The 72,089-nt window shown below is 47.1% G+C and overlaps 1 protein-coding gene across 1 annotated transcript; it reads left to right on the plus strand.

Moving 5' to 3' along the window:
- The first annotated feature begins 1,115 nt into the window (after nucleotides 1-1,115).
- On the plus strand, nucleotides 1,116-50,325 carry LOC144770961 (uncharacterized). The gene is made up of 2 exons (XM_078655817.1): nucleotides 1,116-1,253; nucleotides 46,147-50,325. The coding sequence occupies exon 2, from the start codon at nucleotides 46,649-46,651 to the stop codon at nucleotides 47,966-47,968; it is 1,320 nt and encodes a 439-aa protein (XP_078511943.1). The 5' UTR covers nucleotides 1,116-1,253; nucleotides 46,147-46,648; the 3' UTR covers nucleotides 47,969-50,325.
- Nucleotides 50,326-72,089: the final 21,764 nt, after the last annotated feature.

Here is a 72,089-nt window from a genome sequence, read left to right on the forward strand (position 1 = left end):
TCTCACTGGCGGTCCCGCTGATCTCCCAACCTTGACGTACTCATCCCATCCTGCTTCGTCCTCTCTCCACCCCTCCCGTCACCCTGCCCACTCGCTCGCCACCCATCTCCTGAAGCCTCTCCGCGCTCCCCTCTCACAGATGCTCCTCCCGCGCCCCCCTCTCCGCGCCCCCCCTCTCCGCGCTCCCCTCTCACAGATGCTCCTCCGGCGCCCCCCTCTCCGCGCCCCCCCTCTCCGCGCTCCCCTCTCACAGATGCTCCTCCCGCGCCCCCCTCTCCGCGCCTCCCCTCTCCGCGCTCCCCCTCTCCGCGCTCCCCTCTCACAGATGCTCCTCCGGCGCCCCCCTCTCCGCGCCCCCCCTCTCCGCGCTCCCCTCTCACAGATGCTCCTCCCGCGCCCCCCCTCTCCGCGCTCCCCTCTCACAGATGCTCCTCCCGCGCCCCCCTCTCCGCGCTCTGTTCATGACCTGCTCTCGGCCCCCCCCTTTGAGCCTTCACACTTTCTTAACAACGAGGCGCGCATCCTTTCCCCGTTTCTCGTCCCCCCCACTCCTCTCTTCCTGTGACATCATTCACCCCCATACACCCAGGGGTTAGCTACTACTGGTGCAGTGGCACCGGGGGCCCACTGAAACGTGGTTATTGCTGTATGTTTTTTTAAGCTTTCGTGACGTCACTTCCAGTCGTGACGTCACTTTCTGTCCCTCGTCCTAGGAGAACTTCCGGTACTCAAGGGGAAGGACTCCGTACCGGTGAACACCGGCCCATTTGAAGCCCTGCTCGTCTGATCATTGAATGTCGCTCTGAGGCCCCGGACACGTCGCCCCTGGGCTCCCTGAGAGGCGCCAGGGACTGCGGCGGGGGCAGGGGGCCACACCCGGGCAGACCCGAGGAGCCGTCTGCGCATGTCAGACGGTGAATGTCTCGGCGGGTGCGCATGCGCAGCACGTGGCCTACGACGGCACAAGTACTGTCTGCGCATGTGCCATAGTGCCGTGTCGCAGACCTTGTAGGTGCGCATGCGTGGGTCAGACAGAAAAGGCTGGATGTGCGCATGCGCTGTATGGGGTCTTGGCCACACAACATTACGTGTCACGGGATTGAGCATGCGCAGTCGGGTCACTGAGGCCCGCCCCTCCAGTCCTTGGCCGCTATTTCACTTCTTACGCCCCCCCTTACCCCCTCCCAGCGCCCAGGGGTCTCCAGCTCCCCCCGAGGCCGGCGAGGACCAGGAGCGCCCCCTCTCCCCGCACGGTAGGTGCCCTCGCGCCCTGCTGGGCTCGTCGCCAGATGATGTACAATGAAGGGCTCGCGGGTCTCACCCAGGGACCTCCAAAGGGCAGAGTCATCGGGTTTACATGAGCACCGGTTCCATTTCACAAACACACAATCATTTCTGGGAGGCGCAGGGAGATGACGTGATGTGCCCAGAATCACAGCATGTTGTGCAGACGCAGAGGCTCGGACCTGGCACCCCAGCTCTGAAGTCTGCAGCTCTGGCCCTTACACCACATCTTCTCCTTTGTTGCATGAACTAGTGCAGTCTACCAGGGGGAGGGTGGTCCTAGAGCAGGGGGTGGTGCCCCCCCCCCTATGGAGGTGATCTGGAGCAGTGAGAGGTGCCCCCATGGGAGGAGGTGAGGAGAGGTGCCCCCCCTGTGGGGGTGATCTGGTGCAGTGAGAGGTGCCCCCATCGGTGCGGGAGAGTAGAGCAGTGAGAGGTGCCCCCCCCCCCTCGCAGTGCTTCCCATCCTCCGCCTGATAGCGGCCCACCTCAGGTCGTGTGCCCCCCTCCCCCCCCCCCCACCTGCGGTCCCAGGCAGAAGGAACCATGCTGGGGCAGAGGCCGGTGGTTCCCCGGTTTCACCCCTCCACGGATCACCCTCCCTTTCATGTGCACACTGATTGTGTTCATCTCAATAGAATTGGAAGTTGGATTACCCACAATACAATTGGCAGGTCACATGACCACTTCTTCTAAATGTCACTATTATTTTTGTAACGTAACGTATGCTTTTGTAAGGTTTCTCATTATGTTCCATGTCTGTTCCTTTTGTGAAGCGCTCTGACACCTTCGGGTAAAGTCCGCGCTATATAAAACTGCATAAATAAATAAAAACATCTGGGCATGATGTGTTGCCCAAGACATGAAACTGTGCTGCCCTGCTCCTGGTGCTGTGCTGCCGCGCTCATGGTGCTGTGCTACCCCGCTCATGGTGCTATGCCGCTCCTGGTGATGTGCCCCCCCCCAGTCTTGATGATGTGCCCCCCTGTCTTGGTAATGTGCTGCCCTAGTCTTGGTGATGTGCCCCCCCAGTCTTGGTGATGTGCCATCCCAGTCCTGGTGAAGTGTTGCTCCAGCCGTGTTTATTCTTTGAATTCTAGGACTTGTATTCCGTTTTAAATTTGCTTACGCTGTGCTTGTGAATTCTATTGTATTTAATATATCTTAAATGGAACTTGCATCCCGCCTTCAGTTCTGATTGGTCCGTGTGCTTGCCAGTTTGTTTTCCTCAGTTAGTATTGGTTGTAAGCTGTTCTCTCTTATCAGTTTCCCATGGCTTAACTACTCATCACCATTCGCATGGTGCTTCAAACTACTTTTTTGGGTAAGGCTTCATACTGTTTACTAAGAACAACCAAAAGGGGGTGATGGACGGAGCGTTGACAATACAAACACTCACCCCCAGTCAACTGATATGGGTTTAATCCATCACCGTTTTTTAGCTCACTCCGCCACCCCAGTTCAGACATGGCCATATGCAAACCAGTCTGACCCTGTGCCTCATGGGAACAGTCCTGCCCGAACTGTCAAGCCATGTCTTCCCTGGACCGGAACCAAGCTTCCCAGGACCAGTTTCTGGCATTACAGCCGTCTTCAGCCAGGCTTGCTTGAATCCAGTGGCAAAGTGAGCAAGGGACTCAAGTCTGAGCATACCCTTGCTCACTTTGCCACTGGATTCAAGCAAGCCGGGCTGAAGAAGGCTGAAATGCCAGAAACCAGTCCTCGGTAGCTTGTTTCCGGTCCAGGGAAGGCATGGCTTGGCAGTTGGGGCTGGACTGTTCACATGAGGCACAGGGTCAGACTGATTTGCATATGGCCAAGTCTGAATTGGGGGGGCAGAGTGGCTAAAGAACGGTGATGGATTAAACCCAGATCAGTTGACTGGGGGTGAGTGCTCGTATTGTCGACGCTTTGTCCATCATTTCCTTTGGTTTTTCTTCATACTGTTTACTGTCACAGGCTGCGTTTTGCATCTTGCTTCGTGTACTTTTCTTCAAATATTTCTAATTCCAATGCCTGATTATTTGCTTTTTTATGAAATGCTTCATGTGCTTTTTGGTAAGCCACATTGCTGCCAACACATCCAGAATAATATGTTTTAATGCACTTGCAACGTCACAGGCACTATTGGATATTTGTTTTATCACCACATTATGACAGCGTTTAGCATTATTTGAATGTTCCCTGTCGGCCAGCGGTACATTACCATTATTTGAGAGTATGAACACTGGTACTGTTCTTGTTTCTTCGCATTGCCACACCCGTGATTACTATCAGTAAGCCGTGGATTAACATGCTATTACCGAATGAATACCGTACATTGAGTTGAACCTTGTTTCACACTGAAACCTGCATGTGAAAGAGGATCTCGTTTTCGAACACTCTAGAACTGTGGTGCACTACCCGACAGGTAATGGCATTATGCTTTTCATGTCGACCCGGAGATTCTGAACCATTCATGTAATTGTTTGTTCATTCATCCCCTCATGTGTATAATCCGCTTGTCGCTTTAACATTACAGCACATTTTTTTGTACTCTGTTATGTTTTTTACTTGATCAAAAACAGTCAACTCGTACATTTATTTTCCAGGGTGTGATAATGGTAAAATAACTCTGGTGGTTAAAGTACTTGCTGGAGAGAACTTGGTGCATTCTATTCAGTTTTCACACATCATAGCATAGAGGATTAATGTGACTGCTGGAAATACAATGTGCAAAAGTCAGGTCCCAGATTTTTACTTTATACAGATGGGGTAACTATTTTAGTTGCAGACATCCTGTTTACCTGAATGTCAGAAGCTACACTCTTTGTAATATAGCTCAGCGATTCATGGACTGGCATCAAGCAGCTGCATGCACACTGCAAGAATCATACCATTGTCTCAACCGTTTACTTTTCTAAGGTTGTTACAAGGGGTTCCTTTGTAGTGCCAGATACTTTTTAGTACAGACATCTCCAACCACTGAGTTCTGAATGGCCTACACACGTTTTAAATCCTGACTTTGAGTTCCTTCAGAACAAGCACTCTGCAAATGTAAGACCTAGTTAATCTCGTTGTCTTACATAGCATTTCCAGTATTGACTAATACACTTGTGTGAGTCATTGCAGCTGTGCATTATATGTGGCATGTAGTGGCTCCGACACCGCACACTCGTGTGAGTCAATGCAGCTGTGCATTATATGTGGCATGTAGTGGCTCCGACACCGCACACTTGTGTGAGTCATTGCAGCTGTGTATTATAGGTGGCATGTAGTGGCTCCGACACCGCACACTCGTGTGAGTCATTGCAGCTGTGTATTATAGGTGGCATGTAGTGGCTCCGACACCGCACACTCGTGTGAGTCATTGCAGCTGTGTATTATAGGTGGAATGTAGTGGCTCCGACACCGCACACTCGTGTGAGTCATTGCAGCTGTGTATTATAGGTGGCATGTAGTGGCTCCGACACCGCACACTCGTGTGAGTCATTGCAGCTGTGTATTATATGTGGCATGTAGTGGCTCCGACACCGCACACTCGTGTGAGTCATTGCAGCTGTGTATTACAGGTGGCATGTAGTGGCTCCGACACCGCACACTCGTGTGAGTCAATGCAGCTGTGTATTATAGGTGGCATGTAGTGGCTCCGACACCGCACACTCGTGTGAGTCAATGCAGCTGTGTATTATATGTGGCATGTAGTGGCTCCGACACCGCACACTCGTGTGAGTCAATGCAGCTGTGCATTATATGTGGCATGTAGTGGCTCCGACACCGCACACTCGTGTGAGTCAATGCAGCTGTGTATTATATGTGGCATGTAGTGGCTCCGACACCGCACACTCGTGTGAGTCATTGCAGCTGTGCATTATATGTGGCATGTAATGGCTCCGACACCGCACACTCGTGTGAGTCAATGCAGCTGTGCATTAAATGTGGCATGTAGTGGCCCCGACACCGCACACTCGTGTGAGTCAATGCAGCTGTGCATTATATGTGGCATGTAGTGGCTCCGACACCGCACACTCATGTGAGTCATTGCAGCTGTGTATTATAGGTGGCATGTAGTGGCTCTGACACCGCTCACTCATGTGAGTCATTGCAGCTGTGTATTATATGTGACATGTAGTGGCTCTGACACCGCTCACTCGTGTTAGTCATTGCAGCTGTGTATTATATGTGGCATGTAGTGGCTCTGACACCGCTCACTCGTGTTAGTCATTGCAGCTGTGCATTATAAGTGGCATGTAGTGGCTCCGACACCGCACACTCGTGTTAGTCATTGCAGCTGTGCATTATATGTGGCATGTAGTGGCTCTGACACCGCTCACTCATGTGAGTCATTGCAGCTGTGCATTATATGTGGCATGTAGTGGCTCCGACACCGCACACTCGTGTTAGTCATTGCAGCTGTGCATTATATGTGGCATGTAGTGGCTCTGACACCGCACACTCGTGTGAGTCATTGCAGCTGTGCATTATAGGTGGCATGTAGTGGCTCCGACACCGCACACTCGTGTTAGTCATTGCAGCTGTGCATTATAGGTGGCATGTAGTGGCTCTGACACCGCACACTCGTGTGAGTCATTGCAGCTGTGCATTATATGTGGCATGTAGTGGCTCCGACACCGCACACTCATGTGCGTCATTGCAGCTGTGCATTATATGTGGCATGTAGTGGCCCCGACACCGCTTTTATAATTTCAGTAACTTATATTGCACAACTGTTCATTAAGCTACAACTTACAACAAAAACAGTTTTATTATTAATCCCATAAGCGCAACCGAATGCATTTAACAATGATTGTTTTGAATCCATTCTAAAACACGACTACAAGTCCCAAAATTCAAAGAAAATGGCCGGACTTGATGAGCACATCACAAATGAACCTGGGAAACTTAGCGGCTTTGGAGAGTGTGGCTTTTCCATGTTTCTGATGGGCTTATAAGTGACATGACATGTTTGTACCTTTCATGCATGACACTTTAAGTAACATTTCATGACAAGCTCAGTCTTGACACGCCAATGGGCAGACTCGCCCGCCATGAAGCCCAAATAGACAAACTGTCCCCAGCAGTATCTGAGATCACCACAGCAGTAAAAGAGCCCGACTCTCTGAGTTGTAAAGGAGCGCAATGTGTCCGTTCCTGGCTGCAGGACCTCTCTACCAGGCCTCAGTGTAGCCATTCCTCCCTCCAGGACTTCCAGCACCTGGGACTCCGTGTAGTCATTCCCTTCCCCCAGGGCCTTCAGGCATCTGGGACTCACTACAGACATTCACTCCACCCAGGCCCGGCCACCACCGAAGACTCAGTAAAGTCATTTCCTCCCTCCAGACCCTACCAGCACCTGGGACTCCGTCTATCTGACACTTTTATCCAGAGCATCCTCGCATCAGGCTCTCACAACTGTCTATGCTTCTCGGCCCCTTGAGTGCTTCCTACACCTGGTCCTTGGGACACTCTTTGCAGGTCCGGCCGTCCTCTCTACAGGCTCCAGTAACACCCCCTCCTGTAGCGCGCGCGCCCTCCAAGCCCTCCCCCTCTGTGTTACTGTACCGCTCACTCCATTTTGAAATATGCAACATTACTTGTACTTAAGCGTCATGAGGCGTCACTCTAGGTGTCAGCGGCACCCTTTCCCTTCTCTTTCCTTCTGCACCCCTCCCTTCTCCTTGGATGTCTTCAGCACTCCCTCAATCCAGCCTCCTTAGGGAGCCTCCACTCCCTCTTCATTGAGGCATCACAAACTCCTTCTACCTTCTTTCTCCAGGGCCTGGTTCCTGTGCCAGTGACGTCCTCTCTCAGAGCAGACCTTTGGCATAGCTGCCAACTGGCCAGATGTCATGTGTGACAACTTATGCCGCTCCTGGCTATTAGCCTCCAACACACTGCATTCTGGGACTTGTAATTTAATGTAACCGTTTCACACAGGAATTAATATTACCAAGCGAAGGGCTGTCAAAGACGTAGCTGGGGTGCCTGAAGGAATACACTGGCAACAGCTCTGCTAACACCAATCCTGCGATCACTCATCCACTGCCAGTCCAGTTTTTAGTTTTGCGAAATTTGCTTGTTTCCTTCTTGGGTTGCTCACAGGTTGTGCTGTGGGTGAATACTCAGGTGAAGTCCGCTGGAAACTATCTGTCCAGAACACTTGTTCGTGAGCATTAGGAGCATACTGAGGCAGGCAGCAGGCAGTCTAAGACACCCCTAGCATGACTGGTCCTTGCAAGTCTGAGGAAGGAGAGCCAGGGGTTTACTTATTGGGTCTCCTGTGGTGCCTCGGGTCCCTTTGCACTCCTCTCCAAGAACACTGACTCCCGGGTTCGTTTAACGTTCCACAGAGACCTTAGAAAGAGAACGCACATCTCGCCTGTGTTTCCAGCTGTCACATCTGGTTAGTGGCTAATGTCACAGTATGTTTCTAGGACTTTGGTCAGCAGGTGTTCCTCTGGTCAGTCAGCCAGGGGAGGAGGGAAAAGGGCCTGGATAGGGTTATTCCAAAGCTCCATTACTTGCCCCACCCTAGATCTGAGAGCCCATGCACTGTAGCTGACTCCCAGGTCTTGCAGGTCAGAGACCCCACGCAGCTGCTTGTGAAGCACTCCCTGCGTATCCATAAGGACCGCTCCTCTGATGCGGCAGTGCCTGCTGCAGGGTTGTGGATGAAGGGTCAGTGCCTGTGGAGGGATGCCTGTCTGTGACACAAACCAGCACGGAGGAGTCAGCTCCCAGACTGGATCCTACGCAGACAGACTGTCTCTCCTGCTGTTAGTCTCCTGGAGTAACATTTACAGAGGTTGCCGTCCTGTGTACAAGACGCAGAGCACAACCCCCCCCCCCCATCTCCCCCAACACTGGCAGGATCTGTGTTTACTCTAAATTGATTTTCATTACAGTGTTCATGGTATAGGACCATGTGAGTTTTCAAATCCATAATTGTGATCTTTTCGTCGAAATCTCCTCCGTTGCCGTCAAGGGGCTGCTCCCTGGTGGGGTTGCGGGTGCTCGTGGTTACCATTACCAAGGTTGTCATGCTGCGGTCCTACCCCGTTCCTTTTACGGATCTTTGTTTTGAGATGTTAGTGGGATTGGAAGGAGACCTACAACTCCCATACTTCATGTGTTGCTAGAGGCCTGGGAGAGGAGCAATGATTGCCCTGGTCACGTGGGGCACCTGGAAACCTTGCAACCGCCTAGCCTCAGGGGACTCTTTGCTGGGGCCCCCAGCTGTCGTAGTCCTCTGGCTTTTTCGCTTGATTGTTGTGAAGGGAGAAATTCTGTTACTTTGCACAAAGATGAATGAACGTAATGCACTTTAGAATGTTATTAGTCAAAGGAGAATGTCTGTAGTACTCCGTAATCCATCAGTGACGGAGTAAAACCTGCTCTACTGCAAGATGCTCATGCTGAAGGAGGGACACTGGTCGTCTCGACCAGATGATCCCGTTTCAGTCTGGAGGAGACTGGTGGGGATCGGTGTGCGGCCGCAGGGTGAGACCACTGATGAACGTGTGAACGCAGGGCTCCCCTGCTTGTACTCCTCCATTTGGCCCTCGTATATGGGCAAGGGACCTCTAGAAACATATCAGTGGCTATACAACGCAGGCATGCTGGAATATGAATGAATGGTGACAGTAACGTACAGTAGGAAACGGGGGATCCCTGTCCACCCGAAAGCGAGGGACCTCATTCCGGGGCCAATCTTAAGGCTGAAAATGTTGACCCTCTAGATCAGGGAGTAATTACCATTCTGATGCATTACCTATGGTTTTAATGATCTTCATACCATCCAACATTTAGGGCCTTATTCTGGTGTGGTTAGGAAAGCATTCCCACCTTGGGCCTGTTTCTGATGCGGTTAGGAAGGCCTCCTAATGGCATTTGCTCCTTCCAAATCTGATCAGGAACGTGTCTTCCCGACCCAGGGCCCAATTATGATGCGGGCAGGAACCGATGCTCCCATTGAAGTGATTGGGAGTCCAACCAAATCGTATCTGGAAGCATCCTGATGCATCGTACTCCGTCGGTCGGACTCTCCCGATCCGAGTTTGTCGGAAACCATTTCCAAACCGATTCGGTCAGGAAGCTTTCTAACCCGCATCAGAATCAGGCCCTTAAAGGGTATATCCCGGCGAAGGCCGCTAAAATTTGTGCCTAAAACTGGATTCTCCTAAACACCTTGCAAAGACAGGGCACCACACGCCTTCAGGGAACTCTTTGGGCTTCAAAGCTGACGATTGATGAAGCTCGACACCACGGTGGTGTCTGAGACCATGCCTCACAACATTTTGTAATTCTTTGTTCCTTTTATTAAGACCTAGTTGAACAACAGGGTCCCCAACAGAAGGGTAGTCCCTCCAGGCAGGGACCTCGTCATACCAGTAGTCAATCACATTTGCAAGTGTGTGCTTCAGGGTCAGTTTCAATGGCAACCATAGAGCCCTAATCTCTGCCTGCAGCCGCTCCAAAGTGATTTACAGCAGTTTAGATGTAAAGGGAAACTGCTGGTGGTAGCGCCTACATGCAGATGCCACTCACAGAAGAGTAGAGCGTCAAGGGGCCACGTTTCCTATTTAAACTGAAATACTAAAAAGCTGGCCCCTTAGAAAATCAACAAATAACCTATCTATTTTGTAAAACCTTTTGTAATAATAGTTAATTTATACAGATTTTGTAGGAAATGTCACCTACCTGTCTACCTTGAGTACTTGGAGGATTAGAGTGAAACAATAATTTTTAAATTAGTACAAATAGTAAAGTGCCGTTTTAGTCAAACTCTTTACTGGACCACAACTCTGGGCATCTAAAGCTCCTCCTCTCCATAGGAATGGAGAGGAGTAGTATGGCAAGTCCAGTGCTCCTGGTTTCATGGCGGTGACAGGTTATTGATTGTGAACTTCAAGCCATACATTATTTTCTTCTCTTATGTGTTTTTAAACTGCTCAAGTCCCTTTCTGGAACTGTATTTGAGAACCGCACAGATGATCGGATGACGCATCTGTGCCCAGGCTCATCGCCGAGTATCAGAGGCTTCGATGGGTACATAGCCGCGTATCAGAGGCTTCGATGGGTACATAGCCGCGTATCAGAGGCTTCGATGGGTACATAGCCGAGTATCAGAGGCTTCGATGGGTACATAGCCGAGTATCAGAGGCTTCGATGGGTTCATAGCCGAGTGTCAGAGGCTTCGATGGGTACATAGCCGAGTGTCAGAGGCTTCGATGGGCTCATAGCCGAGTATCAGAGGCTTCGATGGGCTCATTGCCGAGTATCAGAGGCTTCGATGGGCTCATTGCCGAGTATCCGAGGCTTCGATGGGCTCATAGCCGAGTATCAGAGGCTTTGATGGGCTCATAGCCGAGTATCCGAGGCTTCGATGGGCTCATAGCCGAGTATCAGAGGCTTCGATGGGCTCATTGCCGAGTATCAGAGGCTTCGATGGGCTCATAGCCGAGTATCAGAGGCTTCGATGGGCTCATAGCCGAGTATCAGAGGCTTCGATGGGTACATAGCCGAGTATCAGAGGCTTCGATGGGTTCATAGCCGAGTGTCAGAGGCTTCGATGGGTACATAGCCGAGTATCAGAGGCTTCGATGGGTACATAGCTGAGTGTCAGAGGCTTCGATGGGTACATGTCTTCTCTGTGAGCCAGAAGATATGTTTCCAGATGGATCTGAACAGTTTGCTCTGATCCTGGTTGCTGTTTTTGGAGCGGGTGGATTTGGGCTCAGTTTTAAAGTTCCTGTATTTTCTTTTCGTCATTTATGGATTCAGTGTGTTTATTCCATACTTGGTGTGTTTTATGGCCCAGGTTTGTTATTTTTGACTCTGGGTGTTGTGAGGCACTTTATCTATAGTGTCTGTGATAAGTTTTTGTGCCATTAACAAAGAGATGCTCAACAATCCACCAATAAAGCATGCTTTATCTCCCCGCCTGGGTATCTAGTATAGCCAGTGCCCTGGAATTATGTGGCAATTCAGGACCATCTTTTGTAACCGGGATGCTCACATGTAGAAACAAGCATTGAAAATGCAATAGGTCTCGCCTTTGATTAAGTTAAAGCCATTGCTTTGCTAATGCTCTTGTATAGCAAAGCAAATGGCTTTAACCTAATGAAACTCAAGGCCATTGACAAACATTCAATAATGGCACCCGTACGTTGTGTTGCATGCGGGTCGCCCAACTTTTTTTTTTCTACTTTAACAATAAATCATGGCGGCCGCGCGTGTTGTTGCACACGAGCTACGCAACTAGTTTTTAAAAATTCATTAAATATTAGTGGCCGCATTTCTTATTGTGCGCGGGTCGCCACATGAGCTGCAAAGCATCTGTTCGTCTATCAGAGCAGCTGTTTGCCCGGGGCTGGTCATTGGGAAAATGCAGTTGCCATCGAGACAAGTAAGCATTTATTTTGAAAAAGCACGCAAGTAAAATGGGACGGGACATTTGCAAGAATTGAGCCATTGGCATTGTTAAATGACAATGCCTTCTATTTATGTGTTGGCTGGAAAAACCAGTAGGTAAGCGTAACCGTGATGTGCCGCAGGTCTCCCCTTGAAGTGGTCTGGCTACTTTCGCCCTTTTAGCCTTGGAGTACGGGCTGACTGAAGGGCACAGTTGCGTTTTGATGTTGCGAGACTGGATTGGTGGAGAGGAATGAAATGGGGACACCTTCCCCAAGAAGCAGACCAGACTCACCAGAGTGGTGCGAGCCGGCCAAGAAATGAGACAAATACGTTTAGAGAAGGCGCCGTCACGGATGAAGTAAGCCACAGTCCATACATGTCAGAATAACGAGGCCTGGAATGACTGCCTACTAGCGATTAAAAATACAAAGCCAACAGAATAACTGGGTTATAGAAATCCAAAGCTGCAAGACTATAAATAAACCTTGTGTGCTGGGAGGCAGCACGATGAAACCAGATGAGCAGCTTAGGAAAGTCAAAAGCTTGCAGTGATGTATTGAACAAGACGCGAGGCACCTATGCAACTCCAGGAACCAGTGGTGAGTGGCATTAGCACATACTCTACAATGCATTATATTAAAGACTCCAACATGTTCTAGGACAATAGACGGCCTGCAAGATATGGATACAAACGTAATAAACTCAGAGGAGTTGGTACTGTTGGAGCCTTGTCGGTTGGGCACTAGGATTGTGAGACTAAGCAACCTTGAAGTCCAGCAACAGAAACTAACAACAAAAAAAACCCTCTTGGGCGCGCTGTGAGAACACTGGGAGATGTGGTGTAAAAAACATTAGAGGAATTACTAGATCAATTCAGGGGTGGAGGGACGCGCCTTGAACCCACGGAGAGTGTAAAAGCAGCAGAGCACAGGAACACAAACAAGACCCATTCTCAACCTCACAGACATGGACAGAGACCAGATACATCTCTGGTTGAGCAGCGCCCAAACAGATGAACAAGTTCAGCATTTAATTAAGGGGGTCAGTGGGCAAAGACAAACAAAAAATAATCATGCAAGCACTCTTGCCAGTGCAGTAAGAGTACCCTACTGCTCTCTGGACCCGCCTCTCCTATCACTTGTTGACTTTATATTCGCCTTTGCCCCTATACGGCACTCCACTGCTTATTGGCCAGGTGTGCGCTGTACACATGCATACATGTGTGGAACAAGATAAAACCTCCAAAGAGCAATCAAGAACAGCTTTCTATCGGATATTCAGAATTCAAGTGTAGAGTCGGAAGCACTAATTGAGACCGTCACGTTAAGTGACGCTTCAGTGGGGGGGCGTGGCCAACTACCGTGCATGGCGGTCGTCCCTTAGTGGAGCTCCGGACTCGGGCGACAATTATCCTGTTTGTTGGCCGCTATTAGCACCCTTACCTGCCTACCGGGACTGGGAGCCGTGGTATCAGCCTGGTGCTGGGAATCGGAGCCGCGTTTGACCTCCTGTGAGGCCCCTGCCACGGAATGGGGCGACCCTTTGCTGGTGGGCCTGCAGGATGGCGTAGTGCCGAGGTGGGCCGGGCTGGTGTGATTGCGCTGCCCGCTGAATAACATGTGCGATTGTGTGAGGGCGGGCGGAGCCGCTGTTGAGAGCTATCGAAGGAGCTGAGAATACCCGGCGGGGCCGTGCACAGACATCGTTGCGAGGCCTGAGACCAGACTCGCACTGGAGGGTGAGTGCTGACGGATGCGGTGGGTTCAGTGCGGGCCTCAACCAAGCGGGAGCTGGGGACGCAGCGCGGCCTACACAGGCCTACTTCACAAAGCACAGCCAGGCAAAACCATCCATCCGCCTGGTGGATAGAAGTGACGGGCAGATGAGGGGCGCTGCTACGGTCCTGCAGGGGCGAGGGCGCAGAAGTATTCTGTGGGTGGAGTCAAGAGGGAATAGCACAGTAGGGGCTACAGGATTGGTACCTGACCGCCAGGAGGTGGGAGATTGCGGCAGCACTGCAACAGGCAGAGGTGTAAAGACCAGTGCAGAGAGTCTGGCAGTAGTGCATGCTGTGCTGCGGAGATCGTGGTGGCGTAGCACACAGGAGATGGTCCTGGAGAGAGCAAGCAAGCAGAGAGAGGCCTGAAGTGATTCCACCCCCCTGCCTCTGTGGGATGGCCTAGACCTGCATAATTGTACAGCGACACGTGGCTGCAAAAGTGGTAAGCTGTGCACAGTACAGGGCAACGACGACGAGGACAGGGGCTCACATGCCGGGATCCGCAGGCGAGAAGCACTCACTACTTTGGGACGGACGGTGGGCCCGGCTGGGCCGACTCCACAGCGGGGGGCCTGAAAGAGGCGGCTGGTGAGGCGTGTGATTGGTCTAACAGAGGTAGAGTGTGCAACTTTCTTTCTACAGCAGGGGCCAAGGCCCCTGGCACTCCTGCGATGGAGCGATTGAAAGGCAAGCAGCAAGACAGTGATGCTGGCGTTGGCCACGTCCCAGACAAGGCAACATCTATGGAAGCCTCCCAACAGGCCAGCTGTATACCACCTACTAATGCAGTGGAAACAGCGGACAAGCTGGACTTAGTTCTACAGGAAGTGAGGGACCATTGGAAAGCTATAGAAACTCAAATAGGCGCCCTCACAACAGGCCTGTCGCTACTCCGAGCCGACCACGCCAAACTCGCCGATAAGGTGAAGGACCACGCGACAGAGCTGGATGTGCTATCCCCACAGCAGACCCAGAACACCGCCCATATCAAACAATTGCAGACCCAAGTTGCCACCCTGATGGAGAGAGTGGAGGATGCGGAAGGGAGAGCGCGGAGAAGCAATATCCGCGTCATTGGTATGCCGGAGAGTAGCGAAGGGACTGACGCGGTCCGCTACATGGAGAGATGGCTCAAGGAACACATCACTTCTGAGGGTCTTTCAGATCAATACTGCATTGAGCGGGCACACAAGATTCCTATGGGCCGCCCGAAACCGGGGGCCCCGCCGCAACCCCTAATACTTAAACTGCTCAACTATAGAGACCGGGATGTGCTGTTGCAGAAGTCGAGAGAAGTGCCCCAAATCAGATTTGAGCACACTAAGGTCTCGTTATACCCAGTGTTGGAAATGGGATTCCCAGTTGGCTCGGGTTTGCACCAAAGCCAAGCAGGAAATCCCACTCCCAAGGAAAGGGGGGAGGTACTCTCCCAAAATAACCCCTGCTCACCCTTATGGTAACGTAGCACGAGCAGACAGGCTTACTTCAGAGGCCATGTGTAAAGCATTTATGACCACATACAGTAATACTAGAGACCCACCACAGATGGACATTACACAGGTTTTATGTAAAAATATCTGTTTCTCTATATAACTTGATCACAAGACCAATCACGTTAACGAAGATCCACAATATTAATTTAAAAGGGGTTGAGTCATATACAAAAAAATGCTTAGGTTGGTTTAGTTCAGGTCAGGGTAGGGTAAGTCTTTGAGCAGCGCCACTTGTACTCACAGTGTCTTACGAGAAATGTGGAATAACGAAGAACCAGGCCCCTTCAGCTGGGGCGACGTGGGGAAGCAAGGCCCCTTCAACTGGGGCGACGTGGGAAAGCAAGGCCCCTTCAGCTGGGGCGACGTGGAGAAGCAAGGCCCCTTCAACTGGGGCGACATGGGAATGAAAGGCCCCTTCAGCTGGGGCGACGTGGAAAAGCAAGGCCCCTTCAACTGGGGCGACGTGGAGAAGCAAGGGCCCTTCAACTGGGGCGACAGTTCGGGGGTTGAAGATGGGGATGGGGTGATTTCAGGTTGAGTTTGAGTAGCTCGGGCGACTCTGATACTCACAGTCCAAGATTAATGGGTGCGATTCTCCAGGTACGAGCAGCGACAAAGTCAGCAGGGCTCGTGATGGTGAAATGCTTTGCGTACAGGAGGTACGATCCTCAAGGTGCGAGCCACGACGAAGTCAGCAGGGCTCGTGATGGTGAAATGCTTTGCATACAGGCAGTACGATCCTCAAGGTACGAGCCGCGACAAAGTGATGGTGAAATGCTTTGCGTACCGGAGGTACGATCCATGAGCTGCAACGAAGTCAGCAGGGCTCTCCCGTGTCCAAAAACGATCTGCCCTCCCGTTCAAGCTCTGAGACTAGGTAAATACCCAACCTTGGCTGACGAACCCGCTTGGAAACACTACGACACAGTTGTCTGTCGCCTCTGTGGCACCACAAAAGAAGACATAATTCATATCATATGTCATTGCAAGAATCTGAGCCAGGAGCGCACGCTCTTTTTAAAGAACATTTTTCGGGTCAAGAGACTACGCACCTGCAGGACTGCTGTTATTGGTGGTTTGGACAGCTCCTATAATTAACTGCAAACTGATAAAATTCTTGATAGCTTTTGAAAAACGCTTGAAAGCAACTGGTCATGTTTAGATTTAATGAGGCTTCTTATTATTATTAACTTTTTCTCTTTTTAACTGCTAGCTGATAAAGTTTTTGATGGCCTTAGAACAACGCTTGAAAGTAATTGGTCACCTTTAGATTTAATAAGACCATCATTTTATCTCTAACCTCTGTTTTAAACTGTATTTGATTAATTTTACCTTCTCTTTTGATTGAATACTAACTGTAAGGATATTTGTTATGGTTTTAATTAACTAAACAATAAAGTTTACTTACTTGTTACCCTCCCGTTCAAGGGTTCCCTAGTTATATCTCATAAAGGTCTTTGAAGTCTTCCATCAGGTAGGGTGTTCCCTCCACCCTGGTTTCTGTTGTTGTTCGTCGTTTCCAGATGGCACCCCTGTCCTTCGAAGGAGGGAGGCCGGGGTGTCAGACACTCAGCGGGCACTCCTCCGACACCCAGCAGAACTCTTAAGCTTCCTTTTTGAACTTTTCTTCCTACCACGCCTTTGTCCTGCATTTTGTTATAAATGTTTCTTTGTTATAAATGTGTTTTTTTTATGCTGTAAAGCGATACGATACCCTCGGGTCTGGCTAGCGCTATAGAAAACCTCTATATATATATATATATATATAAATAAATAAATAAATAAAATAAGTGGGGCTGGCATTGTTGCAGGCAGGACACTTGCCAGAAAGTACCCCGCCTCTCTTATCTGACGGCAGCCCGCTGCCCCCAGGCTGTGGGAGACCTCCCAGATATTTGACTACACATCTGGGGCACACTAAGAGGTTAGGAATCTAGACATTTTTCTACGAAGGCCATTTCTATGCTCCGGATGTAACCTTCATTCCCGAAAAGAAGGTCTCATATACCCCTGATGTTAGGGACACTAATATGGAGTTTCTACCATTTACCCTGGGTCAGATACATAATAAGAGGTAATAATCAAAAGCTACCCATTCCGGTCTAAGGGAGACAGGTATCCTTACAATAATAAAACAAAGATGGCTGTAATTCATTACTAGGTCATGCCACACAAAGCTTAAAAAAAAATATTACCCGGCGCACACCGAAGCTATTTTCTTCACGAAGACAAACTCCACAAAGAACAAGTGACTTATCTAGCTGCAGATTCCTCACCTTGTGAATCTCCATGAGCACCAGATTCGATCCGGAAATTCAGTGATCGTGTGTGTGAGTAGGTGGCGCTGTGTGGCTCTGCACCGACTCTGTTCTGATCGAAAAGCCATTAACTGAACCACATATAAGCGTCACCCATGCGTGCTGCCATCAGTTCCTTTCTTTCCGTGCCTTCAGTTGAAGATTCAGAACTCTTCTCTTCTTTTCTTCATTACCTTGAAGAGAATTTCCCTAGGAGTACAGTTCTAAATCCTTGCAAGGGCATCCGCAAATGGATGTCTGTGACGTATTGTATTGTATTTATTGTATTTGTATTTATTTATTTATAAAGCGCTAACATTCATCCTAAAAGGACATCACGGCGCTGAAGAAGTTGCAAGTGGTTTGACATCAGTTCTGATTGAGGATTATTGATCTAGCCTGGGAAAAAGGAATGTTTTCAGTTGTTTCTTAAATGAGACAAAGCAGTCATTTGTTCTAATTTTAGGGGGTAGCTCGTTCCACTTTGTTGCCGCAATGTGAGAGAAAGCCCGCTCTCCCATCCTGACAGTACGAACTCGGGTAATAACTGCTCTTCCTAACGTCATAGATCGTAAGTGTCTAGAGGGTTTATGAAATCTGACCCTGTCATGTAGGATGGTAGGGCCTGAGCCGTAGAGTACCTTGTGAGCAATACACAACAGCTTAAAAATGGCTCGTTGCCGCATTGGGAGCCAATGAAGCTCACGCATGCAACTTTTAGCTGAATCATATTTTCTTTTATTGCAGATGGCTTTTGCAGCGGCATTCTGAACCATCTGTAATTTAGAGAAGAGATAATCTGCCATTCCTACAAACAGAGAATTACCATAGTCCAGCCTACTCATCAGTAGTGACTGGACTAAGGTTTTCCTACACTCCGTTGGCACCCAGGGGAAGACACGTCTAAGCATCTTCAAAAGTCCAAAGCTCCTTCCACAAGTTATAGAGACATGGGATTTCATAGATAAATCCTTATCCAGTGTTATTCCTAAGTTTTTTGCTTTAGCAGTGGGATTGGGAGGCAAACCCAAGTCACTTGGCCACCAGCTATTGTCCCAGGCCTGTGTACCTCTGCCGAACAATAGGATTTCGGATTTGTCGGCGTTTAGTCTAAGACAGTGGTCCTGCATCCAGGTTGCCAATTCAGTCAAACAGTTCGTCAATCTGGTTTTAGAGTCATCGTTTCCATCAATGGTGACCATCAGCTGAGTGTCATCAGCATAAGAGCACATTTCGACACCCCACTTTTTGCCAATGGTTGCCAGCGAGGAGACGAATACATTAAACAAAGTTGGGCTCAGTGATGCCCCCTGGGGAACTCCGTATTTTATGAGTCGTGGAGGGGATGTGTAGTCACCCAAGCGTACTGATTGGGTTCGATCCGCTAGGAACGATTGTAGCCATCCTAATGCTTTGCCCAGTATTCCTTTCTCTGCCAGGATGTTCAATAGTTGATTGTGGGGTACGGTATCAAAAGCCGCTGATAGATCAAGGAGTATCAGTGCGACTGTTCTACCCTGATCCACCTTGGCTCTGATACTGTCTGTCACCGCTAAGAGTGTAGTTTCGGTACTGTTGTTTGTCCGAAACCCTGTCTGTGAATCATCCAGCAGACCATTTGCTTCCAAGAATGTGGAAAGACTTCTGTTGACTAACTTCTCCAGAACCTTTGATAAATAAGGTAGCTGGGAAATTGGTCTGTAATTGGCCGGATTGTTTACGTCCGCTCCAGCTTTCTTTACTAAAGGGGTGACTAGGGCCTGTTTCCATGATTTTGGGAATTCAGCAGAACTAAGGGAGAGATTGAGTACTCTAGTAACCACTGGACATATTACAGGGGTTAACTGGGAGAAAATATGATGTGGACAAGGGTCAAGTGGGGAACCCGACTTGACCTCAAGCATGACCTTTTCTACCTCCTCTTCTGAAAAAGGGCCGAAACCGTGGCAGCTGGTATGTGCGATGGTTGGTACATATTGTTCATTGATTTCGGTCAGGTGATTTGGAAAGGAGGCATAGATGGTATCAATTTTTTCACAGAAAAAGTCATTGAGCTTGTTACAGTTTTCCTGTGAGGGGGTAAGATGTAGGGAGAGATTGGTTGGGTTGCATAATTCTTTGACGATTTTAAAAAGTTCTTTTGAGGAATTTTTATTCTCAGATACTCTACGTGTGAAGTATTCCTTTTTCGCCTTTCTAATTGCCCTGTGATAGAGTGTTTGAGCTTTCCTGAAGTTATCTTTGGTCTCATCTGTTTTGGATATTCTCCATTTATGCTCAAAAGAAGTGCAATTTCTTTTTAGAAGTTTAAGCTCAGGTCCATACCATCTCTCTGATTTTTTGTTGCCTGGTGTGTGACGAGATTGGGTGGTCGAACAATGTTCAAGAGCATTTTTAATATTTTTGTGAAGGAGATCTGTCTCCTCATGAATATTGGTACTTGTGCAAGAGGGGTGTGAGAAATGATTTCTAAATTTATCAATTGTAAAGGATTTCCAATTTCTCGTGCTTACTGTAAATACACTGTGTTTTTTGGTCTGGGGTATGGGAAGATTGATACGAAAGGAAATCAAGTAATGATCAGTCCATAACAGTGGTATTAGAGGGTCGATATCTATAGATTCAATATTAGAGAATATCAAATCTAATGTGTGTCCTGCAATATGAGTTGGTTGATGGACTCTCTGAGATAATTGCAGGATAGCCATGTCTTCCACTAGTAGATTCGTCAAGGAGCTACTACTGTTGTCCAAATGTATATTAAAATCTCCAAGAAGGAGAATATTCTTATTCTTCAAACAAGCAGGCATGATTTGTGTGAGTAGTTGTGTACTAAAATTTAATGTACAACCTGGGGGATTATAGATTAAAAAGCCTCCGAATAGTACATTGGTGTTCATGGACACAGTAAATGCCAAGACTTCATATTTTTCAGCCGGAACGATATTCTCTTGCCTGCATGAAAGGTGGTCTCTGAACAATAGAGCTACACCGCCACCCTTTTTATCGACTCTATTAACATTCAGTATCTTATAGTCTGGGGGAAGGGCTGTGACTATATCAGGGATATTGTGGTCATCTAGCCAAGTTTCCGATAAACACAATAGATCAGGTTGATGTTCATTAAGAAGATCCCAAATATAGGTGGAGTGTTTGGGTAATGATCTAGCGTTAGTGTAGATGCATTTAAGGGGAACTGCAGGTAAATTTAGTTTCGCGGGATTCAGCGTGGGGATGCTTTCCCATCTACAATTGTAACAGCTAAATGGGCCGTAAGTGTCCATCGGACCCATGTGGGCGCAGTCGGATGTATATATGGCCGTCGTACTAACCAGATCCAACAATTCGCGGCGTGTATAGGTAAAGTTCCCGCTCGAGTCTGGCATCTTACTAATAATTTGGGCAGGGGTCGTAGCCCCTGTCCCCGGACGGCCGCGGACGGGCGCAGACGGGCTTGGCTTAGGCGCGGCTTCGGCGTGCATCCGGCGCGCCCGCTGCGCCAGCCCGCTGCGCCGTCTGGCCACCTGACACATAATATAGAGGGAAGGGAGAGAAGAGGGCGGGAGGACGGCGCGACTAGAGCGCTGTCCCCGCCTCACTCAATATGGCGCCCACCGCCGCCGAGTATCGGCTGAGAAGCGGCTGGGCAAGTGATAGGTAGTTGGTTAGGGTGTCAGAGTGCCTGTAGTTTAAATTCCCCTTGTTCTAAAAGCCCCCCAGGATAAAATGATACAATTTTAAAATTGTTTAAAAACGCTCCAAATGCTCCGCGTTCAGATCGCAAATAACAACACAGATCACAGTAATACACGTGCAGCTCGCAGCCCCAGTTCCCTCAACTAGGGAGAGCTTCTAGAGGCCCGTATCCCCACTAGGAGTTCCTCTGGTGCTTAGGTTAAGCAGAAGACGCCAAGGCCTGCAATGCCTGCCCTCAGATTAACCCAAAAGCATTTGATGGCCGTGAAGCCTCAAGGTTGTTCCCACCGCAGATCTTCTTTACAGACAGTCTTCGGGTAAGTCCAAAAATAAATCCATGGATAATCTCCAAGAAACAATAGATGAGATGTGCATGAGAGGACATTAAGTGAACTTAAGAGCTGACAAAGCAAACAAACATTTGCAATGCAATAGGTCTCGCTTTTACGCAAGTTTGAGCTATTGACGTAAATGACAATGCCTTTTATTTTCATTTTTAAAACATGAATAAAATGCATTGTTATTTACAATGCCAATGGGTTAAACTCACGTAAATGAGAGGCCTATTGCATTCCAAATGTTTGTTCCTTTTGTTTTCAGGGGTATCATTAATCCTGAGCTCTAAACACATAAACGATTTCCTTCAATTGCCCGTGATTCTGTTCTCACATCAAATGTAAAGAAATTCACACAAAAGCACCAGCAAAAGTTATACATACCTTGGTTTCTGGGGTAGGTTTTAATGACAGAAGGATAATACCCTTTGCCGCTTGGAGTGTTCCGTAGGTCACTGAGCAAGCTGTTGCTTCCTGGGTTGGAAATAGGCTGCGTCAGCCCTGCCACTATCATCTTTCTGAAGGTGAGTAAAAAAACTACTGTTGCCTTGTGGCAACTGTTAATTTTTAGAGGTGCGAAGCCATGTTTTTTTCTTCTGAGGTCGATAAAATAAATGGTCTGCATGCTATTTTAAAACGGAAAATATCCTTTTGGTGTCACTAAAATATATATTGCGACACCTGTTCTTATCAAGGGTACGAAGCTATGTTTCATCCTTCTGATGTCGATGGAATGAGTACCAGTCAGGACACCTGTAATTTACAGTGCAAACTCGACGAATCATCAAGCCGATAATCTTATTTTCTTGTTGACAAACTAAAAGACGTAAACTGTGCTCGTGGAGGGTTCTCGATACGCCTGGTTTACGACATGCATATTCGTCACATGCTGGAAACCACAGCTAATGATTTAATTCCCCTTTATAGCACTATTTTCGAAACGCTGGGTATAAGTTCAACAGCAAGGGAACACAGCAGACTATGAGCTGTTTGTTTTGGGTTCAATGGCATCTCATTTACTCGTGTTAATTGCAGCTAATTGGCACTAATTAGATGAACAGGAAACCCTCTGGGAGCACTCATACCTTTTAATTTGTAGAGTCTTGTTTGAGCAAAATCAATACATCGGACATGAAACTGACAGGAGACTTTAATCTACATCTACTTGGTTCATCAAAAGGAGAGGAAGTCTCTTTACGTAACCAGTTATGGGACATACCGCATCAGGGAAGTAATTCAGCAGCAGCTCCCTCTAAAATTGGTCAGCTTCTTATAGAGGATCTTGAACATCTTATGCTGCGAGCAACAAATGGAAGAATCACATGCGATACACCACCTGCATTTACTCATCATTCCTTAACAAAACATTCAACGCTGAATTACACCTTTGCGTCCCTCACTCTCTTTAAAGACATCACAAAACTTGTTGAATTGCGTCAACAGAAAGCATGCTTAAAGCGAGCTATCTGGGAAGCCGAGCACAACAACGAGGATACCCTATGGGCAAAATTGCATGCGGACACCAAACTAAAAAACAGCGCGAGATTTTGGGAAACTATAAAAAGATTTACTCACCCAACGCACGAGGGCCTATCTTCAAATATATCTGAAGAGGACTGGGCCATTTTCCTTGGAAATCACTTTAAGCAAGGAGGGCTTGCTTCGCACGCTGAAACCAGCATAGACTCTACAAAGCGGTATAGGACCTCAAAGCATCAAGTCAATGAGGGAAATACAATTTCTGAGGAACTGCTTGAAGGAGAATCATCGGGACTTATTCCTTTAAGTGATTATACAAAATCAATTAATAAGTACATCAAGAAGGGAAAGCAAGCAGGGGCTCCGGGGCCTAACGGAATCCCACCCGTGCTCTATAAACAAAATATAGAATACTGGGCAAAGGCTCTTAGCCCCTTGTTCTGGGAAATAAGAACAACAGGCCGACTTCCTCCATCTTGGAGGACCTTGATAATTTCACCAATCTATAAATCAGGTGACCAGTCCCTCCCCAAAAGTTATCGGTTAGTCGCCCTCTTGGACAATGATGCAAAATACTTTGCTGGGACACTGCTGGATGAGCTGCAACTTTGGGCGGAAGATAACTCAATCATTCCCCTAAATCAAACAGGTTTCTCTAAATCCGTGGGGACCTCGACAAACATAACAACAATGGCTTTGTTAATTGATAAGGCTGGGGCCACAAGAACACCTCTACATTTATGTTTTATCGATTTACCGGGCAGCCTTTGACCATGTGAACCGACAGAAACTCTGGTTGAAACTGGCAGGCTGGAGTATTCCCCAGGTTTTATTGAACCTGTTAATCAACTTGCACACTGAAACTTGGGTGCAAGTAAAGCTTGGCAATGGGTCAACGCTATCTAGGAAAATTCCAACAACAAAAGGCCTTAACTGATGACCTAGTATTGATTAGTCAAACGAAGGTGGGTCTGCAGCGTCTTCATTACGTTCCAATACTCTGAGGCTAATGACTTAACCATCAACCTGGAGAAAACCAAAAGCATGACAATCAAAAAGAACCTGAAGAAAATACCTGTCTGGTTTTGGGATAAGATCCAAATAGATTCAGTCTCAGAGTATAAATACCTGGAGGTGACCATTGATAAAGGCGGGCATTTTGTAACCCAAAGAAATGTAATTAAAACTAAAGGCATAGCCTTAGCCGTCTCAATGAGAAACCTAAACTCCGGATTAACTGGCCCCTCACTCGCCCCTTTGGTTGAAGTTATACGAGCACAACTTCTTCCGACAATAACTTACGGGAGCGAGGCACAGAGAGGAAGGGATTCCAAGCTCTTGGACACCGTGGTTGCTAAAGTATGTAGAATGGTCTTAGGTCTCCCTACACGAGTCTCTCCAGCACAAATAAGGCTCGAGTTTGGCGTGCAAAAACAGACTGTTGCAAGGAAAGGTGCAACAGTTATTTTCTGGGACAGAGTAAGGAAATCTAAACCAGGCACCTTAAATTGGCACTTATGGACTGAGTTACAACAGAAACAGTCATCTCCAGCGAAATATTTAGCTTCTAGTGTGTCAACCTTGGGCCTAACCGACCTTTGGGCAACCCCGACAAGTCACTGTCTTTTCAAAAATGCTACAAAGAAAATTGTAAAAATTGAATCTTGGATAGAAGACAAGGCTGCCGTAGCAAAGAGGTTGCATGGCTGGTTGACCCTGGGCACTTACTTTTCTCAGGCTGCACAAAAATACTTAGCTTCCGGCTTCGCCAAACATATAAAAATTAAATTTCTAAAATACATATTAAGCTTGTTGCCTTGCACAAGGCACTTTCCACATTGGCTGAAAAACCAATCTGATTTTAACTGCCGTCTATGTGGGATTGCGGAGGAAGATATGCTGCATCTCATCTGTACGTGCAAAGACCTTACAGAGGAAAGGAGACAGCTTTTAAAAACATTTTTCAATCAGAGAAGCATCCGTACACGGAGACAGGCCGTGTTAGCGTGCTTTTCACCTGGGGACATGCAGCTTAACTGCAGGTTTGTGAAATTTTTAGGAAAAGTGGAGAAGAAAATGTTAAATCAGATCGGCACTGCATCTGACAAGGAAAGAGACTGACGTTGCTAGAATAATCCATTTTTTTTTTTAAACGAACTGCAATATTATAAATGTCTTTTAATCGATCTTAACTTTTGAACTTGCAACAACTTGTTTGTAGCAATGGTTTTAAGTAACTCTGCTAAATAAAAGTAAACGTGAAACTTGTAGTAAATAACATAAAGGCAATTAACATTGATTTAGGGTTGCCAGCTACTTTGAAAGTAAAAATATCCACATTGTATTAAATCCGCTTAAAATATGAAGAATCTTTGAAGGAGGGAAAGAAAAATCTGCTCACATCTATTTGGGGCCCTCTGGCCTTCTTGGCGATCGCCTAATACCGCTGCCAGAGAGCTCAGGCCGAGGTTGAGGCCAGGAAGCTTGCTGCGAGCAACAGAAGACGAGTCCAGTCCAGGTGGGCGGGGTCTAAGGGAGACACGGCGGTCACCAACCCTACTTCTAAAAGCAACCCGACGACAATAGATCTCGGCGAGCGAGCAGCGCATGCGTTGCGATGCTAGGCGAGACCTAAAAAGGAGGGACTGAGGAGACACGCAACAGGAGTCTCATATACACAGCACAATAAAAAAATAACACCAGAACTGAGTGAGACGTATAGATTAGGCAGGGTAGTGTAATCTATGTTTTAGTCACACTGCCTATTACAAGTTGACTGATGGGGAAAGTCTTGCTAAATACGGGGAAAGATCCTGAGTCTACCAACGATCGTTTGCAAATTAAGAGTTGAGCTCACTAGACAATTCCACTATGCTAACCATATTATCCATGTAGGGAAGGGTAGGAAGAGGGTGCAAGAGTTGGAGAATGAAACTACCAAGTAAACACGGGAGGGAGGGTTGGGATTCTGAGGCGGGTTGAAGCAGGAACCAGAGCAGACATGCACAAGGCTCGGTGGGAGTAAGTTATAGTCCTTTTTGTTACTCTGTAAACACCTTCCCCGGGGAGATATCTAAAAAATGGCTGTGTAACTAGCTTATGGGGTGACAAAGGGACACACCGAAAGATTGATATGAATTTGAATTTGAATTTGAATTTAAAATATTTATATAGCGCTACATTCACCATACGGTTTCTTGGCGCTTGTGGAGACTAATTTAGCAGTAGGAACAAGGAAACCAGTGAGGGGAAAAATTAAAATCAGATTACATTAGGAAAAGCCTGGGTGAACAAAAAAGTCTTAAGATCTTTTCGGAAAAGGGAATAATGTCTGGCCAGACGTAGGTGATCGGGGAGGGAGTTCCAGAAGGATGGTTCCAAGAATGAAAAATTGGCTCCGCCCCATTTCTTACGTCTGTAGCGGGGTACATGGAGAAGAGATTGGGTGGATGAACGGAGCTCACGGGCTGGGGTATACTCTTTTAGCAAGGAAGAAATGAAGGCAGGAGCCGTGCCCTGGCGCGCCTGGAAAACCATGCAGCCAGTTTTAAAAAGGGATCGCTCCCTAACAGGTAGCCAATGTAATGCCTTCAGTAAGGGGGTGGAATGATGGGAACGGGAGAGACCATACACCAATCTGGCCGCCTGGTTTTGAACCAGCTGGAGCTTCCGCAAACTATACGCCGGAATGCCGTTGTATAGAGCGTTGGCGTAGTCCAGCCGGGAGATCACCAGAGCGGACATGATTAGTTTAAGTGCAGAAGGAGAAAAGAAACGAGAGATAGAGCGGATAGTTCGAAGAGCAAGAAAACCAGAAGAAACAACAGAGTTAATTTGTGAATGAAGATTAAGTTGGTTATTGATTTTAATGCCCAAGGTTTTAACTGAGGCAGAAGAGGTGGGAGGGGATCCTAGAGAAGAAGGCCAGAATAAAGAGTTCCAGGGACTGGAGGAACCACCCGTAAGGACCAGTTCTGTTTTATCAGGGTTCAACTTCAGATGGTTGTGGTCCATCCAGTCCCTGATGAAAATCATAGTCTGAAAGTTAGAAATAGAGTGGGAAGAAGGGGAAAGAGAAAAGATAAGCTGGAGGTCATCCGCATAATTGTAAACGGTGACCTCCAGTTGTTGAAGTGCAAAGATCAGGGGATAGATATAGAGATTGAACAAAAGAGGGGATAAAGAAGAACCCTGGGGAACACCACATGTGACCTTGAGTTGGGTGGCTGAAAAGTCCCCCAGCCGAACCGCCTAGGTGCGGTCCCTCAGGAAGGATGATAGCCAAACCAGGGCTGAGCCTCCGACCCCCGCCGCTCCGACACGGGAAAGTAAGATGGAATGGTCCACCGTGTCGAAGGCGGCGGAGAGATCGAGTAGTACCAGGGCCTGGTAGTTGTTTTGGTCCATACCCTCCCTGAGGTTGTTCAGGACCGACACCACAACGGACTCGGTGGAGTGCCTAGGTCGAAAGCCTGCCTGGCGAGACGCTAGACCTCCATTGGCTTCTACATGGGCACTGAGGACCGATGTTACATGTCGCTCCAGCACCTTGCCCAAATAGGGCAAAAGGGAGATGGGGCGATAGTTAACTGGCGCAGAAGGATCCGCGCCAGGCTTCTTCAAGATGGGCACTATGGTGGCAGATTTGAGAGCTGGGATTACCACACCCTGAGCCAGCGAGTTATTGAGGAAGGAAATTGGCGGTTTGGGGCAAGTAGAATAAATTTGTTGCAGGATGTGAGCGGGGCAGATGTCTGCCGGGGATCCAGACTTTACTTTTGGAAGTATTGCGAGGAACACTTCTTCGGTAAGCGGGGGAATAGAAGAAAGACAACCGTGAACAACCGGGGGGTGGGGCTCAACAAAAGTAGGGGAAGGAAGTGGGATATTGGCTTTAATGTTACTAATTTTTTCCAGAAAATAGAAATTCAAAGAATCACAGAGGGACTGGGTAGGGGGAGGCTTAAGTGTAGCCCTGTCAGAATAGGCCAAGTCATGAATGATGGAGAAAATCTCCCTAGGTTTGTTTTCCGCCACCAAAATTTTGGCTGAAAAATATGCAGTTTTGGCACCTAATATGGCCCTTTTATAGTCACTCAATAAAGTCATGTAGTGTGTTTTTAATAGAGGGCAGTAATCCTTTCTCCATTGTCTCTCGGCCCGCCTGAGGGTCAGCTTTTTTATCTTTAAGTCATCGCCGAACCACCGATTTGACTCCTTGGATCTTCGGATTGAGATCCGACGTAATGGGGCTACCGTGTCGCAGCCTCCAGCGAGCCAAGTATCGATGGCAGCGGCTTGAGAGACAGAAGGTAAACCCTCTAGGTTAGGCGCAGAGTTCAAAAGGGAAGAAGACAATGCAGGGAGGTCTACCCTGTTCCAGTTCCGCGCCCAGGTGTTTTTGGCAAGCGGAATTTTTGCTGCCGGTTTAAGGCAAAGGGAGAAGGAGATCAAAGCATGATCTGACCAGGGGCATGGGGACACGGACATGGAGGAGACCGAGATATTAAGGGACCAGACCTGGTCTAGTACATGACCGTGAATGTGTGTAGGGATCTGCGAGTGAGGGACAAAGTTCAGGGATGCAAGTGAATCAGAAAATTGCTTAGAAGCAGAACATTCATGAGGGTCTAAGGGCCAATAATTAAAATCCCCTAATACTAGAACTGAGGCATGATTAATCGCTAAAGTGGCCAATAAGTCCTGAAAAGCTGGTAAAAACAAGTGGGATGGCTGGGGAGGGCGATACATTAATAAGCAGGTAAGCGGGGGAGAAAAAGCAAGAGAGCGTGCCACAAGGTGCTCAGTGGGAGTAATGGGAGAGGAGGAAAGGAGTTGAAAATTGTGCTCCGTCCGAGCTATAAAGGCCACACCACCCCCTGCCTTACCCCCTGACCGATCAGCACGGAGGGCCACATAAGATGAGGGAAGAGCGGCCAAAAGGGAAGGCAAGGAATACTCACAGAACCATGTTTCTGTTAAAAGTAACATGTCAGGCTGGTGGGTATCGAGCAGCACAAATAACTCCTGGTGATGCTTTACAGCCGACCTGGTGTTAAGTAAAATAACAGACAGGGCGGGGGGAAGGGATAAGGAACCTGGGTCGAGAGCAGTGGACAATGGAGAAGTTATGTGGGAAGGGATGGTGTGATAAGGGGTAGAATTAAGGCAGAGAGCAGAAATGTGCCGAAAAATAGGCACAGGCAGAGGCCAGTCACCCAGAATAGAGCGTAGTACCTCAGATGAATAAAAAAGGGCATTAGGACGCGCCCCGGGCCCCAGTCGGCCGCGGACGGGCGCAGACGGGCTTGATTTAGGCGCCACTTCGGCGCGCCTTCGTCGTGCCCGCTGCGCTCGTCCGCTGCGCTTCCTCATTGGGTACGTTTAAGTAGGGGCGGAGCTCGGTGGGTGTGGCGCCGAGCTGGTTCGCCTGACGAGCCCAAAGGAAGATGGCGCCCACACTCCACCGAGCCCTGACAAGGTAAAGTTAAAAGTTGCACTCCTGTTGACTGGGAGATATTTTAAAAACAATGATGCAGTCCAGCGCCACAGCTCTCGTTCAGCAGGGCGTAGCGATCAAATTCCACCAACACAGTCTCGTTCCTGACTGCAGGCGCGAACCCTCTGCCACCGGGGTCGCCTGCTTCCAAAGATATGCTTGGAACAAGTGGCGAAACTACTCATATGGATTGTGAGTCGTTTGAGTACCAACCCCAAAGGGTTCATTCATGTTTACATCAGAGGATAGGGAGAGCCATGCTCCGGAAAACTACTTATAAATTGCTTATTACTCCAGAGAAGTACTGGTATGGGCTGCCGCAGGCGTCCTATTCTGGCACAGGATACTTTTGCTGACCTAGAAGGAAGATCTATTCTAGTTCTGGGTATATTAGATGTCAATGAAACTTGCCTGTACAATGGCGTTGTACCAAAAGTGGATGGCCAAATGTTTTATAAGGACATACTGTGTGTGGACTCCTTATTTGGAACCTAGATTCATCGGGGCTGGTAATCTAAATCGTGTTAAAATGATAGAATTGTGTTTATCAGATACCCACCAATAATTAGCGCAAAACAAGGTATGCAAAAAGCATTGACAGAAATCGGGCAAGATGCTGAACTAGTAGACACAAAGAAGTCCACCACACATTTAGAAGAACAGAGCACTTATCAGGGAAGTGGGAGGGTCTGGGAGGTTTGGAAACAAAATCTTCTCTCTGGCCTCTCACAGCTGCAATTAACTCAAATGCAGATCTGCCCCTGAACACGAATACCAGCTTGGCGCCTGAAAACGGAAGCTCATGTGTTTGTAATGCACCTATGGGAATGTATACATCAATTCTTCAACTCAACGAGGGCTCAAAAGAGAGCAGGGCACTAGAGTGAGAGTGGGAGTCTTTTAAGGGTCCTCTTACAGTGGACTGCACTTTTCAAGTTTCCAGAGTAAAAGCCTCAACTGGGGCCCACACTCAGTTAGAAAGACATAGAAAGAGTAGACAAGGGAAAAGATGGTACTAGCCCCAGAGAAACTGAAACAAATAGTTGATGTAAAAAAGCAGATAAAAGACACATGGGTAAGAATAAATTTGGGTAAGATAAATCCTTCTCAATTTGAGGCTGAAACAGTCAAAACAAATTATGATCAAAGAATCATGGAAGATAGCCCTCATTTACAGCCCCCCCGGATCCAAGGCTAACTTCTCTGAGAAATTAGTGGAAGCGATAGCGCCTTACGCCCTAGCCACGGATAATTTCCTTCTCTTAGGAGATGTTAATTACCACCTCGAACTAACCTCTGACCCTCACACTATAGACCTAATTACCAGCCTGGAGGCCTTACAACTATGTTTACTCCCAACAGGTCCAACCCACGTAGCCGGACATACTCTTGACCTTGTATGCACCAACTCCCCTAAGGTAACGATTACACAGATCAACCCAGTCTTCTGGACTGATCATTTTATTATAAAATTCGCTATAAATAGTTCTCAGACCCCGGCTACTCGCTCGGCCAAGCTGAAAAAAAGCAGACCATGGAACAAAATCACCGTGTCTGCTTTTGCCGCAAAGTTTTCCACTCCCGACATTTCCCAATGCACCAACCCTAGCCTAGCTGCCACGAACCTTGAATCGGCTATCACCCTTGCATTAGATGACATAGCACCCATGCGTGACTCCAAACCTCCGAAGAATAATTCACCCTGGTTCACGCCAGAGCTGAAGCAAACAAAATACTCTACTAGGATGGCAGAACGGAAATGGCGACTTACAAAGTGTCCAAGACAGGGAACTATATAAAACTGCACACCGGCAGTATATGAAGGACATTGCCGAGGCAAAAAAAGTCTATCTAGGAAACAGGATCACTCTAGCAACCAATTCACAAAGAGAACTCTTTAACATTGTGAAGGAGTTCACCAGTCCTCCAGGAATGCATCAGGCGCCCCCCGATACCAAGGACTGGGTGGAATCTGTAGCCTCCCACTTTCATGAGAAAGTCAATGAAATTCATAAACGGTTCCCCCAGCCAACGTCAAATGATGAAATCACCATCCCCTACGTCAATAGGCATAACATCCCCAATAGCCACTCTTCCACGCTAAAACAGTTTTTACTCTTGTCAGAAAAAGAGGTGAACCAAACTCTGTCAAAGATGAAATCTGGAGCACCGGGGGATCCCGCATCTCCGCAAGTTATATCTAAAATCTCCCCAGTCCTGATCCCCATCTTAACTAACGTTTTCAATCAATCATTACAACACTGTGTTGTTCCCGATCACTGGAAGGAAGCAGTGATCAGGCCTATCTTAAAGAAACCCACGGCTAACCCAGACCAACTTGTAAACTATCGGCCCATCTCCCTTTTACCACTCTTTGGGAAAGTTATGGAGGCCCTAATTGACAAACAGCTCATTACCTACCTGGAGTCCAACAAACTCCTTGATTCATCCCAATCCGGCTTCAGGGCATTCCACAGCACTGAAACGGCCCTGTTGGAGGTCGTGGACAACATAAGATTGTCTCTAGACTCAAAAAAGTCAGCCATACTGATCCTGTTGGACCTGTCTGCGGCCTTCGACACCATCTCGCATCTCGTTCTGTTAGAGCGTCTTGCTGAGGCTGGTGTCGAGGGCGCCGCACTCCAATGGTTATCAAGCTATCTTGGCAACAGACGGTCCAGGGTCCAATTAGGATCCCACACCTCCAATTTCTACGAAAATGATAAAGGTGTCCCACAGGGATCTATTCTGAGCCCGACCCTTTTTAATGTTTATGTTTCCCCCTTGGCGAAGATCATCAGAGAACATGGGTTTGGAACCATATCCTATGCTGACGATACCCAAATCCTCATCACTATCAACCAAAGCCCTGATGACATAAAAAGTAGGTTCAAAAACTGTATGATCAGTATACAAGAATGGATGACCAGAAACTATCTTATGATGAATACGGGAAAGACTGAAGTCATGCTATTCGGCAAAGCTGACCAATTCTGGTCATCAGACTGGTGGCCAGACTCCCTCGGTCCCTGCCCAGCCCCCAAACCCTTTGTCAGGAATCTTGGAGTAATATTGGATGACAAGCTGACCATGTCTGAACATATCAGGAAAACAGTGGGAAATAGCTACGGCCAGATGCGAAGTCTGAGGAAGATCTTTAAATGGATCCCACTCTCAGCGCGCATGCCCCTGGTCCAGGGACTGATTATAAATAGGATGGATTATGGAAATGCCCTCTTTTCAGCCATCAATCTCACACTATTGAATCGACTGCAGGTCCTCCAAAACACTGCTGCTAGGCTAGTACTAGATCTACCCCCGCGTACCCCCTCAGCAGCCTGTCTCAGGACTCTGCACTGGCTTCCGATACATAAACGCATCAAATTTTAACTCTGCTGCCTGGTCCATAAGACTGTAAATGGCCATGGACCTGGTTATCTCGAACAGAAGCTCAAGGCCCATGTCCCTAGCAGGACGCTACGCTCTTCCAGTAAAGCCCTTCTCTCCGTTCCCAGAGTCCGAACGGTTAGAAACGGAGATAGAGCGTTCAGTAAAACTGCCCCAGAAGCATGGAACTCCCTCCCCATTCAACTGAGGTTAGAGCCCGATCACACTAAATTTCGAAAACAGCTAAAAACCTGGCTCTTCTAGCCAGATGAGTCTTCCTTCTCCTGGATCAGTTGGTCATAGGGGTTCTGCCTCCTGCCAGCGCTCTGAGACCTTCGGGTGATTTATGCGCGATATAAATGAAATAAATGTAAATGTATGATCTGATAATGGAGTGCCTCCAACAGGATTCCTCCGCAGCCACGATTGTTCAAAATTTCGAAAGAACCCGCACAAATGCAGCTAATCGATTAACACGCCCAGCGAGGTTAGTAGAGCATCAAGAGGCACGATGGTTTAATGCTGAATGCTCCAGAGCACATAATAATTAAAAAATTTGCCTCTAGGCCACCCCTCGCAATAGAACACAAATCAAATGTGCTAGACGACTATATAAAAGCACCATCAATAAAAGGAAAGAGGAGTTAAAGCATTTAGCCTGGGAGGACCTGGAGAAAGCAAGTGCTCTTAAAGATAGTAAAAGTTTCTGGGCTATTATTACTCGACCACAATTTATGGAGGGGGTGAAAATGATGGATTCATTGATTCTGGGAGACGCCTGTGAATCCCACTTGGAGACTATATTTAATCCAAGTTGTTTGAAGCTAATAGCGAGTAATGAGGATCTCCCCGTAGATTTAATGCTGGCCTCCACCCTCCGTGCCTGATTCACAGTGGCAGAGGTGGAGGAAGCCTTAGTGAAAGGAATCTGCATGAAGGCCCCAGTACAAGACGGGGTCCCACTAGATTTATTTGAAATAAATATTAATCTCTGGGCACCTCTGCTGACTAATGTTTTTAAATCAGTTGTGCTTGGTCCAATCCCAGCATCATGGAAGGAGGCCATTGTTGTAACTCTGTTTCAAAAGGGAAAAGAAATGACCCCGCCTGCTACAGACCGATTTTCCATTATCGGCGCTACTGTTATGGTCTTGGGCAGCGTAGTTCTCGCTCGACTTGAGGCCTGGGCAACTAGTAAGGGGGTCATTTCAAAAACCCAATATGGCTTCCGCAGGGGGTTGGGAACCACAGAGCAGTGCTTAAATTTGTCCCAGATCATGGGCAAGTACATGCCGGCAAGGAGGGGTTCTATCCACCTTGCCTTCATGGACTTGTCCAATGCCTTTGATACCGTTAACAGGGAGAAATTGTGTGTGATAATGGGGGAAATGGGCATAGAGGAAGCTCTGATCTTGCTTCTAAGAAGTCTCCACGCAAACACCACTGTCGCCATAAGATATGGCCCCAGGGGGGGAAGGACTAAGCCCATTGTCTCCATAGAAGGAGTTCAACAGGGGTGCATTTTAGCTCCTTTTTCTGTTTTTTTATTTATACCAATGGTTTGGAGGCTTTTTTATTAGGAAAGAAAATTGATTTCCCCCTCATTAGAGGGATACAGTTCAGCTTCTTTCGTATGAGGATTATACTGTACTTACGACCCTGACGGCCAACAGCCTAAAACAAGCATTTGCAATGCAATAGGTCTCGCATTAGGGACGTTTGAGCTATTGGTATTGTAAATGACAAATATTTTATTTATGTGTTGGTTTTGAAAATAGCGAAATTAATAGCTTTGTCACTTACAATGCCAATAGTTTTAACTTTCGCAAATGTGACATCTATAGCATTTGTAATGCAATATGTGTTGTATTTACGTGACTTAGATGTATTGATATTACAAATAACAATGGTTTTACATTTTTTTAAATAATTAATACTTAAATAAAAGTTATTGTAATTTATGATGGCAATTGCTTTAACTTTTATAAATAACTTTTGTGAAGATTATGTTCAGTGTATTGTGTGTGGGGTTGTTTGTTTGTGGGGTTGTGTGTGTGGTGTTGTGTGGGGAGGTTGTGTGTGTGGGGTTGTGTGTGTGTGTGTGTGTGGGGTTGTGTGGGTGGGGGGTTGTGTGTGTGTGGGTGTGTGGGTGGTTGTGTGGGTGGTTGTGTGGGTGGTTGTGTGGGTGGTTGTGTGGGTGGTTGTGTGGGTGGTTGTGTGTGTGGGTGGTTGTGTGTATGAGTGGTTGTGTGTGTGTGTGTGGTTGTGTGGTTGTGTGTGTGTGTGGTTGTGTGTGTGTGTGGTTGTGTGTGTGGGGTGGTGTGTGTGGGGTGGTGTGTGTGGGGTGGTGTGTGTGTGTGGGCGGGTGTTGTGTGTGTGTGTGGGGGGTGTTGTGTGTGTGTGGGGAGGTGGTGTGTGTGTGTGGGGGTTGTGCGTGTGGAGGGGGTTGTGTGTGTTTGGGGTTGTTTGTGGGGGGGGGGTTGTGTGTATGCACAAGAGTGAAACACAGGCCGTTTAGACCAGAGGCACCTCATGTAAATACATTTTAAGGCTAAGAAGAAAAAAAAGGAGAGACCAAAGGTAAGTATAGATTTTAAAAAACCTGTAGATTCAAGGGTCGAATTCTCAAACAGAAAGCATACCTGTTAAGTCCTTCCGGCGAATATGCATCCAGGAGTCTATCCATGTCCAGAGGGGTCCACAGAATGCCAACAAAAACCCAGCAGAGATGTTATTTAAAGGGAAAGCTATTGGGGGAAAAGCAGCCGGGAAAACAGCTGCTATGCTTGCTGTTTGATTGAAAGCTCCTCGCATGGTGGGGGCGGGTTCTTTGGGGGTTACATTTATCCAGAAAAGAATGCTCCTGTTGTCTGTAATAAACAAGTTTATACAGTCATACATTGCTGGTCAAACAGCGAAAATGAGCAAAAGTATGCAAACAAATTTGTGCAGCCATGTTAAGTTAAATAAATGCCCAATAAAATAATACAAGTGTCAGATAAACAAACAAATGTAGCCGTGCGTGCTTCCACAAGAAGATCTTTAAGTATGCATAGATTAGTTAAATGGAGTCTAATGCGCCTGTTGAGCGGGAGGTGTTGTACTGTCCACGCGCAAATCTCAAGGGACTGCTTGTTTATGTGCCCTGACACCGCGAGCTGCCCAGGTGCTGCTGATAGGGATTTAAGATGCCGCCATGTGCACAGAGCTGTGTCATCACTGACCAGATTCGCTCCAGACCGAGACCTGCAGAGATCCTTCCAGACGCGGAATGACAGCCTCTGATTATCGCACGACTCAGAAGCATCTAGCCTGAGTTTGCTGAATTATAATACATCTCTGTGGTAATCACGCGATAAGGTTAAACATGGCCACGCAGCAAAAGACAGGAAACGGTGAGGCGGCTATGATCGTATGTGCGTCACTAGTGAAGCCACATGAGCTGTGCTTTGGTCTAGACAAGCCAGCCGAGATTTGGGGCAGAATTCCAATTACGTTATTAAAAAACCAAATGTCAGTATTTAGCAACAGAACAGTGAAAACGAGGATTTCAATTTAAAAGTCCAGAGAGTTTAATTTGTCAGCTTACACTGTGGAAACAATTTAAGCGGTACACTTCAAATTAAAAAAAAAATCGGTAGAGTTTTGTATTCGTCAACTTGTTGTGGAGAATTTTTAAGTGGGTTAAAATGAACTTAAAATATTATGGGGCAAATTTAGACACGGAGAAATGTGTGAAGGCAGAGATGTTAATTAAAGGAAAAGCGGCCGGGGGAAAAGCGGCCGGGAAATGCTCTCGGCATTGCGGGGGCGGGGTGCGCATTCCTTTGAAGTGAGAGCACCGCCTCACAGCCGTGAAAGTGAAACTGCAGGGGTGAGGCTGATGGCCGAGCACGGGCTGGGGTTAATGCCTGAGGCCGAGCGCACGCTGGGGAAGCTTCAGATGCCTGTGGTAGGGAGGCTGATGGCTTTGATGTGGTCGCGCGTTGCGCTCCAGTGCACCACATGAACGGGACGAAATCCGCGATGGTTTGAACCTTGGTTTCCTCACTATACTCTCGCCTATTATCCCTTGCGGGATTAATAGGCGAGACCTAAAAATCACTGGATGCCTTTACGGACTTCATGTCGGCCTTTGATCTGAAGGGCAATTTTATAAAATCTTGTGCAATGGTATGTGCCCCTAAAAAGACAAAAATCTGAAACGTTAGTGTAAGGTTCTAGAATATTGAAACGGTGAAAACTTTTACATATTTGGGGAATATGTTTAAGAATGAGATGAAGTGGGAACCACTCGCCATGGCAAGAGGAGAGCAGACCAGCAGGGTTGTGGAGGGGCTGTTCCGATTTGCCTGTAAGCTAGACCACAAGCCGGTGTCTGAGTTAGTTGCCGTATATAAAGCAAAATGTTTGCCAGTTCCATCTTATGGGGCAGGAGTGCGGGGCAACCATAAAAGCTGCCCGTTACAAGTGGTGGAAAATAAGTTTACAAAAAGACTTTAGATGACTCCAAATAGCACTGCTACACTTTTCTGTCATCCAGAATAGGGGATGGAATACATAGAGGATCGCATTGACTTTGCTCCCCTGCTCTTATGGGTCATAATCTGGGTGTCTGAAGAGTTACTATTTTCTAGGGAGGTGATTGAAGACTGCATTCATTTGAATAAGTCATTGATGATCCCCTGACTTTGTTTTGTGAGGGAATAGCTATCTGGAATTAGTTTTGGAGAGTATTTTGATACTCCGATGAGTATCCCTACAAACGCTAAGGCTATTATAAGAGGAGCATCACACCTGGGTAACCGCGCGTCATACGCATTCTGAGGTGACATGTCCCAGTTGCTTGTTCACGGCTAAACAGCAATTTTATCTAACCTTCACTATTAATATACAGACACGATTCTTTTTAACAAGATTTCGTTTAGACACTTTTCACTTTCTAGTGGCATTTCCAAGACAATCTGGGTGGACCAACAATCTCAATCCCTGTCCTAGTGACAGCACGGCAACCCAGAGCACATTGCACTTTATCCTATTTTGCTCACTTTACAAAGAAAAAAGGGGAAGATTTTTGGCACCACTATTAAAGGATATTCGGCCATGTATATATGTCGATGGGTTCAGATATTTGCAATCACTGATCAGTTCTGCTACTTGTACTGCTGTGTCAAATTTTATAAAAGTTGTAATGGCTATTAGAAAACGTTATGAATTATAGTAAACAAATAGGGAGGAAAAACACCTTTTTGCTGTTTATTTTTGATTACTATGAAATTATATGGTTGATGATGATTTTTTTTTATATGTGGTTTTAATAATAAGGATATGTAACTTTTAACATGTCTGTCTGTTTGTCAACCTTTTATTGTCCTGGCACCAAATAAATGATTCTTGACTTGATTTGACACATGGTCTGAGGTAGATAAAGGAAGCACATACAAAATTCAGGCTCCACAGATGAAGTGACTGATCAGTGCGCATGTTTGGCTGGTCATTAAAGAGAGACATTCCACTCACACATATGACTGTGACGAGAAACGGGCAAAAGACATAATCAATAGAGTTGGGATGAATGACCAAAGTACAGATTCATTATCAGGAGCATATAGACAATCTCTGGTAATAAACAGGCCCATAGCAGGGTATTTGGACACAATAACAAAACCCAGGCTAACAGCAGAACAGTGCAAGCCATCAGCAGCAGCATTCATCAGAGATTAGATCAGAGAAGCTGTTCTAGAAATGCAAAAAAGGAAACTCGAGGTAACAATGATTTCCCAGAAGACCCATAGAAGACAGTACCTGAAATACTAATAGGTGGACTATTTAAGGTGTATGACGAAGCGTCCACAATAGACTTCCTTCTTCTATATACGAAGCGCTAATAGAGCTAATCCCAAAAGTGAATCCAAATCTAGAACTAACTTCCTCCTCTCACCCACTTTCAATGATAAAATACTGATGTTACATTTCCTAGCAAAACAATGGTAAAGAGGGCCTTGCAAGCAGTAGCTTCACTGGTCCATGAAGAGCAGACCGGATTTATTCTAGGTAGGAGTACAGTGCACAGTATAAGCTGGCTGGCATATGTAATGCACCGCTGCTGGAAGACGCGTTTATGTTAGAAACCGTCAGCATTAAACATGCATTGATACAATGGGTTGCGATTGCATATGGTCCGCAATGGACGAGTGGGTTTTGACCCAATTTTTAAAGATGGGTTGAGTTCTTATGCATAGTGCCTTCAAAAAGTTTTTAAACAGATGGCTGGATCTTGGAAATTTGAAAAGGGTTCCCGGCAAAGCTGCCCATGATCTGTCTTGCTGTTTGTAATATGGAGCCACAAACGGGTTGATTATGCACGTGCATGGCACAATGGAGCACAGCAGTGGGCAGTAGAAGTATTTGTTGTGTCACTGTAAGCAGATGTTGCATTGGTGTACTTGTAAGACATGTTCACTTGGTTTCTCATTTTTTTAATGTACTGGACCGGTTCAAAGACGCATCAGCCCTGCTTGCAAATTGGGGTAAATTGAGACAATCAAACAAACAATGCTGGCTAGGGGACCCGCTTATCGCACAATTGCGCATTGCTGTAAAAGTCAGAATAATTATCAAAATTGAGACTATTCCCTTCTGGTAGGCTCAAAGAAATGGACAAGCATGAATTACCAAATTTAGGTATAGAATGGGGGCAAAAAAGCTTTCAGAACCTCAGCATGCAGCTCACAAATGACAGGCAGGTCTAACACATACTAAATATGGAAACTTTTTGACAGAGCTCAGGTGCTCAGTTGAGTTTTGGAAAACCCTATTCTTATCGATCATGGGAGGAATATCGGTGGCCAGTATATTTTTTCTACTTAGCTGCGTTTATATGCCATAGAATTCTATGTGCTCGATTCCGTTGAGAGTCTTTAAGGAAATGAATGGTCTCAAGCACTTAAACACAGGTATTTTACGTGGGCCACGTTGAATCTCACATGAGCTTTGATGTGGCAGGTTGGGACTTCGAAATGTATTTTTATATCCTGTACTGACGCAATTAAAACATGCAGTGAGCTGGTTTCACAAAATCCCTTAAGACCTGTGAATGGTAGCATACCCACCGGGAATGTTACCAGAAGAATTCACGATGGGACGAAACTTACCAACTACTAATCCCATATGTGGGAAGTCAAGGGGGGCCGTCTAGGAAAATGCAGTTGAGAGGGTACTGAAGTGACCATCCTTTGCTCCTGACATTAAATTATGGTCCATAAAACAATTAAAAAATATAGTGACAAGTTTGTCACTAATACGCTTTTAACCCCTTCGATGCTGGCCCGTTTCCGCCGCTGTGCGGTAAACAAACGAACAGGGCGGGGCCGTGACGAACCCCAGCCGCCATTCGCACACGAGCACCGCGGAGCGTGACGGCTGGGGTTCGTCACCAGCATGCAAGGGGTTAAGAGGCAGGATGTAACACAATAGGAGGGTTTACAGCAGAACAACATATTCCTTACCTTGGCCGAGGCACAAGAAGTGTTCAGGAGGCTAAGCCCTCCAATCCGTAAAAGTAGCGCACACGACTAGAGAAATCAGGAGGTCATTTCCAGACATGACTACCACAATGTCAACGATACTCAATCTGACAGGAAGTAGACAATTGGTAACAAATGTATATACAGCACTCCTCCAAGATAGAGGGGAGCAACGATGGAAGCATCCGAGAGCTGGTCACTGGACCGCCCGACCCATTGAGGACACAGACGGGAATAAAGGCATGTGCACAAGTCAAAAAGCTTTTAGCCAGTGCACGTTTAGATTGATTCAGTTTTGCTATCTCCACAAGACTTGTATCGCACCACATAAGTTAGCCAGTATATACCCTGGACTGTAGTTGATGCAGAACCTTGGTGACTGACTTTCTATATATTGTATGCATTGTGAGAAGTTGGCCTGGTATATGATGCTCACTAGTTCTAGTGATCACCTTGTACCATGCCAAGCAACCCTTATGATGATTGGTTGTAAAGTCAACCTTATAGACAAGCTATCCTAGGGGTAGCATGGACTAAGCAGTCTTAGGCTAAACTCTGTAAAGGCATGTGAAGCCAGCTGTTTTACCATACACAATCCCTTGAATACCAAATGAAAGGACACCACACAGATATATATTGAAAATATATATAGATTTATTACTACAAATATCCCTGATACTCTTTATGAGCACAGAAGCAAATGCGTTAAAACAAAACACAGTTTAAATATACAAAAGTTGCACGAATATGGATGAGCCCTAGGGGCCACCTAAACCATATACAAAAATAGGGGTATAAGAACCACTATGGGGAAAGTGAAGAGGCCTAGGGCCTGGGGAATCGCTGGAGCTGTTCGGGACTAGCAGTGAAGAAGTCGGGAAAGGCCCGCGGGACTCGGGTGCAGTGCGGAAAGTGCACGCAATACCAATGCAATGTCAATGGTGCGTAAAAGTTACAAGGTTAGTTATTAAGGAACCTTCCGAGTGACCTAGAAGGATGAAACTTTAGACACAGACACTAGAGGTGTGTACCAGTGTGGGAACACCGGCGGAGCTGAGTTACCTCACCCACAAGAAGCGGGTGCATAGGGTCGAAGTAGTGTCGGGTTTCGTCACGCAGGTCGATGGTGCTTGGAGCTGAAGATGCTGCAGGCAGCTCGACGTGAAGAGTTCCGGTGGATCCAAGGGTGGATCTGAAGAGGTGAAGACCTGAAATCAGAGGGGACAATGTTCAAAGTCACTAGCCAGTGGCTACCGTGGAACCAGGAAGGAACCAGGCAATGTCGGGTGCCAACAGGTGATGTTGTGAAGATTGTCTCTGCAGCCACGTGGACACGAAGAGGTCAAGGACGTCCAGGAGTCGGTCACGAGCTGTCCCACGTAGGCTCTCGCTGATGGCGGTGTCGGCAACTTGATTGGAGCAAACAGGCCTTGGCTAAAGCAAGCCACGCAGGAAGTGATTCAAGCTTCTCACTCGGACCAGCAAAGTCAGAGCGGGTGCTCCTTTTCAGGGGAGCAAGGGCCAATCTGGAGCAACCAGACCAGCGGTGTAGTTCGTCGTTTTCGTCGCCAAGATGGCCGCTAGCCACGTGGCAAGTGGCCGGGATGGCGCGTCGAGTGGCACGGTGCAAAAGGGCCCCACGCAGATCGTGGAGATGCTGGGGGGCTGATCTTCGGTGCAAGGGCTGCTCGAGGTTGGGGCTTCTCAAACCCCAAAGCACAGCGTCGAGGGTGCCTCAGGTGCTGCGCAGTCAGCTTCTCGGGGGTCTTTCAAGAGGTCCGGTCCCACGTCTCTCGCATGTCTGATTCTATTCAGCCCTGTCCTATCCAATACACAAAATCCTGTCTGGGGTGGTGCTAGCACCTCCCCAGGCAGGAAACCCTTTGTCCAAGCTGCCCTCGCTGGAAGGACTCCCAGCAGCAGGAGGTCAGACTTGTGTCTGTGATGGCAGCATCCATCTTGTGATGCTGAGGCTCTGTTTAACTTTAACCGGGGTTCAGGCTAGGTACATGTTGTGTCCCTCTAGAAGGGTGGAATGCTACCCCAGTCGCCAGAACTGGCGAGGGGGTAGTATTCCAATTCGTATGACACCTTACTCGACATGTTTTGCTAAAGCCAAACCCAAGATAGCATTTAACCGCGAGGATTATAATGCACTTAAGAGTATATGGTATGGCAGTATCATGAAACAGCTAAAGGACATGGTTCCGAAAGCTGCAGACAGGCTCAGCTCATGCCAGAGCACCATCTCACATATTTCCAAGCACTCTGCCTCCAGGATTGATGAGGCCTTCCATAGGAGTGACTGATAGGAACATATGTGTCCATTTTAGGTTAGGTATATGCATACTACACCTAAGTAAGGGGTGGTTACACCGACTTACCCCAGCTGAGTGATCAGCCAGTTGTGTCAAATATGGAGGCCAGGCCAGGGGTGGCATAATACGTGCTGCAGCCCCTGGTAGGCCTTGGAAGCACCTATGCCCTGGGTACACTGTTACAGGGGCCAATAAGGTGAACCAGTTCCAATTGTGTATGTACCTAAGGTACATGGAGTCCATTTTAAGGAGCGAGCAATTAGCCTGGGGCCCTGAATAGCAGGATCCCAGGCCAACTATGTCAAAAACCAGCTAAACACCAGGCAAAAAGTTTGGGGGTAACCATAGTCAGATATCCACCTTCCTACATGCATGTGTCCAATAATGTTCGATTCTGGGACGCCATTGTAGAGGGACTTAATCAGGCCATGGGTTCAATGCTGGATAAAGGTATACATTGATGGCTATTGGGAACCGTGGACATGAAACATCAATTTGTGGCCATAGGTACCATTCTAGTAAAAATACCCACCCATAGCTGTCCTCTTGGTTAGATCATCAGCACCCAAACATGATAAATGGAAAGTAGACTTGATAAAGTGGGCCTGAGCCTATAAATAACATATTAAAATTATTATGAAAGATGACAAACTAAGGAGAGACCTGACACAATGGGCAGAAACGTTGACATGACTGACCAACCTACTGGGCACTAGACCAGCATGAAAGATTTGAACAATTGAGCATGTGTCAAAAGTATGAGTGAATAAGGAGAACCTGCAGATATCAAAGTATAGGAATAATGGGCCACATGTACAAAGGAAATCGTTTCTGATGACCAAATAGCGAATTTTAGTGATTTGCTATCTAGTAATCGCAAACACCAATGTACAAATGTGTCTTTGACAAATTTTACGATTCCCAGTCGGTCGCAAATAGACCTATCTCATGAATATTAATAAGTTAGATCTCGGTTTGAGACTCATTGGGAACCACTAAAATCAAAGGGATGGTGGCTTGCTGGGGTCAGCTGAACACTTTCTGTGATTGCATTTCAATAAAGCAATACTTTTTGTTTTCTTCTACATGCAACCTGTTTGAAAACAGGATGCGTTTCCAAAAAATGAAAAGTTTTCTTTTAATTTTTTAAAGAGAAGGCAGTGGTCCGTGGGACCATTGCCTGCTCTTAATTTTTTAAAACAAATATTCACGAAGAGGAAGGGGTCCCATTTGCAAATAGGTTACCATTTACTTGAAGTAGGTGGTGAAATGCAAGTGATTTGCTACAGCCTTTCGATCGCAAAAGATTCACACATACCACTGCGATTCATTTTTAGGAAGGGATGCCCTAAACACGCCCCTTTCTAATAGCAAATCGCAAATAGGGCTTTGTAAATTTGAAAAAGCCTTTTTGCTTTTGGAAACAGACGATTCTGTGAATTGGCCCATTTACGACCACTAAAAGCCTTTTTACATGTGGCCCAATATGTTTAAGGTTTCTGCTAACTTGAAGGGCATACTAAAGAAATGATGAACGCAAACTCAGTTGTTAGTAATCTGTTTAATCAATCTTGTATCGAATTCAGTAACTGCAGATGAATTTTTTTATTTCCTATGCATGTTTAAATTAGTGTAAATGTTCGATGAAACTCAAAATGAACTTTAAAAAAGCTATTGAGTAGTCCTAAATTCAGCTTATATTCTCATTATTGAGAGTTGAGGTAACAAACATTTCACATAAACATATAATTAAAAAAAAAATCTTTATTTACTAGCTTCTCAACCAAAGCTGTAACTGAATTGAATAAACATTGCTTTTGTACATAATGCAATATAAAGACCAGGGTTAATAAAAAACCGTGCAAAAAGAAATATAGAAGGTACCTCTCCACTTTCAACTAAACCCGACGACAGTTGCAGACTGTGATACAGTTGCAGCCGTTCTTCTCCGACCCTTCTACCCTCCCCCCTGATAGCAATCTTGTATTTTGCAGTGATAATAGCCGGGCAGCATCAGAGCGCACAGGCGACGCTTAGTTTTGTGTTATCCCATCTCCCTATATTTTCTTTCTGAGTGTGGTGTTGCATTGTGAATTTCTGTCGTCTATCAACCCACTCCCGTTGGGACTATCCTGTGTTCCTGTTGTGAGGCGTGTGAGGATTGTGCAGCAGTTATGTCATTTTTTAATAGGCCCCATGTGTCTTTGGGGTGGGAGGTCCTGCGTAAAGTACTGCTAAACAGGTCATTGTTGATGTTTGCAATATGTAAGGCTGTTTAACCAAGCCTGTGACTTGGGAGATGCTTTCTTCCCCCACCTGAGCGCGATTTCCCTCTTTGCCAACAGCATCAGGGCGATGAATTTTCGACACCCCTTCGGAAAGTTGACCACGTACCCTAGTAGTGCAGCTTCAGGTGTGGGCGTGATATCCATGTCTACCATCTTTCCCAGTACTCTAAATATTTCTACCCAATATGTTTTGATTTTATCATAGTTCCATGTGAGATGTACTAAGTCAGCAAGCGAGGCACCGCATTTCAAAAAGAAATGGGGCCTGGAGTGGTATATCGTATGGAGTTTCTCTGGAGTGATGTATAGCCTGCGAAGGAATTTGAAGTGTATTAGCTTGTGATCGCTGTTTAGGGAAATTTCCTTTGTCTGTACACAGCACGCCTCCCACTGAGCGTCCAAAATTGGATGACCAAAATCGCCCTCCCATTGCCCCCGAACACTGGCGTAATCAACTGGAATAGCGTCTGCACATGCCCTGTATAGCTCGGGCGTGAGATGTTAACACCGTGCTCTCGATGACAATAGAGAGTGGTACAAATGGGTCTGGTTCAAGTGGGAAATTTGGCAGTAGCGAGCGCAGTTTAGAATAAACCTGTCCATGAAAGTAGCCTCCCTAAATGTCTCATCCTCTATGTTTGCAAATACTTAACAGGAATAGTAGATTTAGCAGATTTCTTTCATTTGGTAAAATTTCTTCATTTAATACTGTACACAGTATTTGACGCACCAACTATGTGAAGATTAAAAATTAATAGTTTTCTGTGACATTTGTCCAAATTAGCTGATTATTATTTTGTTTTATTCCTCTAAATATGTAGGGGCACCCAAGAATATCTTTATATCTCCATATTCACAATGAAGGCATGAAACTGGTCATATTTGAATGGAGTACATCTCTTTATAGCAGCGCCATGGTTTTCTCATTTTTTTCCACCATGCTCTGTTTCTTGTCTCAAAATGTTAATAAGCTATGATTTCGACAGTGCAAAATGTAAAGTGTATTTTTGTTTTGGGTTCCAACAGTGATCGTTGTTTTGTTTGATTCAAATTCTTGAACTATAGGCCAGTGCAGTATTATAACTGATTTGCCATTATAGAAACATGTTGCTAGAGTGCTCTGTGATCTTATTAGTGTGAACACTACAGGATTCAGATCACACTGGCCGATCACATTGAAGTTGCTGTGGTAAATGTTTGGATTTGGGGTCCACTAGTAAGAACTGGTGAAAGGGGGAAACAGTTTCCATAGTACTTCCGTAATAGTGCCTTAAGTCTCGCACTTAACTAGCTCACAGAAATAGTTTGACATGTATACCTTTTGTTTAAGAGTAAAGCTAACAGTCTGACTCTCCTTTTAATCCATCAGGTCATCTGTGCAAGAGCAGAAATGCTGCTAAAAGGAGCCTGTTAAATTTCCCGAACGACTAAGCCATTGCAAAGTGCCACAGATGAAACTGAGTCGCCAAAATCTCAGAGAAGGATTTGACTATGAGCTACGAGTGGGTGAACCCAACTGAATGTGAAAGAAGTTTGAGTTGCAGCAGATTCCATGATATACCAGTTGAACCGCAAAGTGAATTGGTAGAATCCGTGACCAATCAAAGGAACACATCCAGTCTCCAAAAGACAGCAATCAAATCTGTAATCTACTATTCCTAATTTAGAAATTAACTTGACACAAAGACAGATGTGTGCATTATAGAATGGGTATGAATAATGTATGCTGTTACTGTACTGTTTGTTTGTTATACATTTAACTCAGTGGGGACTTTCTCGAAAATGTGAGAATGCAAATGGACAAGAAACAATTGCTGCACACTTTTTATGAGAAACGTCGGTGAGAAGGAATGTCTTCCTAACCATAAAGAATGCTGGCAGTCAAACCGTGTGGGAAAATATTAAATTGTAAAGGAATCCCTATGATCCATGAGAATCCTCACCAATGCACAGATTGTGGGGAGCGATTTAGACATAATATACATCTTTCAGTCCACCAGAGAACACATACAGGCGAGAGGCCCTATCAATGCACTGAATGTGAGAAAAGCTTCAGTCGAAAGGGAGTTCTTGTTATGCACGAGAGGACACATACAGGTGAGAAACCATATCATTGCTTTGAATGTGGAGAAAGCTTCAGTTACAAGATGGGTCTTACAGTCCACCAAAGAACGCATACAGGCGAGGACCCCTTTCAGTGCACTGAATGTGGGAAAAGCTTCAGTCTGAAGCAAAATCTGAGAATCCATGAGAGAACACATACAGGAGAAAAACCTTTGACCTGTTCTGAATGTGGAAAATGCTTTAGTGATAAGAAATCACTTATCTACCATGAGAGAACGCATACTGGTGAAAAACCGTTTAATTGCACTGAATGTGGAAAGCGGTTCAGAGAAAAAGGGCATCTTAATTCGCACGAGAGAACACATACAGGTGAGAAACCTTACCACTGTATTGAATGTGGGAAAAACTACGGTCACAAGAACTCACTGACAATACACCAGAGAACACATACTGGTGAGAAGCCCTATCCATGCAGTGAATGTGGGAAAAGCTTTGCCCAGAAGGCAAGTCTTAATAAACATGAGCGAATTCATACAGGAGAGAAACCGTATCAGTGCAGTGAATGTGGCCACAGTTTCATTGAAAAGAAAAGACTGAATGAACATGAGAGAATGCATACCGGAGAGAAACCCCACCATTGTGTGGAATGTGGGAAAAATTTCAGTAGAAGGGACAAACTTATTATCCATGAAAGGATACATACGGGCGAAAGACCTTATCAGTGTCCCGAGTGTGGGAAATGCTTACGGTATAAATTAGATCTCCTGGTTCATAAGAGAACACATACTGGTGAGAAACCTTTTGAATGCACTGAATGTCGGAAAAGATTCAGCTGGAAAGCACACCTTGCTATCCACCAGAGAACACATACGGGTGAGAAACCATATGGTTGTGCAGAATGTGAAAAATCCTTCAGTGACAAGCGCAATCTTCAGAGCCATGAAAGAACACATACTGGTGAGAAACCTCATCAGTGTACTGAATGTGAAAAAAGCTTTGGTCGCAAAGATCATCTTACTAATCATCTGAAAACACATTTAAGTAACAGAATCAATCCAAAGAAGAACAAATCAGCCAAGCCTAAGCCATACTTTCAAAAATTAAAGCAAGATGGGAAGGTAATTTGAAGTCTGAATTTAGGTGATAACCAGAAATAAGCAGAAGTACAAAGGACTGCTACCCAGCCTACACTGCCAATCATTCTTACAAGAGAGGAAATTGTTAAAAGGTAAAAAAAAAAGGTCCTTTCCAGAAAAAAGAACCATGGGTGTGTAACAGTGAGCACTTAAAAGAAGGCAAAGTGGTGTTAAAGAACAAACTTCTAGACTGTATTGAAAAAGAAAGAAACCGAAATAGAGATCCGCCAACTACAGATATTACCAGAAAGTAAAGGTACACTAACAATTGGGACCACATTCAGAAAATAAATATAGCACTTAAACTCATTGGAAGGGATTCAGGGGACATCACTAAAATAAACATTTCTCCAAAACTCAATTGATCAGTTAATTACAAATAAAATATTAACATCAAAGAAGCATGTCGGAGTAAAGAAAAAAACAACCACAACCCATATGGAAGCACAGAATAGACTAACAGCCGATGTGCAGCGCTTGATGCGGATTTGAATAAAACTAGGACAACTACATTCCTATGGAAGATTGAGGTATTTTATCAAGAAATCTTTCCCTCAAAAAAAGACCAGGCGTTCACTATGGAAAACTACCTGTTCAAAGGAGATCTATAGGGCACTTGTAAAAAAAATCAAATTATTTAACAAGACATAAAAGGAATTTGAACTGTTGTATAGGAAAGTATGAAAATCCTGTCCTGTAATGTTATTCTAAATAGCTGAGCCCACCGAGTGAAAGAATATATATCTAAACTCAAGTTTGATATAAGGGCAAAGAAAAAGAAAAGAAATTCTAGAACACCTTAAAATGGTCTTAAGTTGGAAACAGCAGTCCTGGCTGATACACCAATGTCTGTGTCAAATAGGGAACATACATCAACTTGGCTAAGAACAGAAAAAATATTTTTATTCCCAAAATTGATCTACTACACATCGAAACTCCAGACCTGTACCCTAGTGACCCAAAACGTATATAATTAACATAATACTGACTGGATGTACACGCCCACAGAATCCAATAACACTATTGTAGCAGAACAGAAGAGAAACTACAGCCGATATTACAGAACCCAAGTCTGGCTAATGTTTAATTCATCCAACACACAATCTCCCTTTCGGGGTGGGGGGCAGTGATTCTCTTCCTTTCCCTTCAGTCTCCCTACTCTACCTATACACTTACAAGGAAAAAGGGAAAGGGGGGATTCAATGGGACCAATCTGTCTCTGGATGCCGCTTCTTTTGAAAAAACCGAATGGTTATTAATACTGCCCTCACACACTACTATCGGGCTTCATCATAGGGCGGCAACCTCATCAAGACGCATACCAACATCATTTGATGGTGTGGAAATTATTTTTTTCTCCATAATAATTGAGAGGATTAACTTACACCCTCTAAACCCATTGGGATAGGGATCCTCTCAACACAAAAATGATAATTACAACTACCTAGGAGAATGTTTAAGTTTTATTCTTAACTTCTCCTGGCAGGGTTAAAAACAGTATCTTGCTGGCTGTTTAGTATCCGTACCCCCCTTACATATACTGTTGTTCGATTATCAACACGTTTCGGCCATCCTTGTACCCCTGCCAGGACTGCTTGACATTCCTTATCAGAACAGGGATTTCGAAAAAGTTATATACCTAATGTGAAATTCCTCTTTTAAATCTCCTTGATACAAAGGAAGACAGTAATGAAATAATTGTGTTATTGAATATGGAGAGGGGTCTAAGACAAGATAATTCCAACTTTATTATTTACGTACCCAGATATATTGTGATTGCAGGAAAGTAAATACAGCCCTTTATAGCAGAAAATGTGGACCTATTGGACATAGGATTTGATTGCATGTTTGTGGTTATTTATTTTCCTAATGTTTATATAAGCCATAGGCGAGATGTCATTTTGGGCAGACTTATTGCAGGTCATATTATTCATGGGTACTAGATTTCTGTGCAAGGGTTTGTTTTGATTTTTTTTTTCCAGAGCTAGTTCTTGAGGGCTCTAGGTTTGTGCCATACGGTAAAAGAGTAACATATAAAGTTGCATATTTCTATTATTAATTTGTTTAGCCCCCAATGTGAGATAACATTTGGTGTGTTGCCCTGAGATAACATACGTACTGTAAATAGATTTGCTGCTGACTCGTTACATACAGCGTATGATGTACTGAAAAGAAGTTTGGATCCAGGGTTTGTAATGCTATTTATTTTAAAAAAACACAAGTGTGTACTTATTTAAAAGAAACTGTGTATTGGGTCACAGTAACTGTTGTCTGCTATTGGTATTGCATATGAAGATCATGTACCAGGCAATTTATGAATTATGCATTAAATATTTTGAATTGATCAATTTGATTGAATTAATAATAATTAACGGTGGGGAAATCATTACATTGGTCATGCTGCCTTTAGTTTCTTATACAACAACCATTGGCAAAGTCAATTGGTATGACCTTTTGCCTTTGATTTAGCTTTGTGGTATATAAAAACCACTTAAAAATATACATACATGAAGGTGGTCGTGCTTTTGCATGTGTGGTGTATTGAGAAGGAGAATGGAAGAACACGTCAAAGAATGAACGTATGGCTGGGTGTGGAAACAGCATGTTCAGATATGTGAAAGAGCCAGATATGTTGACTTTGTGAATACTTGTTTTCATTGTGCTTCCTTTCTGCTGTATATGCCTGTTTCTAAGCGCTCTGAATGCTTTCAGTGGTGGAAATAAAGACATAAATTGAGTCATTTTCTCTGGGCCCTGGGGCAGTGGTGGTTGCTGGGCAGTATCGGCATTGGATATTGTTATTGACCGCTTATGATGCAGGGCTTAAGATACTCTTTTATTCCATTTGCATAGCCAGATCCCTCCTTTTATCACTCTTCACCCTTTAAGGGTAGCGACTGCGAGCAGTGAATGCTAACTTTTAATATGTGGTGGAGAACCAGAAGTTAGATGCAATGTGACACTGTAAGTAAGTATATTTATTGTTCAAGTTAATTAAAACCCATTAAAATAATTATTTATTTATTTATTTAGTGTTTTATAGAGCATGAACCAGACCCATGAGTGTATCAGAGCGCTTTACAGTAGAAACAGGGGAATATATAACAAGGGGGAAGGAGAGTCAAGGAATAAAGGAACAAATAGAAACAGTATATGGTAAAACAAAACAATCATAAACATTGACTACTATACGGGATAGGAGCAAAAGCGATGCGATGAACTAGAAAAGCAGTCTCATCACCCAGAGGGTAGTTCGAAGTGCAGGGTGGGTAACGTAAGGAAGGCAGCCACGGAAAAGTGCAATGATGATAGGTAAAGGCAGGTTGAGGGGGTGATTGTAGTGTGAGCTTTAGGAGAGGAATTTGCCCATTAGAAACGATTTGGTCTCTTTTTTGAAGTGGGCAACAGACGGTATCCTTCTAATGGCGGGTGGGAGTGAGTTCGATACCCCAGAGCAAGCCCGAATGTATGTTTTGTTTTTTCTTGAAGCGTGCGGGTTGGAGCAAAAGGGCACTGGCGGACCGGGAGTTTCTGTTTCCTCCAGATAATTCAAGTTTCTGTGCGAGAAAAGCAGGGGACCTGGAATAGAGGGCCATGTGGGTGATGCAAGCCAGTTTGAATTGGATTCTGGCCTCGAGTGAAAGCCAGTTTAGAGCTTTAAGATGGGGCGAGATGTGATCAAACTTCTTGGAGCCAGTTAGGAGTCTGGCGGCGGCGTTGAGGCAGGCTTTCAAGGGTGCCAGAGAGGTCTTGGGTAGGCCTGCAAGAGTGGAGCAACCATATTCTAGTCGAGAGATGACTAAGGCCTGGATAGCTACTTTTAGATCAGGAGGGTCGAGGAAAGGTTTCAAGTTTCGTAGGTAGTTCAGGTGAAATCTGGCGGTTTTGGCCATCATGTTGATATGGCCCGCATGTTCAGGTTGCCGTCTAAGGTAGTTCCCAGGGATTTAGCAGAGTCAACGATGGTAGGAGAGCAGTTTAGCGCTGTGATAGCCTTGGTCCAAGCTTGAATGTCTGTATTGGCGTTAGGTGGTGAGATTAAGAGAAACTCTGTTTTTTTGGCGTTGAGTTTGAGCTGGTTGGATGTGAGCCAGTGAACAGTTAGTTTTAAGGCCTCATTCAGGGAATGGATATCCTCTGGAGAAGAGATATTGATGTAGAGCTGTGTGTCATCGGCATACATGTGGAAGGAGATATTGGCAGTGCGCAGCACCTCTGAGAGCGGTTCGAGGTACAGATTGAAAAGGGTAGGTGATAAGATTGATCCTTGGGGGACTCCAACTGTGATCGGAGAGGGGGCGGATAGGTTGATATTGATCAGGATTCTCTGCGAGCGGTTCTGGAGGAAGGATCGGAACCAAGCCAGCACCGTGCCATCCAGGCCCATCCTCTGCTATAAAATCATACATCTAAAAACAATTGTTAAAACATCATGGTAATCGAGTTGCATCAATGTCTAAAAGGTTTATAAATATTAATAGGTTAATTGTTACAGTCACCACATTTCCCAGTCTCTGTTGGTAATGTTCTACATACATGATGCAGCCAAAGTAAGAAATGTTATTGTGCAGCCAATGATTTTATTTGACAGATCCCCGAAGCCTAAGGATGTAGCGCCTTTAATTTTCCTTACTCCACTCTAAGGAAAAATTGGTTTTAAATACTTGCACCTTAAGTCGGTGAAAACTGGACATAGACATATGTTTACTAATTTTCATGTAGCCATGGTACAAAACTACATTTCCTATCAGTATTTTCAGAGTGTGACGATGATCGTTCAAATTGTAATACAGGATTATTGAATCGTAAAGGTTTTTTAATCCATGATCCTTAAGTGAAATCCAAGTGTATATATTATGAGTTTTTCATTATAATTTGTGTTATTGTGTATGGCTATGTGCTGCATTTTGGAATGGTGAAAAAATGATATAATAATTTGCTTAATTAAGAACATCCTTGGGTGCTTCGTTTAGCTTGCAAGCTCCAATAATGGTGGAAGATTACTGTCTATTAGAACTTTCTTTAATCCTTCTTCTGAATCCAGAATTATTCTTCTTGAAGTTATACTTGGATCATCTTTTATTATCCATTTGAGGCTATTTGCTGGAGCGCTGTGGCAATCTCAGAGGTGATTTACTAAGTGTATTAAATTTGAGGCCTGTAAACGGTAAAGTCTTGAATCTAGCCTAACCTGACAAAGGGGAGTCAAAGATCGTAAGTGCAAGATTCTCACAAGTTTAAGAAATAGAGAGTCCAAGTTATTTATAATTTGTTATTTGAAGATTATTGCTCCGCATAGGAGTATCAGCTGTATTTTATTTTATTTTATTTTTTTTTTTAAAGACCTTTAGCAAATGTTTGTACAGAGGAAATAGTTACATATCAGGGCCTACAACCCATCGGGCCGGCCGCAACATGTGTATGTAATGTTCAAATAGTACCTCGCCATAGGGCCGGCAACCCCGGGGTCTGGCTGCTCATCATCACAGTTACACATATCTATCCTCTTTGGAATTGTGGTTTTCTGGTAGTCGGTCTCATCATTTTTTATGTTACACTTCGTTAACTGGCTCCTTCGAACATAACTCAACACTTGGTTCAAATTGTTGTTTGCGCTCAACTGTCATCGCCCAACCCACCACCTCCCACAGCATGCTGTCTTTATACAGTGTGCCATGATCACTAGTCCATCTCAATCGTGGCCGGTCCACACAATCCACCATGTGACGTGCCAACCCTCCACCCCCTTTACACATCCACCTCGTCCTCATCCGAACTCAAATCGTCGGTTTCAGGAAGGGGCTCACATAGGTCTCCTCTATATTTATTCCAACCTGACCATACCCTGTTCCACTTACGCGGGCAAGTCCTGAGCACATAGACCGCTCTTTCCGTAAACATCAATAAGTCCATGTTTCTACTCCACATGGCCTTCGTAGGTACGTCAGGGGCCCCCCATTTTTGAGCAATGTCTCTCTTCGCTACCATGATGGCTAACGTGGCCCATATGAGTCCATATCTATTCAGATCATTTGGTTCCCAAATGTTTAATAGGCATTTGCGCGGCTCAGGAATAAGGGAGACCTGCAGTGTTTGGGAGATGGTACGCATCACCTGTCGCCAAAATTCTAGTATGCTGGGACATTCCCAAAGTGTATGGTATAGTGTGCCTTCCTCTCCGCAGCCGCGAAGACAGAAGGGGTGAGTCGCTCTATGTATCTTATGTAGCATGCACCGTGTATAATACATGCGGTGTAGGATTTTGAGTTGCACCAATCTGAACTTCGCTGATATACCCACTTCCTTTGGGGACGCTAGCGCTTCATTCCATTCAGAATCATCTATCTCTCCCACGTCCCCTACCCATTTTTCACGTAGCGCTATTGTAGGGTCTGCCAGATTATTATTTAGTTTTTTATATGTAAGTGAGGTAGCTCCTTGCTGCATGAATTCGGTAAGCAACCTATCTTCCAGTGGCGATGAGTCCGGCACATCTGTGCCTGACGGTATCGCTTGCAGTAGCGCGTGTCGCACTTGGATGTACCTATAAGTTTCGTTCCGTCCCAGTCCATATTGTTGTTGTAGTTGTGCGAATGGAATGACTGTGTCTCCTCCCCACATGTCCCCCACCGTGGAAATACCGATGTTGTCCCACTGTGTAAATCCTTTACTGTGTCTCAGTTGTCCGAGGGCTTTCGTGTCCCAGAGCGGGGTGAACTTAGTGAGTTTCCCCTTCCACCCCAGTTTCGCCTGAGCGACATGCCACAAAGTGGTCGTGTGTTTCGTGGGTCCTAGCAATCGCGTGATTTGGCATTTGTTGTACAGTGGCGATAGCATACCTTCAGTCCCCAACTGTATCCAGTCAGCTCTATATGCTGGGTCCGTCCTTGAGACGTGTATCCACTGGTTCAACTACTTTGAGTTGTGCCGCCCAGTAGTATAGGTGTATATCCGGTAAGGCAATGCCCCCTTCGTACCAGCTTCTCGTCAATTTATCATGTGCAATGCGCGCCGGGCCATTGCTCCACAGCAGACTGGACACCATCGCCCGTATACGTTTAAAGTAGCGCAGCGGGACTAGGTATGGCGTATTCTCTAGGACGTATAAAAATCTTGGCAGGGCCATCATTCTATACAGCGCTGCGCGTCCAAGGAGGGTCAAAGGCAGGGATGCCCAGTGTTTGACGTCCGTATGGAGACGTTCCAGAGGGGGCTTTAGGTTTTTGTCAAAGAAGTCTAAGGCATTATCTGTGATATGGATACCCAGATATTTGAAGGAGTCGGACGTTATCGCCAGAGGGCAGGACTGCGGGAGCACTGGTTCTGGGCCCCTCAGCACATAAATCACTGACTTTGCCCAATTCAGTGTGTAGCCAGACGTCTTCCCGTGTGAGTCGCATAACTTCAAGAGCGCCGGGATGCTGTTCTCTGGATCAGTTAAGTAGATGAGCATGTCATCGGCATATAGAGACACTCGATCTTCCCAACACTCTGCCCACCCTATCCCCTTCAGTAACGGTGTTGTCCTAATAAGTATTGCCATCGGTTCTAGCACTAAGGCAAAAAGCAAGGGGGATAGGGGACAACCCTGTCGGGTTCCCCTTGCAAGCGGGAAAGTACCTGAGATGTGCCCATTGGCTATCACCTAAGCAACTGGTTTGGTGTAGAGTAACCTGACCCAGGAGATGTACTTAGGGCCGATGCCCATGCGGGCCAGGACAGCAAATCGATATTCCCACTCCACCAGATCGAACGCCATCTTGGCATCCAGTGATAGTATCACTGCCGCTTCTGATAGCGATTGGGCACGGGCAATCGCTCCATGTACCCGTCGGAGATTTAGGCCGTGCTCCGATGGGGCATAAATCCCGATTGATCCGGGTGGATCAGGAGTTGTAAATGGTTTAACAGTCTTTTGGCCAAGAGCTTTGCTAGAATCTTCACTTCCACGTTAAGTAGGGATATGGGGCGATATGTGGAGCATTCAGCCGGAGGTTTTCCGGGTTTTGGTATGGCGACGATCGTCGCCCTACGTTGATCTAGTGGGAGTGCTGCCTGTGCTAAGCTGTCTCGATACATATCCAGTAATGGCTGACTAAGGGTCTCCGCCATATTTTTGTACCACTCGACGGGTATACCGTTTGGACCTAGTGCTTTCCCAGAGCGGATCTCCTGGATTGCTCCTTGTATCTCTTCTCTCGTCAGATCCGCCTCAAGGTCTTGTACTGCCTCTGGCGGAAGCGTGGGGATCTCTACATCGCCGAGGGAATCTATGGCTGCCTGTGCAGTGATTTCCTGTTCCGGGGTGTATACATTCTGGAAATGGTCCGCTAGAGTGTTAACCACGTCCTCTGGGTGCACTCCAAGAGAGTAATTCAATTGATACGGATGAGAGTGATAAAAATAAGGGGATACTTTACGATGTGCTGATTGTCTTGTGCAAATCCGCCATTTCTTTCGTTTTGACGTCCTCTGGGTGTGTTTGTAGCTGCCCCTCCCGATTATACAAATGTTGTATGTCTCTATTACCATTTCTCAAACAAAAAAGGGAATCAAAGCATTAGATGTCAGCACCAGTCTAAAAGGTACCCTGTCAGTATTAATAAAATGGAGAAGGTGCTAAGGGCTGAGAGTACAATTCCCTATACTCCCTTAGTTTAAGGGTGGATTCGAAAAACCAACCCTCAACAATCCAATAATACACTTTTGCCCAGCACACTTCAAAAACATTTGTTACAGATAGACAAATCAATAACAGTTTTTTCAAATTTACGAACAAGTCGATGTTTTTAGTTTGCAGTAGTTCTTTATTGTTCAATCTTTTAAAAGCCTTTAGACAGCATCACTTTTGGAACCGCCAACGCGTTTCGTCCCATCCAGGGACTTCTTCAGGGCTTGAACAATTCGTATGATCTATACTAGTCGGTATTGTCTTGTAAATCCTTAATGAGGACAATCTACTGCGTAAGTTTCTAGTCAAAGACCCCTTATATATTCGCAGTTGCAATTTATTAAGTTTCACTTTTTGGTCCTTAATTCATGTGGTATAGGACATCACATTTATTCGTAGGATGGTCAGTTTACGAAGGTAACGACCCGGATATGATAAAGCGGGTCCGGAAGAAGGGGTCCGTCGATCGTCTCAGCTCCAACCAGGGATCACCTCGAGATCTCTATTACCATTTCTCCCCTTGTCTAGCCAAGCTAGCATTTTCCCTGCTTTGTCCCCAATGTCATAGATCCTGTGGGCGGTGTTGGAGATGTTGTCCCTGACCTTCGACTCTAGGTGGGTTCGATACTGTCGTTGTCGTATGGTCAGGGCATGTGCCGTCTCTGCTGTGGGGTTGTTCGTGTGTGTCATGTTAGCCTCGTGGAGTGCAAGCTCCAGTTCAGTGAGTTCTTGGTGGTATGCTCGTTTATAGCCGGTCACTGACGTGATCGCGCGCCCCCGCAGGACCGTTTTGTAAGCCTCCCACAGAATCGACGGGGAGGACACCGACGTTGTGTTTTCTTCAAAGTAGTATTTGGTCGTTGTTTTGAGGTCTTTCTTGATGTGGGGTATCGTGAGATAATTAGGATACAGGGGATAGAGTCGGGGTCGGAATGCAATCGAGTTCGCAGTACTTTGCCAGGAAGGTTAGGAACATCTATGCCTCCTTCTCCAGAAGCCCGGATAGCGGGCTGACTTTTGAGGAAGTGCCAGGGGCATGTAATTCGGATAGGAGCCTGGAGCAATTCCTAGTTCCCCCTCCGGATGCCCTATGTAACATTTGTCTTAGTGTTAAGTCAGGATCACCTTCGGATCCAGCGCCACCTAGGGTGATGGCAGACAGCCTGATGGTCCTGGAACCATATATCAGACAGGTTCTTGAGATCTCCTTTGTTTCCCAGACACTCCCGGCAGCCTGGAAAAAAGCAGTAGTATTACCAATAAGGAAAAAACCAAATGTAAGCCATGAAGTCCTTGAGAACCTTAGGCCGATCTCTCTGCTACCATATTTGGCTAAGGTGGCCGAGAAGGTGGTAAATACTCAATTGATGGCTCATCTAGGGAAGGCTAATCGTCCACACCCTTCCCAGTCAGGTTTTCGGGCAGGGTATTCTACTGAAACTGCCCTGCTGAGAGCCACAGAGACCATCAGACAAGGTGCAGATGCCGGTCACACCGTGGCACTGGTAATGTTAGATCTCAGTGCGGCGTTCGACACTGTAGCTCATTTCACCCTGCTGCAGTGTCTGAACGAAGCTGGTGTGGTTGGCTCTGCATTGGGTTGGTTGAAATCTTTTTTAACGGGCCGTAGCTTTCAGGTTCAACGGGGCTCCTTTCGGTCCACTGAGGTTGCGTTAGAACAAGGGGTGCCCCAGGGCTTGGCCCTCAGTCCCACCCTATTTAATTTATATATGGCCCCTCTGGCTGAGGTGGTGCAGGCGTTTGGAGTGGAGTTAGTCTCTTACGCTGACGACACCCAACTGCTGATCTCCCTCTCCCAGGCACCCTCGACCGAGGCGTCCAACTTTAAGGATTGTATGCAGGCGTTGGCTTCTTGGATGAACAAGCATTGCCTAAAGTTAAATGGAGCCAAGACCGAGGTGCTTGTGGTTGGAGGAGATAGGCTTAGATGGACGGATGACTGGTGGCCACAATGTTTGGGCCCTACACCTATTCCCTGCAACGAGGCCAAGAATTTGGGGATATGGGTGGAACCTACCCTTTCTTATGAGGGGCACATTAGACGCCTGGTAGGAAAATGCTTTGGGGTTTTAAAAACTCTAAACAAAACCCTGGATCTGCTCCCTCTAGAAGCAAGACGCACAATGACTCAGGCTTGGATCATGTCCCGTATGGATTACGGGAATGTTTTATACCTGGGTGCATCCGAAAAAAGTATGGGACGCCTACAGGTCTTGCAAAATGCGGCTGCCAGGTTGGTTTTAAGACTCCCGAGAAGAGCAGCTTCTAAGCCGGCACTGGCATCACTTCACTGGCTAGCAGTTAAGAAGAGAGTCTTATTTAAGTCTCTATTGATATGCCATCGTATTCTCTGGCACAGGGCCCCTTCCTACCTGGGAGATCTGGTCATGTGGTATGTGCCAGGCAGGGCGCTACGCTCAGGTGGGATAGGACGGCTTGTAGTCCCCAGGATTGAGAAAACCAGAATGGGGGGTCGTTCTTTCAGTTATGGCTGCTAAAGATTGGAACAAACTCCCGGTGGGTCTCAGACTGGAAAGGTCGGAGGCCAAATTTAGAAATCTTCTTAAAACTTACTTGTTTACTATTTAGGGGTGCAGTCAAATGGAATGGTGCTTGTGTATGATAAGTGGTGGGCTGTCTGATCTCCACAGCGCGGGGACACGCTGGGATGGCGTCACCAAGCGCTTTATAAACTGCCTTATTATTATTATTATCATAGAGTCTCGCACGTTTCTTCTCTTTAGTAGTGAGCGTTAGTAGCACCGGAGAGTGGTCCGAAATTCCACGTGGCAGTATGGTTATGTCGTCCACTTCCCTCATCCCCTCCCCCAGAAGCAGGAAATAATCAATACGTGACAGACTGTTATGTACCTGGGAGTGGTAAGTGTATTGCCTTGCCGTGGGATGGATGCTTCTCCATGCATCTCGCAGCCCCATTGCCTCCATGAAACCCGGGAGGGCAGCGGAGCCCGAGGCCCGTCCCTAGTAGGGAGTGTGTCCAGTGTGGGGTCAATAATGGCATTAAGGTCCGCCCCTATGATTGTATTTCCCGCTGGGAGACCTAAGAGGAAGTCACCCAGCGCAGGCAGTGTGATGGAGTGTAGCGCCGGCGGGACATACACAGACACCACATTCCATAGTTTACCTTCCCGTTGCCCGTGTATCTCCGCAAAGCGGCCCTGATCATCCGTCTTATGTTGCAGCACAATAAAGGGGGAAGAGGTTTTCACTAGTATGCCCGTCCCTCGGGACCCCGCCGTGAACTCAGCATGCGCTACCATTTTATAGCCCCGACTGTCAAGAGCCCGGCATGCTGTCCCCGTGAGATGTGTTTCCTGCAATAGTATTAGTGCGGGCCTTGACGCTTGATCGCTTGCAGGACCAGCCCTCTCTTAATTTTGTCCCCCAGCCCCCTAACATTCCATGTGAGTATTCGAAGTGGGGGCACCGCCCTGGAGTTTTTTACCTCAGCAGTGATTGTTGTGTGAATTTGGTGGGTCATTCTGTGGCCGAAGGATCACGACAGGGCATGGCCCCAGGAGCGGTGACCTGCACCTTTCGCCGCCTGTGCAGCCGCAGTGAGTGAGCGTGACATTGTGTACCATAGAGTGTTGATTCTGAGCCAATTCGAACAAAACTAACTTCCCCCCGCCTCCCCTACCTGAACTTGAGTGGTTGCATCGTCAGTTACAACATGCGCTTTGCGTTTAACCATTAAACAACCCCCCCATGCCTCCCCCCTCCCTGCCTCCCTGCTTAACGGACTTCGAACTGCCCGCCCCCCCAACTCAGCAGAGTGCTTTACCCATCCCATGAACAATTACTTGCTTGCTGGGGTGAAGTGTCCCCCGGAGCAGACGGTTCCCCATCCCTCTCCGGTGTCCCCCGGGTCAGTGTCCAAGCCTGGCCCCTCCGACTGAGCCACATCAATGTTCATCTTGCAGTGTGCCGTGAGTACATTATTCCACTCCGTCCAGTGCGTTGAGGTCATCTAGCACGTGTGAATGCGTTGATCCGTCTCTGCCCGAAGCCTGTGATCTCGGTTGGCTGTCTCCCCGTTGGTTCTGGTTAGTCCTTCGAGAACGGCGCGGCAGTCCCACTTGCCGCCACCCGTCAAGCCAGTCACGGGCCGGTTCCGGCGTGTCAAAAAACCAAACCTTACTGTCCGCAACTACCCTCAGCCGTGCTGGAAACAGCATAGAGTAGGGCAATTCTTTGGCTCTCAGTTCCTTCTTGATTTCAAGGAAGGTCTTCCTCTGGCGTGCCACCTCGGCAGTGTAGTCTGGGAAGAAGGCGAGCTTGGAGTTCTGAATCTGTATAGGAGCGGCCACACTCGCCGCCTGCAGGATTGTATCCCTGTCGCGAAAATTAAATAGTCTTGCGAGTACCGGCCTTGGGGGAGCTCCCGGCTTAGGTTTTCCCCCTGGAACTCTGTGCGCCCTTTCCACAGAGAAAAATTGCGACAATCCCCTCGGTTTGAGCTGTGTCTTGATTAGGTCCTCCACATATAAGTCCATGGCTCCGGTGCCCTCCAATTCCGGAACCCCAAGGATTCTCACGTTGTTTCGCCTGGAGCGCCCTTCCTGATCGTCCAGCTTCTCCTTTAGCGCCTTATTCTCCGCTGACATACGCTCCATCGCTATTTGCAAGTCTGATACGTCTTCTACCAGGGATTTTGTGACCACCTCGACCTGCTTCACCTTTTCGCTCATCTTCTGAAAGTCGGCCCGTAGCAGAGAGACTTCTGTGGCTGTGGATCCCACTGTCGCCTGTACTTGCGCCAATGCCTTCATCACGTCCTCAAGCGTTGCTTTCTTTGTTACTTCGCTGTCCGGCGTTTTCCCGGTGGACGTGCGATGGTCCGGCTGCGAGTGGGCCTGTTTCTCAAAGGCGAACTTCTCCAACTTGGATTGCGACGCGACGCCTCTCGCGCCTCTACCTGCCATGCCGTCTTCGGGTGTGCCCGCCGGTCGCTTCCGTCTCGGTATGTTTCCCGGAGGGTCCCACAAAGTGGACGTCGGGCCGTGCCTCGTGGTGACTCCCACACGGCCTTTGCTTCACGCCGGGAAGTCTTGGCACTGCCCTGCGTCTCGAGCGGTCAATCTCGCCCCCTCCACCTTATCGGTACTCCGGCAGCCTTCTTCCGTTACCTCCAGCGTTGTTAAAGGCCGCTCCCTCAGGTTATATATTCAACACCGCCCTCCGCTCTAACCTTGAGTGTGGCTGTGGGTACTTTTATCATGTCCGGTCGGTCATGGCCTCAATAAAGTCAGTCGCACTCTTCTGCGCCGCTTCCTCTCCGTTGCCGCTGCCTTCCGCGCCTTTTTCTGTATCCGGTGTAAGGTTGCCTTGCTGTGCCCCGTAGCGGTGCAAAACGGACCTCTCCGGTCGATGCCTGAGGTGGCGGGGCTAGCGGTGACCACTGTCTGGGGTGCCCCGTGTCCCGGAGTCCGAGAGCTACCGAGTAGAGTCCTCCCCGGAGCCGGCGTTACATCCTTTGCCTCTTTCGATGTGCACTGCCCGGGGGCGCTGGTCTCAACGTGTCCCAGCCAGACGCTCCGACGGCCCTCCTCCGCAGTCCGTGTCCGACCGCACGCCCCCGTCGGTTGCCGGTATTTATCAGAAGGCACACGGAGGGCTCCAGATCCAATTCCGCCGTTGTGCCTGGGGGGTTGTCCAAGGAGCGTGAACTTCCGGTCCCTCTCCGCCGAATCGCCTGCACTTCCGGACGGCCACCAGAAGCACTGGAGCCCGGGGATTCGAGCTCGATGTAGGCCCAACGCCCACTGAGTTCACCACTGCGCCTCCCGGCACCCAATTTTTATCAGGGTTTCGTCGGAAGGTACCTGCTTGGTCCTGGACCCAGGTTCCTCTGGTTGGAGGTTTCAAAAAGGCGGATTAATATGCGGATTGTTGTGGGGAAATCGCCTCACTCACGGAGCCTTACGACTACGCAACCGCCATGCTCGGCTGCAAGCCACGCCCCCCCTACCAGCTGTATTTTTAGTTGTAATGGTGGTTAGAGTAGGGCCTATTGCCTCTTCTATATTTACTTGCAACGCTTTCTATGTCTTAAAATATTGCGATTGATCTATACTTAACTGCTCTTTATGTAGAGACCAAGTTAATTTTGAGTCCATATTTAAACCAAGACAGGTGTATTGTGATACTTGTTTAATTGTTTTGTTAGCCAACTTCCAGGCATGGGTCGGATATCAGAACAAGATCTGCTGAGGCTAGTAGGAAGATTCTTTGCTAAACCAATTTGATTTAGAATTTTAGGGAGGTCTGCAATGTAGAGCGAGAAGAACAAGAGGGACCAGAATACAACTTTGTGTGATCGTGTTGTGGATAACAATTCTTGGCGTCGGCCTTTTTATTAGTGAGTTTGACTTGGACCCAAGAGTACCTGTGAAGCCATATTAAAAGATTTTATAGAGCACAGTCTATTCCCCAGGCCTGGAGTTTTTCCCATAGCCTGCTTCTATCTACCTAATCAGAATCAGTTGAGTATTCAACAAACTTAAGATTAGCTTGTGAGTTTTGTTTTCCATTGAGAGAGTGGCAAGAGTAACTAATGTGACAAGCATTGGTAAATGCCATAGGTTTTGCCTATGTGATTAATACAAATGTGTTGGTGTTGTGTTAGCTTGGTGAGCAGTTGTGTCATATAAGTTACTGAAACTCTGTAAAAGTGTTAATATTTGTTTACCGAGAGAAGCAATATTTTGTGCATTTACTAGTGGTACTATAATGTGGGGGATTAGTTAAAAGGCGGAAGACAAAGAAAAAAAAACATGCATCTGACAAGCATGCTTGAAATGTGTGCAACCACGGGAGATTAAGTGAAGGGTGGAGGACAAACCAAACAAGCATAGTGTAAGCACTTTGCAGGCAAAACCTAAACAAGAGAAAGAGAACGCATGTTTGTGCAATACGTAAACAGCTGGAGATGTTGAAACAAGGGTGTGTGCACTAAAGCCAGGATGAGGTGAATGCATTAATGGTGATATTAATACTAAAAGTTATTTTATGCAACAGTAAGCAACCTTAGCAAAATTTGATGGAAAATGTCACAAATGTTGCTCCCCACATTTGTGTAAAAATATTAACTTGGAAGAGTTTATTTTGAAAGCTGAGCTTGCAGACAAAACCTCTGCCTGTATTACAATTGTGCATTGGAGAGCCCAGCAAAAGGTATGCATGCATTCGTCAAGTGAAATTCATGCCTGGAAACAGTGCCCGGTCAATGTGGCGCTGCTGCCTGCCTGCATCCCTAAGTTGACCAGCATTCAAACCTGTGGCATACAGGTTACAGACAGATTGCTGTAACAGTCCCTAAAGAAGCATTGGCAAAACCAATAGGTCTGGACAATTTTTGGTGAAATCGTTATTTGTTGTAATAGCTGTGCACTGTGGGGTACGTGTGGTTGCACAAATATGATATAGATGCAGACACAAGCGCATACTATATATGAGATAACTCAGATGTGATAGTCTAAGACCGTTGTGTTGGGCAGCACTCTATCTCCAAAACAGACGCAGCAATAGGTATTGATTCTAAACGCAACGCTGTCTGTCATGGGAAATTGTAACTTGATTATTCAAGTTCAAGTTCAGAAATTTATATAGCGCACTACTCACCCAGAGGGTCTCAAGGCGCTTGAGGGATGGTGGGGAACTTTACTTATCGAATATCCAAGTTTTTAGATGCTTTCTGAAGGAGAGATGGTTCTGTGTAAGGCGGATGTGGGAGGGGAGGGAATTCCAGGTTTTGGCCGCAAGGTAGGAGAAGGATCTTCCTCCCATGGTGGATCTATGGATGCGCGGGATTGCGGCGAGGGCTTGGTTGGACGATCGTAATTGGCGGGTGGGGATGTAGAAGGACAGTCGCGTGTTGAGGCATTCGGGCCCTAGGGGGCTTTGTGCGCGTGGGTGAGGAGACGGAACGTTATTCTCTTGTTTACGGGGAGCCAGTGGAGGTCTTTCAGGTGAGCGGAAATGTGAGCTTGACGGGGGATCTCCAGTATGAGTCTGACTGAGGCGTTTTGGATACGTTGGAGTTTTTTCTGTAGTTTGGCAGTGGTTCCGGCGTAAAGGGTGTTTCCGTAATCCAGTCGGCTTGTGACTAGTGCGTGGGTGACCGTCTTTCTTGTTTCGGTGGGGATCCAACGGAAGATTTTTTTGAGCATGCGTAGGATGTTGAAGCATGATGATGAGACGGCGTTGACTTGTTTGGTCATCGAGAGGGAGGAGTCCAGGATGAAGCCCAGGTTGCGTGCGTGATCCATGGGGATGGGTGCGGTTCCCAAGGCTGGAGGCCACCATGAGTCGTCCCAGGCAGAGGGGGATGAACCTAAGATGAGTACTTCCGTTTTGTCCGAGTTTAGTTTTAGACGGCTGTTCTTCATCCACTCGGCTACTTCTTTCATTCCTTCATGTAGGTTGGTTTTGGCAGTGTTTGGGTCTTTGGTGAGGGAGAGGATCAGTTGGGTGTCGTCTGCGTAGGAGATAATGTTGAGGTTGTGTTGGCGCGCGATGGGACTCATGTATACGTTGAAGAGGGTGGGACTGAGTGATGATCCTTGAGGTACTCCGCAGATGACTTCGGTGGCTTCTGATCTAAAAGGGGGAGGCGGACTCTCTGGGTTCTTCCGGCGAGGAATGAGATGATCCAGTCCAGTGCTTTTCCTTGTATTCCGACGTTGCTGAGGCGTTGTATTAGGGTGCTATGACAGACTGTGTCGAAGGCGGCGGAGACGTCAAGCAGGATGAGGGCTGCTGTTTCTCCGTTGTCTAATAGAGTTCGAATGTCGTCTGTTGCTGCGATGAGGGCGGTTTCGGTGCTGTGTTTGGCTCGGAAGCCGGACTGTGAAGGGTCGAGGGATTTGTTGGATTCAAGGAAGGTGGAGAGCTGAATGTTGACGGCTTTCTCAATGACTTTGGCTGGGAATGGGAGGAGCGAGATGGGGCGGTAGTTCTTAAGTTCAGAGGGGTCTGCTGTGGGTTTCTTCAGAAGGGCGCTGAGTTCGGCGTGTTTCCAGCTTTCCGGGAAGGTGGCGGAGTTGAAGGAGCAATTGATGATGTCGCGGAGATGGGGTGCGATAATGGAGTCTGCTTTGTTGAAAATGTGGTGGGGACATGGGTCGGTTGGCGATCCTGAATGGATGGAGTTCATCAGACGGATGGTGTCTTCAGTGGTGATTGGGTTCCAGTCGCAAAGGTTGTTCGAGTGTGGTTTTGGTTCGGTGGTGGGTGGAGTGGGCTGGTCTTCGGACTGGTTTTTAAAGCTGTTATGTATGTCGGCGATTTTGTTGTGGAAGAAAGAGGATAGAGAGTCACAGAGGTTTTGGGAGGGAGTGATGTCGTTGGTGCCGGAGGTTGGGTTGGTAAATTCTTTGACGATGTTGAATAGTTCCTTGCTGTTTTGGGCGTTGTTATTAAGGCGATCCTTGAATGCTGATTTCTTGGTGGATCGGATCAGTTGGTGGTGTTTGCGGGTGGTGTTCTTGAAGGTGGCCATGTTGTCGGTGGTTGGCTTTTTTCTCCAGGCTTTCTCGAGGGTGCGACAGAGCTTCTTGGATTTCTTGAGCTCATCGTTGAACCAGGGGGCTTTTTTGCTGCCTTGCTTGGTTTGGTGGTTTTTCAGGGGTGCTAGTTCGTCGGCGGTGTTGGTGATCCATTGTGTGAGGTTGGTGGCTGCTTGGTTAGGGTCCGATGATTTAGCAGGAGGGTTCTGATGGAGCGATGTGAAGAGCTTCTTGGTGGTGATTTTGTTCCAATTTCTTCGGGGTATAGGATGTGGGGGGGTTGTGGGTCGTGGTCTTTTTGTAGTTGAAGTGAACGCAGCTGTGGTCCGTCCAATGGAGTGCTGTGGTGTGATCGAAGGAGATGTGCTTGCTGGAGGTGAAGATTGGGTCGAGCATGTGTCCGGCAACGTGGGTGGGGGTATCAACAAGTTGTTCGAGTCCGAGGTTGGCCAGGTTGTCTAGGAGGGTGGTGGTGTTGCTGTCGTTTTTCTTTTCCAGGTGGAAGTTGAGGTCTCCCAGTAGAATGTAGTCCTCGGAGGGGAGGGCGTGTGGGCTGACGAAGTCTGTGATGTCTTCGCTGAATTGTGTGCGGGGACCTGGTGGTCTGTAGATGAGGGTGCCGCTGAGTGTGGTCTTGGGGTCGGTGTGGATTTGGAAGTGAAGGTGTTCGGCGTTAGCGAGGATATCGTCGGAACTGGTCGTGATGCGGATGGTGTTCTTATGGACGATGGCAATGCCTCCTCCTATTTGGTTGGTGCGATCCTTTTGGATGATCTTGTAGGTGTCCGGGATGGCTATGGCGATGTCGGGCGCTGATGAAGCGTTCATCCAGGTTTCTGTAAGGAAGGCGACGTCCGGTGACGTAGTGTCGAGTAGATCCCAGAGTTCAATGGAGTGTCTGTGGACCGAACGGGTGTTGAGTAGGATGCACTTTAGGTGGTTGGTGTCGGAGTTCTGTTTGGAGTTCGTGGATTTGGTGTGGGGTCTGATGCAGTCGAACTTGCAGGAGTGGCATGTGAAGGGACCATGGGTTTGTCCTGGGGCGGCTAGGTAAAAGTTTTGGAGTCTGCCGGGATTAAGTGCTGATAGGGTTGCGGCGTTGTACGTGTAGCGGGGGGAGTGGGGTTTGCGGGGGCCAGGGGGTCTGGCGCTGGGCGCGGACGGGCGTAGACGGGCTTACCTTAGGCGCACCTTCGGCGCGCATAGGGCGCGTCCGCTGCGCGCGAAGGCATCTGTCATATGTGGATAGTGGAGGAGGGAGGGGCGAGGGAGGGTCAGCTGGGAGGCGGGAGGCGGGGTGGAGAGGCGGGCTGTGAGGCAACAAACAACAACAAAATGGCAGCAGATCTAGATCGAAGCAGGACGAGATTGGGGCACAGGCAGAAATATTGCCAGCAATGCAAGCCTTCACACAAAGCGCCACGAAGTCACAGAGGCACAAACACACAGTGCGCGCGATGTGGGCTATGCGCTAATAGCATTACAGAAAATACAATCAGGCAAAAAATGTTATTGATGCGATCAGATGTCGAAATCAGCAGAGAGCAGCAAAGCGCTACGATACCACAGTGCAGCAAAGCGCCACGAAACCAGAGAGCAGCAAAGCGCCACGACACCAGTAGTGGAGCAGGGAGCGTGGGGAGCGACCGCCTCAGAGCGAGTCAGGACGGTCAGCATGGTCAGGATTATTGGAAGAGTCACCACATGACAAATATTCAGATTGTTCAAATCTATGAGGTGTCAACTTCTTACGGCAGAGTTATTTCCCAGGTCCCACAAACCTCACAAATCCAGGCCACAGAGCATAGCTCACCACAAAGCAGCACAGGACTCCTAGGCCCGACCCAGACTGGGCGGTGATGTAAGCATGCTTGTGGCTGAGGTATGATGTCTGCGAATCCGAAGGATGGTGTATGTTTCTCCAGAGAGAAGGCGTAGAAGGTGGCCGACAATCAACAGACCGCACAGGGAGTGACACGAGGAGATAAGGGTCACAGAAACACAAAGGTAAAGATATGAGTTGCGAAAATACACAGAATACAAGAAGAGGTGTGGGAGATAATGTGCTGATCGGTGAAAACTACAAAGACACACCAGGGGCATATTATCAAAGGGCTGGTGATGATTATCGCTGGCCCCACATAGCGATAGAAAAATTATCGCTGAATATTATCGCCATGATAACGCTATATTTTCAACGCTTAGCACTATGGCGATAATATTTCAGCGATAGCGGTGTTTTCATTGGAACATCGCTGGTTTTCCAGCGATGTTACATGGAAAACAGAGATAACATTGCTGATATGACCCTGTGGTCGTATCAGCATAATACACCTACCATTATTAGTATGCCTTAGTCAGGAATTTAACAGACGTTAAATTTCTGAGTTATGGCTGAGGTAGCGCGATTTTTTTTTTATAGCTTCACCTCCTTGTTAATATTGCAAAGCTGCCTTCACGATATTAACAAGTGTTGTTTTCACAGCCACGCCTTCTTTGCATCTCATTAGCGATGCGAGGCGAGGCTGTGAAAAAACGGGTTCTACATGAAGGAAACACGCGCTAGCGTGTGCTTGATGATATTGCAATATAATTATCGCCGCTTTTCGCCCAAAAACGGACACTAAAGCAGCGATAATTATATATCGACAGGCCTTGCTAATATGCCCACAAGTTGGAAAAAGAGAGAAACAGGCAGACAGCGACTATGAGTCCTGGGTTGAAAACAGTGGCGGGGGCTTGGTTTCAGGTGGCTCACTATAATTGCGTTTGTATTTGTTGCTCAACAGTTGACTAATCAGGGTTTATATAGCACAGCACTGTCACCCCTAGGGGTATCTGGGCGTTGTGGGTGCGACGTCTCCGTCAAAGAGCTTACCCGCAGTCTACTGGACAGGGGAACTCTCGCAGGGGGAACTGGCGTCTTATTTCAAAATTACACAAGCTGGATTGTATCTAATAACAAGTAGCAGCTGATACTAGTAGCAGTGGGACTGGATAGGTGGCAAATGGAGTAAGAAAATAGTGGCAGATTAACATTTAGCTTGCAAAGTGCTTGTTTGGGATGAAGAAACAGGAGAGGGGAAGTGATCTGCATTCCTGGGTGTGGTTGTGGGCTGAGTGATGTGGTTGTGGGCAGAGTGATGTGGTTGTGGGCAGAGTGATGTGGTTGTGGGCGGAGTGATGTGGTTGTGCGCTGAGTGATGTGGTTGTGGGCAGAGTGATGTGGTTGTGCGCTGAGTGATGTGGTTGTGGGCAGAGTGATGTGGTTGTGGGCGGAGTGATGTGGTTGTGCGCTGAGTGATGTGGTTGTGGGCAGAGTGATGTGGTTGTGCGCTGAGTGATGTGGTTGTGGGCGGAGTGATGTGGTTGTGGGCGGAGTGATGTGGTTGTGGGCGGAGTGATGTGGTTGTGGGCGGAGTGATGTGGTTGTGGGCGGAGTGATGTGGTTGTGGGCGGAGTGATGTGGTTGTGCGCTGAGTGATGTGGTTGTGCTACGCAAGGGATGTTGAGATGACACAAGCTCTCAACCCACTGAGCTGTCTCACCAGAGCGGAGATGCATACAGACCGGATCTGGTGGGGGAGTCGCTGGCAGCGGCGACACACCGTCATCAGCAATGACACACAGATGCACCCTTGGAAGGACATGCCTGGGGGCTCTGCCGCATGGAGGATACACATTCCACAGGGTTTGTACAAGACCACACATGGTGCCCGGATGTCAGAAGTCTTCAGTTCTGTCCCGGGCTTCTGTTTACCATCACTCATGTCTCCATCCCTGAGAGGACTAGGCACAGAAGCAGAACTGTTTTAAAAACTACAGCTTCTCAAGAAGAAACCCCATGATAAAGAAAGCGAAAGCATATTTTTAAAGTAAAACTCCGTAGTGTATGAAATACTTTTAATGGTTTAAATACAAAAAGTCGACTATCCTTCTGTCCGCGGGTGCTTAGATTCCTAGCGCCAGGCCTTGCTTTCAAAGCGAGTGTGATTTGGCACTTTAGTTCACAATTTGAAGTGATTTGAGACACTCTGCCCAGACTTTAGGGAATGATTTTAACAAGTAAAACAAGCTATTGCTCTGCGTGTACTGTGCTAGGTGTACGTTAGAATCTCGAGCGTGTTTTGTTGTAAGAACGCATCTGCTGTGTCCCTTGAGGGAGTGTTCACTTATTGTGAGCACCGTGACACCCAACTACATACAGGCGCGCAACACCCATTGGGCTCACGGGGCTTCAGCCCCCCCCCCCCGTCGTGTGAGCCCGGGCGGAGACAGCTTCGCGGGCTGGCGACCATCTAATTGCAGCCGCACCCGAGTACTTAGCAGGTCTTTAAACGACCATTAATTGTAAATTAGCTTTTGTTGTGTTTTCACCCCTTCTTACAGCTACTCTGTCTATGGTTGGACAAATTAGCCCCCCCCCCCCGAAATATTTTTCAGCCCCCCACGAAATTTGGCTCTAGTGGCCCGCCTGACTACATGTCATATTGGAGCAGTGTTGAGAAAAATACATTGTGGGCCTTTTAGATGACAGTGCAGTATTGGGGACAGGTATGAATGCCAAATAGAGTAAAATCAGAAATACCAAATGTTAGCGTTTCTGCAAAATATTTAAACAGTCTGATCCCGCAAGGTATTCAGAAATACCCGTGCAGGAACCTGGAGAGGGTGAGTAATGTGACTCCTGAGCCCCTAACCTATCGGAGGCTTCACAGCAACGCATGCTCACTGAGACCAGACCCTTCCTCGAGCTCTGTCCAGAGGCATAGTGTCAATATCGGCCCACTCACTACCCCGCTCCCAGCAACATGCATGTCGCAGAAATAAACAGACCAGACAACTTGTTGTTGGGAAAAAGTAGCTGCAGGTTTATTAGCATATACACATGCCAACATGGTGGGTTATCTTACAGGCGATCCAAAAGGCAAGCCGCCCCTCGCGACCCACCACCTGATGGGCCAATTTGCAACATGGCCTTAGCTTAGCGTTGCTTAGCGGTAATGGGAGGAGATAGCCCCTCCCAATTCCGGTGAACCATTGGTCCACCCTCTTGCTCACGCCCCCCCCCCCCTACGAGGGGCGGAGCGTTCAAGCAACCCCCGGTTGTACAGGTTTCCAACCGCCCGTAGGATAGCGGGGCGCCGTCGTACCCCCAGGGTCCACCGCACAGACTTCCTGGGGATAATAGGCCTCAGCATCCTTTGTGCTCCTGAAGAGGGTACTTCCGGGTACCTTTCCGCCTCTGGATCGCCCTGCAACTCCGCCACAGCCCTGGGTGTGGCGACCGTCGCAGCCAGGGCCCCCCACCAAGGCCGGCATTCCTCCTAGCTGTTCCTTACTTGCTATAACTAGGGTCTCTTCCTTATTCGGACAAACAGGTCCATGCCAACGTGGACCGCTGACCCAAGCGTCCAGCAGCACCAATGGAGTTTGGCTTGTAGCACACCTGCAAAAGGCCAAAAATCTGCTCCAAATATTTATGCATGGCGCAGCACACCGCATGCGAGCCAACTGCCGCACTGTCCCAGACAGAGCATCAAGCCACGGGAGCTCGGAATAAGAAATCGGACCACAGAGCTCACCTGTTACCAACGTGTGGCCAATTCCCCTTGTGCTCTACCTCTATGGTGCATGCTAGCTCCAGAGCCCAGACAATAAACAATAGTTCTCCATAGCTCCCCGGTGACACAGCATGGTGTCACAACAAGGTGGAGGGAAAGGGGTGTGCTGCCTGTGGATGGTACTGAAAACCTCCATGACGGGCCAACTGGTGCAGTCTACCCTGCTTGCTGACCCTAAGACCGGACACAGAATCCCGGTCCCTGCTAACCACCTGTGTGAGCCTTGATACTTCCACCGGACAGTGTCGGGCTACCAAGTTTTGTGT

The sequence above is a fragment of the Lissotriton helveticus genome, chromosome 7, assembly GCF_964261635.1.
Source record: "Lissotriton helveticus chromosome 7, aLisHel1.1, whole genome shotgun sequence".
Taxonomy (NCBI): Eukaryota; Metazoa; Chordata; class Amphibia; order Caudata; family Salamandridae; genus Lissotriton; species Lissotriton helveticus.

What these genes read in the sequence shown, in the direction of transcription:
- LOC144770961 (XM_078655817.1), top strand. Translation starts at nt 46,649, where the DNA reads ATGCTGGCAGTCAAACCGTGTGGGAAAATATTAAATTGTAAAGGAATC.